The sequence below is a fragment of the Manihot esculenta genome, chromosome 9 (genome assembly GCF_001659605.2).
Source record: "Manihot esculenta cultivar AM560-2 chromosome 9, M.esculenta_v8, whole genome shotgun sequence".
In the NCBI taxonomy this organism is placed as follows: Eukaryota; Viridiplantae; Streptophyta; class Magnoliopsida; order Malpighiales; family Euphorbiaceae; genus Manihot; species Manihot esculenta.
In genome coordinates, this window is record NC_035169.2 from 19,602,924 (window position 1) to 19,675,012 (window position 72,089).

Here is a 72,089-nt window from a genome sequence, read left to right on the forward strand (position 1 = left end):
CACTGTGTTCGACGTGTTAGCCTCCTCCTGTGTCACTGTGAAAATCCGTGCTGGGGCTACCGGATTTCCACCTCGGGAACCTGCTGCTGAAGTAGAGGCTACCCCTCTCCCTCTACCTCTGCCACTAGTCTGAGGCATGACTGGAGCTGCTGGCCGTACAACTGGCTGTACAACACTGCCTGAACTCATCTGCTGGGATGGTGCAAAAGTCATCTGCGGACAATCCCGAGCAATATGCCCTTCCTGTCCACATCGAAAACAAGCTGTAGATCCCAACCGACAAACTCCTCCATGTGGTTTTCCGCATCGTCTGCAGACTGGAGCTGTGCCAGAGCTTGAGCCACTACCTATTCCCAGACCTGACTTGACTTTACTCCAAAACTTACTCTTTGTTCCTTTTGCTCTATCCCATCTTTTACTACTTGGTGTGGGGGCTTTAGAACCCGAAGCCTGTGCCTTTGACTGTTTCTGAATAGTGGCACTAGCTTCCATTTTCCTGGCTGCGTCTACTATGGTATGGAAACTCTCCTTTTCTGCTGGAAGAATCAAGGAAGCATACCTGGGATGCAGTCTCATAGTATATCTCCTTGCTTTCTTCTGATCAGTATCATAGGCTTGACCCACGTACTGAAGCAGATCCAGGAACTTATTTGTGAAGTCATCAACACTCATCTCATCTGTCTGTCTCAACTGTTCAAATTCAATTACTTTCATCTCCCTCGAACTGTCAGGAAAAGCCCACCCTGCAAACTCATTGGCAAACTCTCCCCATGACATGCTGTCCATTCTAGGCTCCACATAATTCTTAAACCATTCTCTGGCTTTCTTGCATTTTAATGTGAAACCTGCCATCTCAATGGCTCTCCTATCATCTGCTCCCAATTCACCGGTTATCATCCTAACTGCTCTAAGGTAATCAAATGGATCATCTCCCGTGTTGTATTTAGGAGCATCCAATTTCAAGTACTCCGTCATTTGGACTTTACCTCCAGATGAGCTAGGTTCCTGCCTATCAACAACAGGGATTACTGGTTCTGGTGGTGGTACTGGGTCATTTGGCTCTAGGTGTGCTGCACTTGGATGGGTAGGGGAAGATGGATACATCGGATATGGTGGGTAATAAGGAGGATAAGGCATATAAGGCATATAAGGAGGATATGGCACAAAACTCGAGTACTCCGACATACCTCCCATCGGATACTCTGGATAGCCAAAACCTGAGGTCTGAGCACCTCCCTGCGACTCTCCCATACCTTCCTCAAAACTGCCTATACCCATGCTGTCATCTCTAGACTGATCAATCTCCATAGCTTCCCTCCTTTCCTCTGATCTTCCTCCCCTAGCTGTACCTCTTCTGCTCTCGTCGACAGACCTTCTAGGGTCTATTGATGTACCTTCCCTGCTAGATCTCTGAGACCTTGCCCTTGGCAATGCAGGAGGACGAGCAGCTGGTCTCTCATTCTCTGGTGGGACTCCAGTCAATCGAGCTGATCGACGAGTTCCTCGCATCTTTTATTCTGGAAACACAACATATAACATACCCCGTTAGCACATAAACATCACATAGCAATCATACACTCATGGCATATCATAGCAGATAGGACTCAAGACCCTATCCTAGTGGACATGATTTCCTATTGTGCTTGACCACTTCTAACCTGTCTGAGCCCAACACTGTCTCTATAGGTCCGATCATGTGAACCTAGGGCTCTGATACCAATCTGTAACGACCCCAAAATGGACCGTCACCGGCGCTAGGATTCAGGTCGGCTTAAGGCCGCCAGAACCCGTAGCAAGCCTGCTATACTCTCTGTGTACCTGTAAACCTCATACATGATCATACATTTTCTGTGAAAATAAAACTCTTTTCTGAACCAAGGCTTAACCTGTGCATGCACTGTCTCTGTACTCTGTACTCATGTACTCTGTACTCTGTCTCTCTGACTAGAGCTTGCTCTAGATGGGTTAACTCATATCTGTTAAGCCTGGTTTTCACATACAGGAAAACATATATACATATATAGATCATGTACAAAACATACATCACTAGGTCAAGCAACAACTATTACATCTCTTTAATATTACATGTCCACTCTAAGCTATTACAGATCTCTTTACTTTTCTTGTACTCTGCTGGACTGTCCCTGTACACTGTACACTGAACCTGCAAAACTGGGGTTAAGGGAGTGGGATGAGCTCTATAGCCCAGTGAGTAGAACAGAAAAACATCTCAGTAAAATATGATCTCATGAAATGCACCATATCACAGACAAGCCACATCAAGAGTAAACCTGTCACCACATAGTCCCAGTAACTCTGTGCCAGGGCGTAGAATCGAGCACCTGGTCTTCCTGTCATATATGTATATGTGTATATAACACCTCTGTACTTACCATTGCCAGGGCGTAGTCAAAGGCTCCTGGACTTTACTATATACCTGCCAGGGCGTAGTCAAAGGCTCCTGGACTTCGCTATACCTGCCAGGGCGTAGTCAAAGGCTCCTGGACTTCCTGTCTGAGACTATTGGATCATTCAGCATTCACTCACATCACCAAATAACAATGCAATGCACCATATTCGTGACTAATGCAATCAACCTATGGCATAAACATGATGCATGAGATATGCTAAAAGCAGTTGGTGGTTCAATTAAAAGTCATAAGTTTAGTTCCACTCACCTTTGGCTATCTGGACTGACTGACTCTGCAGGCTCTGAATCTCTGGAGCAGTACTCACTGCTGCTCTCTCTGGTTCCTCTGGTCTGTACCTATACAGATGGACTCAAATGAGGGACCAAACAAGCGTAGACATACCTCTCTTAAACTTCCCCAAGAATCCCCTTAAACTCACTCAACTATCCCTGCAACGCATGCAAAAGAAAGCTGGACAGGACACTTTCGGCAGCAAGTTCGGCGGCCGAATGTCCTCTCCAGAGACGAAACTCAAACACCTTCGGCGGCACCTTCGGCGGCCGAAACTCCCAAACAGAGCCGAACATGCAAAACAGGCTGTGGCAGCCAAGCCACCATGCAAGAGGTTCGGCGGCCGAATGAACATTCGGCTGCCGAACCTGAGTTCATCCAGAACTCAGCTTGAACGGCAAACCATCTCCTCCTTCCCTTCAACCACTCAACCCATATATACTCCAACTCCTCAACACACATATACCCATGTATATGATCACAGGGGTCCAAAACTATCTAATAACCCCAAACAACAAATCAAACATAACACAGAAACATGTATACATGCATAACTCATCAAAACTATCATTAAGAACCTAAACATGCATCTCCTTCCACAAATCCCCCTAAAACCTTCAGAAAACATATTCAAGAACATCACTTACCTCCTGGAACAAGAAGATGAGTGATCTAAACAAAGGAAAACGGATCAACTCTTCTTCACCCTCACTAACTCTCCACAGCTCACTTTTTGCTTCAAAACCTTCAAAACTTGGTAAACGAGCAAACGCCTGCATGAGCTGCTCAAACTCAGCAAATAAACCAGGGGAGACGTGGCCAAGTTTCTGGCAACAAATTGGACATAACACCTGTCCAAAATGCTGACTAAGGATACAAAACTGCTGGCTAAGCAACTCAGCTTCGGCTGCCGAATCGCATGCAAAACCATGCAACATTCGGGGGCCGAACTTGACCTTCGGAAGCCGAACATTGGGTACTTTCGGTGGCCGAACTTATCTTCGGCGGCCGAACTTGGCTTCAGTCTCCATGACCCATTTTCTCTTCAAAACTCAAAACTAACAAACTGTAAAACTATAAAACACATCATAACACTTAGAACACATAACTCCTACCCTTACATAGAATCCCAACACCCCGGATTCCACCAGACAATAGAAATTCCGGTGCCGGATTCTAGCCGGGTATTACAGCTCCAATGGGGTAACATATCATAACTTAAGTTTGGTTTTCATAACAATGATAAAACATTATTAAAGACCATGTATAAAGGGATTAACAACATACTAGGGTCAAGCACAATTCTATCTTCAATACAATTCTTAACACTTCATGACTATTCAATACATTACATTACAATATTCACATGTCCACAACTATCTATTACATAACACTTCTATTTCTGCTGACCTCCTGGACTAGCCCGTACCTGCAAACCTGGGGTTAAGGGAGTGGGGTGAGCTACTAGAGCCCAGTGAACAGAATAATAAAACATTATATTTAAAACATATGGTATCATGGAATGCATCACTTCACAGACAAATCACATCAAGGATGAATTTGTCACCTATAGCCCTCCACACATTCCAACAGTGCCAGGGGCGTAGAATGGGCCTCACTGGTCTTTCTTACATAGCATAACATAACATAACATTCCATTAGTGCCAGGGGCGTAGAATGGGCCTCATTGGTCTTTCACACCGTATCATTACAATCTCATAACATATCATGTCATAGTGAGGGCTAAAGAATCCTCCAGCATTCATCCACATCATCAACATATTATGCAATGCAACATATTCGTGAATTCTAATGCAAGCACCCTACTATATCTCATGGCATTCATGATGCGTGAATCGTGCTAAGAACTGATTTATTTATTTTAAAGCATAAAGGGTTATTCCACTCACCTTAGGCTAGCTCTGACAAGACACCGAAGTAGCTGACTCACTGCTGGGGTCCTCGATTCCTCGGGTCTGAACCTACACAGGTGGACTCAAATGAGGGACCAAACATCCATGAACATGACTCTAAAATACTCCCCAAAAACCCCCTAAAACACCTTAAAACAATCACATAAATCATGCAAAGGAAGGCTGAACAGGGCACTTTCGGCGGCAGGTTTGACGGCCGAAAGTCCCTCCAGAGCCGAAAGTCATGCACCTTCGGCGGCACTTTCGGCTGCCGAAGGTTCCCTCCAGAGACGAAACTCATGCATGTTCGGCGGCACCTTCTGCGGCCGAAACTCCTTTCCAGAGCCGAAAGTCCTCTTTCGGGGGCAGGGTTCGGCAGCCGATACATGCTACCACAGGCAGGTTCGGCGGCCGAAAGAGCCTTCGGCTGCTGAACCTGAGTTCTTCCCAAGGGCAGAAACTCAGCCTCTAACATGCACAAAAGCCTCCCAACTCATTCAACATGCATTTACCTATTCTACAACATGCAAACTCAAGCATATAAGCTCCTAGGGGCTTCAAACTATCCTAAACCCCAACTACAACACATCAAACATACATATATAACTCACATTGCTCATAAACTCAACATAAACCTATACATGCATTTCTACCCTATAAAACTTCATAAAACTCATTTAAAACATACAAGAGGGGCAGGATCTAAGCTTACCTCTTGGAGATCGAGAGAGAAGACGATCCTAACTTGGAGATGGGGAGAAATCCACTCTTTGGTCTCCAAGCTCCAAAACTTGCTCAAATATCTTCAAACCGAGATAAAACTTGTTAATACATGAAAGATTGAAGGAAAAAACATCAAAAATGACCATGGGAGGGCATGGGCTCACCGTTGGCCAAAAATGGGGAGAAAGCTCGCCTATTTCGGCCATGGCGCCCTTTTATAGGGGCTGCCAGACCACCTTTCGGCAGCCTAAAGTGCCTCCAAAACTCATGCAAGTTCGGCGGCCGAACCTTTGCCTCTTACGGAAGCCTAACTTGTCCCCCTAAACCATCCAATGTTCGGTGGCCGAACCTGGGGTTCGGCGGCCGAACCTGGAAATGCCTCCATAGTCTATTTCATTCAAAACTCAATTTCCTTCTTACTTAAAATCCTCAAATACATTAAAACATTTTATGAAAACATGACTTTACCCTTCTAAAGGTTTCCGACATCCGAGATTCCACCGAACGATAGGAATTTCGATACCGGAGTCTAGCTGGGTATTACACAACTAATATGAGGATCGATAGTCCGATAAAGCTTAATAAATAGAACATGTATTAATCCCTTTGTCGCACGATATCTAGTTTGAATATAAGTCATAGTCAATGTCAAACTTATAATGTTCAAACTTATGATTTCTCGATCTCTAAGTAGACTAATAAAATTAAATGATATTGATCACATTATCAATTCATTTGAGCACGGCCATACATTTCTCAGTCTCACTTATCGAGGGACCTAAAAGATATCTCTCTCAAAGAGAGGGACAAATTCTATCTTAATTGTTCAATATCTTCTACATAATTTCTATTATGCTCAATCATAACCTTTATGATTGTCCGATTAAAGACAATGTTCGGTTATGTCAAAACATAACAGTCCTTATGTTGGAAACTATGACAATCTCAAGTCAAAGGATTAAGATATAACTACTTTGAGATTCACTTATGACAATAACCCATATAGTGATCTCAATGCGGGTCCATCCAATACTTTGTTATCTAACAAGTATTTATGATTATTGAATTATATCAACATATACATAATCATCTCATGATTATCAATCAATAATCATACTAGTTATATTTTATTATTATCAAAATAATAATAAGTAACCAGGGATGTTAATCATTATTATGTAACATGCAAATAAATAATAATGATAATAAAACCTCTTTTATTAATAACCAAAATGACATACAAAAAGGTCCAAAATAATGGCCTAGGGCAAATACACTAACAATCCCCCACTTGCACTAGGTCTAATCATACAAATATCTAATATCCATAGACCTAGTGTGCTGATCATGCTTGACCTGTGAGAGAAGCTCGGTCAGTGGATCTGCAATGTTGTCATTTGTGTCTACTTTGCATATTTTGATATCCCCTCTATCAATGATCTCTCGAATAAGGTGAAATCGCCTGAGTATATGCTTAGATTTCTAATGAGATCTGGGCTCCTTTGCCTGTGCTATAGCACCATTGTTATCACAATAAAGGACTATAGGATTTGCAATGCTGGGAACCACTCCCAACTCTGATATGAATTTCTTCAACCAGACTGCCTCCTTAGTTGCATTTGATGCTGCTATATATTCAGCTTCTGTTGTAGAATCTGCTACAGTGCTCTGCTTGGAACTTTTCCAACTAACAGCTCCACCATTTAAAGTGAATACGAATCCTGACAGTGATCTGAAGTCATCTATGTCGGTTTGGAAACTAGCATCTGTGTGACCTTTTACAACTAGCTCGTCTTCCAAACCTCTATAAACTAGGAATACATCCTTAGTCCTTCTAAGGTACTTTAGGATATTCTTAACAGCTGTCCAGTGACTTTCACTGGGATCTGCCTGATATCTGCTTATTGTGCTTAATGCATATAAGACGTCTGGTCTAGTACATAACATGGCATACATGATAGATCCAATAGCAGAAGCATAAAGAATCTTATTCATCCGTTCTCGCACATCAGATGTCATAGGACATTGATTCTTACTGAGATGAATACCATGAGACATGGACAAGAATTCTCTTTTGGAATCTTGCATGCTGAACCTTTTCAGCACCTTGTCAATATAAGTACTTTGACTCAGACCGATTATGCTCTTGGATCTATCCCTATAGATCTTAACACCAAGGATATATCCAGCCTCGCCTAAGTCCTTCATTGAAAAAGAATTCCCTAACCAGGTCTTAACCTTTTGCAAGGTAGAGATATCATTTCCAATGAGTAATATGTCATCCACATATAGGACTAAAAATACAATCGCACTCCCACTAACCATCTTATAAACACAAGGTTCATCTTCATTCTTGATGAATCCAAAGTCTCTTACTGTCTCATCAAAATGAACATTCCAGCTCGAGAGGCTTGCTTCAATCCATAAATGGATCTTTGAAGCTTGCAAATCTTTCCTAAATTCTCAGGGATTACAAAACCCTCAGGTTGTGTCATGTACATATCCTCAAGCAAGTTTCCATTAAGGAAAGTTGTTTTGACATTCATTTGTCATATCTCGTAATCATAGTATACAGCAATGGCAATGAGAATTCTAACCGACTTAAGCATTGCAACTGGCAAAAAGGTCTCATCATACTCTATACCATGAGTTTGTTTGAAACCTTTTGTAACAAGTCTTGCTTTGTAGATATGCACATTTCCATCCATGTCAGTTTTCTTCTTGAAAACCCATTTGCAACCAATGTTCTTAACATCATCAGGGGGATCAATTAATGACCAAACTTGATTTTCATACATGGATTGCATTTCATATTTCATGGCGAAAAGCCATTTCTCAGAATCTGGACCTGACACAGCCTCTTGATAGGTGGTAGGCTCATCTTAATCAATGAGCAAAACTTCACGACTATCAGTCATGAGAAATCCATATCTCTCAGGCTGATGATGTGTCCTATCAGATTTGCATAGGACTTGTGTCACCCTTTCAGTTTTCACAACTGTTTGTGATTCTGGAAGTGGTTCTACCGGTGGTTCAATGCTCTCTTGTGGTGCTTGAGTTTCCTCAAGTTGCACTGTACTCCCACTGAATCTCTGAGAGATAAATTCTTTTTCTAAAAAGGTACCATTTCGAGCAACAAACACTTTGTTCTCTAAGGGAATATAGAAATAGTATCCTTTGGTTTCCCTAAGATACCCCATAAAATTGCACTTGATAGATTTTGGAGCTAGCTTATCTGATATTGGGTGTTTCACATAAGCCTCACGATCCCACATCTTAAGAAAAGACGAACTGGGCACTTTTCTAGTCCATAACTCATATGGTGTCTTTTCAACCGCTTTCGATGGTACTCGGTTTAAAATGAATGCAACTGTCTCCAAGGCATAACCCCAAAACGGTAAAGGGAGATTTATTTGACTCATCATAGATCGAACCATATCTAATAAAGTTCAATTTCTCCTTTCAGAAACACCATTCCATTATAGAGTTCCTAGAGGAGTTAATTGTGAAACAATTCCACAATTTCTAAGATGTTCATCAAACTCTTGGCTCAAATATTCACCACCTCGATCAGATCGAAGCATTTTAATAGTTCTAATAAGTTGATTTTGTACTTCATTTTGAAAAGTTCTAAACATTTCAAATGATTCATGTTTATGTTTCATTCGGTAGACATAGTCATACCTACTGAAATCATCAGTGAATGTAATGAAATACTGATAACCTCCCCTAGCATTAATGCTTAGTGGGCCACATACATCTATATGTACTAAACTCAATAAGTCTGAAGCCCTTTGACCTTGTCCAGTAAAAGGGTCCTTTGTCATCTTACCAAGCAAACAAGATTCATAATTTTCAAATGATTTAAAATCAAATGAATCTAATAAATCATCCTTATGGAGCTTAGATATGCAATTCTTATTTATATGGCTAAGACGACAATGCCATAAATATGTTGGGTTTAACTCATTTGGCTTAGTTTTCTTAGAAGTTATGTTATAGATATTATTGTCTCTAGAATCATTTAGATTAAGGACATAAAAGCCATCATATGAATTTGCAATAAAATAAAGCAAATCTTCATTATAAATGGAGCATTTCTTATTCTTAATAAGAAATGAACACCCTTCATTGTCCAAAATATAAACTGAAATAATATTCCTACTCAAAGTAGGAACATAAAAGCAATTATTCAAAATTAACAAAAGCCCATTGGGCAAAACAAGTTCATAAGTCCCTACAACTAAGGCAACAACTCTTGCTCCATTGTGTACACGTAGGTCCACATCGCCCTTTTTCAATTTTCTACTCCTTTTGAGACCCTGCACATTTGTACAAATGTGAGAACCATATCCGGTATCTAATACCCATGAAGTAGAAATAGATAAATTAATATCTATAACATAAATACCTAAAGTCGTAGTCTCACTACTCTTCTTCTTCTTACACTCATCCAAATAGAGCTTGCAATTTCTCTTCCAATGCCCTGATTCCTTGCAATGGAAGTAGATTCCTTACTTAGAAACTATTTCCTTAGGAAATTTTGTCTTGGCTTGCCGTTTAGGCTTGCCTTGTCCCATAGGCCCATTACCTCCTTTAGACTTGGGCTTCCCTTTATTTTTCATGGGCTTACCCTTATTAACATTCAAAATTTGGATAGGCCTTCTCTTGATATTCACCCCAGCTGTCTTTAGCCTTCCATGCAGCTCAGGAATGGATTTCACTATGTTGTTCATGTTATAGTTCATGACAAACTGAGAAAAACTACTAGGTAAAGAATGTAGGATCAAATCCGTGGAGAGTTCTAAACTCAGAGGATAGCCAAGTCTAGCAAGGTGATCAATGTAGCCTTTCATCTTCAAAACATGAGCATTAACTGATTCACCTTCAACTATTTTGTAATCATGCAATGCAATGGTGGTTTCATACCTATCCTGGCTAGCTTGCTGTTGGAAAGCCTGCTTGAGATGGACACTCATCTCATAAGCTTCAAGGTGCTCCAGATCCTTTTGAAATTCTAGGCACATAGTTGCCAACATAAGACATCCAATGTCATTAGAATCATCCATATACTTCTTATGCTTGTTCTTAACAGCATTAGTAGCATCAGCAAGAGGTGGTTCAGGGATAGCTTCATGATAGAGGATATTTTAGTCCATTTTATCATTATGTTCTTGATGTTTATTTACATCTTTTCTGCTTAATTTTGTGGTTTTAATCATGTTTTGCAAATATTAGGTGTAAAGAGACAATCTGGAGAAAATGCTCTTAAAACTGCTAAAAAGTGTCAAATATGAAAAGTGCCAAAAAAGAAAAGTGTAACGACCCGAAAACCGGACCGCTACCGGCGCTAGGGTCCAGATCGACTTAAGGTCGCCGGGACCCGTAGCAAGCCTAACATGCAACCTGTATACCTGATAAAATTCCATACATGATCAAACATTTACATAAAAAATTTAAACTTTTTCATATACCAAGCCTGTCTCACATACATAATACCTGTAACATATAGACCCCATACTAGAGCCCTCATCAAATGCTCTAGTTGGGTCAACATCTCTTAAGATGAGCTTGGTTCAACATCAATATCATTAAAACCTTAATAAAACAGATCATGTATAAAATCATGGCATTTCACATCATCATTTAGACAGGACTCTACATCCTATCCTAGTGGACATGATTTTTCCTAGTGTGCTTGCCCTTCTATGACCTCTATGAGCCCGACACTCTCTAGGTCCGACCATATGAACCTAGGGGTCTGATACCACTCTGACCTGCAAGCCTAGGGGTTAAGGGAGGGGTGAACTAAAAAGCCCAGTGAGCAGAACAATAAAACATTATATAAAACATGCACCATGGAATGCGTCACAACACAATTAATTCACATCACGGATGGACTGACCCAAAATTCCCTCCACTCTGTGCCCGGCCCTCGAAGGAGCTCCTCAGTACTTCTGTTACATACAATAAGCTCTGTGCCCGACCCTCGGTAGGGCTCCTCAGGACTTCTGTTACATACAATAAAAATCTGGAGGGTTAATGAGTCGTCCTATTGTCCATCCACACCCACAATGAATAATGCAATGTGGCATATTCGTGAGTTCTAATGCAATCAACCTATTATACATCATGATGCATGAACATGCTTAAAACATTTGATTTCTTAAAATAAAAGATTAGTTAGTTCTACTCACCTCTGGCTGATTCTGAACTAACTCTGAAGCAGCTGCCTCACTGCTGGGGTCCTCGGTTCCTCGGGTCCGAACCTATACAGGTGGACTCAAATGAGGGACCAAACATACACTAACATAACTCTAAACATCTCCCCAAAAATCCCCTAAAACATCACAAAACATTCATAGAAAACATGCAAAGGAAGGCTGAACAGGGCACTTTCGACAGCAGGTTCGGCGGCCGAAAGTCCCTCCAGAGCCGAAAGTCATGTATCTTCGGCGGCACCTTCGGCAGCCAAAGGTTCCTTCCAGATCCGAAACTCATGCATATTCGGCGGCACCTTCGACGGCCGAAACTGCCCTCCAGAGCCGAAAGTCCAAACTTTCGGGGGCAAGCTTAGGCGGCCAAACATGTCACCACAGGCAGGTTCGGCGGCTGAACATGCCTTCGGCTGCCGAACCTGAGTTCTTCCAGAAATGGCAGAACTCAGCCCTCACATGCACATATGCCTCCCTAAACCTTCCAAACATACATTTAGCTATTCTACAACATGCATAAATTCATTCTCAAGCATATAGGGCATAAAACTAGCCTAAACCCCAACAAACAACAACATAACATCACATTACATGCATTTATCCTCAAATCTACATAAACCCTAACATTTTTTACAACTAGCTTAAACATGCATTTCTACCCCATAAACCTTCATAAAACTTATTTAAAACATCAAAGATGATGAGGATCGACACTTACCTCTTGAAGATCGAGAGAAGGCGTGACCCAAACTTGGAGATTGAGAGGATTTGAGCTCTGGGGTCTCCAAGCTTTTCAACTTCGATTTTGAACTTAAAATCTTCAAAACCAAGGTAAAACTTGTTAAAAACTTGAAAGGATTAAAGGAAAACCTCAAAATCAACCATGGAAGGGCATGAATTCACCTTTGCCCGAAAATGGAGGAGAAAACTCGCCCATTTTTGGACATGGGGCCTTTTATAGGTGGCTGGCCAGACCACCTTCGGAAGCCAAAGGTGACTCCAAAACTCCACCAAGTTCGGCGGCCGAACATGAGGTTCGGCGGCCGAACCTGGATTTTCCTCCATGGTGTTTTTCTTTCAAAACTCAATTTCTTTCATACTTAAAACCTTGAAAACATGTAAAAACATTTTAGAAAAACATATTCTTACCCTTCTAGAGAGTTCCGACATCTGAGATTCCGCCGGACGGTAGGAATTCCGATGCCGGAGTCTAGTCGGGTATTATAGAAAGTTTTCAAATAAGGAAAGTTTTCAGAAAAGGAAAGTTTTCAAATAAGGGAAGTGCAGAAGCAAAAGTAAATAAGGAAAGCTCAGTCAGAAGATTATTTGAAATTCAAATGACAGATCTTTCTTTCCTTGTTCAAAGATGTGCACACACTGCAGCAGTCAGATCTTCCTATTTAGGCAGCAAGATCTCAAGAAGACGTACTTGCCTCTTCTGCATTAGCATTCAAAATTCAAACGAATGCTCCACCTAAAAAGGAAAGACTGGACAGATTATCTTTCCCTTCTGCACATCCTTGCCGCGCGCACAACTTCCTTCTGCAGTGCATGCCGTGCGCCTCCTTCCTTCTGAAGAGCTTGCAACGCGATTCCTTCCTTTTCAGTCACAACTTGGGCAGCAAGTAAAACTTTGGACAGCATCTTGAAGACACTTGGGCAGCAAGTAAAGGCTAGGGCAGCAAGCCACGCGCCCCACTCCTATTCAGGAAGCAAGCCGCACGCCTCTCACCTTCTGAAGCAACTTGGGCGGCAAGTCTTGCAAGGGCAGCACCTTGGGCAACCTCTCAACTACTTAGGCAGCAAGTATGACCTAGGACAACACTTTCAACTATAAAAAGACACATAAGGAGCCTCCCCATGCTTTTTCAACACTCCCTTGGACACACCTACGGGATTGCAAGTGACACCATATCTTCTTCATCCTTTCTTTATTTTTTATTTTTGTTTCAGCCATGAGTGGCTGAAACCTTTTATTCTAGTTGAAGATTGGTTGAAACTTAAATTGTTTTATGGATTGTGAGATCTGAACATAAACTGTTTGTCTTTGGTTTGTTCAATATTTATACAATTTCATGCTGATTCTACTATTACTTTATTTTTTTTATCAAATTGGCCACTTGATTCTTGATTGCAAGGTAATATATTGTTAGTTTGGATAATTTTAAGTCCGTAATTGCTTGGATTATTCAAACATAAGAACATTTGGTGTAAAAACTAAGGAAATTGTATGATCTAGCAACATCTCATGCATTTAAGTAGCTAGGATTGGATCTCTGTATCTCTTCATGCAATTAACAATTGTTTTAATGCCTAAGGCTCAATGACGTTTCTTGGCAATTTGTTAATTAGTAATTAATTAGAGGACGTTCCCTAATTGGTTTAATCTTAAGGAGAGACATGGTGGTGAGAAGCGTCTTCCATCTCCATAACTAATCTATTGAATCAATCAAAAGAACATAAGTTTCAATGATCAATCCAAACAACTGAAGTGGATCCAACTCTTCAACTAGACCTTTCTCATAATTAATTTCTCTTTTATTTTATTATTCGCTTATTTAATTACTTTCAGTAGTTGCTAAATCAAATCAATCTCAAAACCCCCCCCATTTTATTTTTATTGCACTTTATTTTTATTTTGCTTTCAGTTACTTACTTTCAGTTTCTCATTCGGTTAATTCTTTTGGTCTTGTTGAGAAAAATAGATAAGTTTTCAATTCTCTGTGGATTCGATCATTTACCACTATCTGCAGTAGTAATATTGTTGATAATCGGAAAGGTTATTTTTGACCGGTTTCGACAACCGCGAGTCACTTCATCAAGCACATAGGACTTTTTCTCTTGCTTGAGAACAATTCTCAAGTTTCAAAACCAGTCAACAAAATTAGTCCCATTTTCTTTCAGTTTATCATTCTCAATGATGGATCGCAGTGATAAAGAGGAATTGTTATTAATAGCCATAATGATCTATAAAATATGCAAAGATAATCAATTTAGTAAATTAATATTGAGGTGACAAATATTGAGGTGACAATAATCTCCCACTAAAATACAACCCTCAAAAAGAATTATTATAATAATAATATTTTAATGGGCTAAGATCCATATTCCACCTAATTCCAAGTCAGCTTTGGCATAACGCTTAGAATTAAGTTATTTAGGTAGGTAACTCCTTACCAATTATATCTAATGTAACTCTTAGATTATGAGGTGTTGACATCATATGTCAAATGCATGTTATACCCCATCTAATGTCTTAGGTCCAAAACCGTTTTGATAGCCTAATTAAGTCCAACCAAAATTAAATAAATGAGTAACTATTACTCATCCTATCTTACTAAGATAACCTAAGCACCTTGCTTTGGCAAAACCTGCATTTTGGTGATCTTAGTCTTTATAGGTATTTAATACATGGGTGGCATTAAAACTTAAAATTTATAGTAAGGGTTTAACTTTCAATTTTAATTATGTTGTCTTGTATTTATATATCATAGCACCCTATATGCATATATATATATATAAAAACTATTATGCATAGCATCACATACTAATATATAATAGAATATGTAAACGTGACATAGTATGGCCAAAATCTAAATTGATCTTCACAAGCCAATATGAATATCATAAGGGGCAACCTAGGTGTAATCCTATTACATTAGTTAGAATAGAACATGTCTTTATATCTTGAGCTTGTTTGTCCATACCATGGAATCTACTCGTCATTTGGAGGCAACTCAACCATCACCATGGAAGCACGAGTCTTCTATCCTCCATCTTGTGGATCTCCATTTACAAAGTAAAAGAAAGCCTATACTATTACATTAAAATAAATGACACACAGACTGTATTTAAAAAATTACATTTCATAAAACCAATCTCATATGTTAATAAGGCCATGCTATGCACCATGCCAAGACACCACATAATCACAACATATTTCATACAAACATGTTATAAACTTATTAGCTTAAAGTTTATTTATTGCAGGAACGATATCTAAGGCGCCTACACACACGATTAATTGCATTAACAGTAATCTACCAAAATATCCTTATTCTGCATATCATTCAGATTAATTTTACTGATCTTATCAATAATCGTTTGATCATATCAAACAATCATTGACTATACAGAAAACGATACCATCATTTATTAATCATATTAACAAACAACAATAACGCATATGTGTGTGTATACTTTTGTGAAAACGATTTTCACATAAAACCTACAGATATCATGGATTTATATCACATATAAATCTATCATTTTTAATATCATATGTAAAACAAACTATACAGTTTAATTATCATGCCATTCGAATAGACATATATCACATATAGCACATCAATCATGGCATATTCGACTTAAACGAAGAGCACGGGTTGGCTCTAATACCACTGTTGGAAAATCCGGAGATTACTGCAATCCAATACACGTAGCGAAAAAATAAAAATCTCTAGTTTCCTTCACAGGATCCGAGTGCTTCGTTTATTTCAAAAGTAAGGATAAGAGACTAACCTGTTAGACTTGACGAGGAAATACTATTCCAGACTGATGATGTTGCTTTTGAAATGAACACCCTCAATGGTATCCACACGAACATCTTTTATCCTTCTAGAGTGCTAGCTCTCAAGATTGTTAAACTATGTGCTCCCAATCTACAACTCAAAACGATTTCTCCAAAAACATTACTCCCACAATTCGCAGAAGGAGTTTTTATACGTTTTAAGTCTTTTTGTTTTCCCACACTTCTTTTCGTAAAAGAGTTGTGTTCATAACCAACTATCACAATGACGCAGATACTCAAATATCTTACGTGATAATTTGTTTTAATAAGGAAAACCGAAGAATCTTTTATCTGTAACAGTTACAGATAAACTGCAGATCTTTTTAAATATTATTATCTTATAATAATAATTAATATTAATAATAATAATATCTTTATTATTATTAATTATACTAATGGGCTTTTAGCCCATTAATATGACATAGCACATCAACAACGTTCTTTTGTGTGTGATCCAATAGGCTCATATTATTTGGCAATAGGCCTAGTCCCACAAGGCCCATAAATCATAAGTGGCATCTAGTAAAACATTATGACTATCCAACTAATATGAGGATCGATAGTCCGATAAAGCTTAATAAATAGAACATGTATTAATCCCTTTATCACATGATATCTAGTTTGAACATAAGTCATGGTCAATGTCAAACTTATAATGTTCAAACTTATGATTTCTCGATCTCTAAGTAGACTGATAAAATCAAATGCTATTGATCACACTATCAATTCATTTGAGCACGGCCATGCATTTCTCAGTCTCACTTATCGAGAGGCCCAGAAGATATCTCTCTCAAAGAGAGGGATAAATTCTATCTTGATTGTTTAATATCCTCTACATAATTTCTATTATGTTCAATCATAACCTTTATGATTGTCCGATTAAAAATAATATTTGGTTATGTCAAAACATAACAGTTCTTATGTTGGAAACTATGACAATCTCAAGTCAAAGGATTAAAAAATAACTACTTTGAGATTCACTTATGACAATAACCCATGTAGTTATCTCAATGTGGGTCCATCCAATACTTTGTTATCTAATAAGTATTTATGATTATTGAATTATATCAACATATACATAAGCAACTCATGATTATCAATCAATAATCATACTAGTTATATTTTATTATTACCAACATAATAATAAGTAACCAGGGATGTTAATCATTATTATATAACATGCAAACAGATAATAATAATAATAAAACATCTTTTATTAATAACCAAATTGACATACAAAAAGGTCCAAGATAATGGCTTAAGGAAAATATACTAACACGCACTCTTTATGAGTTTTTGTTTACCACCAAGCCAGATTATAGTATTCTTCGTATCTTTGGTTGTTTATATTATCCTTGGTTGCGTCCATATTCAAAGAGTAAGTTGAAACCTCAGTCAAAACCATGTGTATCTTGGGTTATAGTCATATTCATAAGGGTTATAATTGCTTTTATCCTTCCTTGAATAAATTTTTTATCTCTCGTTATATTATTTTTTATGAGATTATTTTTACTTTGCAGGCATAAGGTAATGCGACTTCCACTTCTAAATTCATGGCTGACTCCTCATTGACAATCGATTTGCCTTTATCCTGCACATGCCTAACTTACTTGTGCCCACACCTACCTTACCCCTACCCACAGCTAAAATACCAAATCAGAATCACCTCCTCCCACTTCGGATACTACTCCATTCTCTCCATTTTCTCTCAACACATTCATGCCATCATCCTCTCTGCCTTCTGGGTCGGCTACACTTGCTTCTCATGACTATTGCTCTGTTCTTGCTAAGAGCCAACCTTCTTTCCCATCTAGTCATACTCATCCCATGGTTATAAGAGCACAAACTGGTAATCTCAAGCCAAAGCATATCTAGTCCATTAATGCTTCTATGTCTTCTGCTTTGGAGCCTACTACTGATGCTTAAATTGTCAAGCATGCTCATTAGCGTGAGGCTATCTCCAAAGAGTATAATGCTTTTATTTCCAATGGCACTTGAAAACTTGTACCTCCTCCCTCTCAGAATTTTGTTGGTTGTCGTTGAGTGCTTAAGACAAAGCGGCATAAAGCCCGCTTGGTGGTGAAGGGCTTTCATCAAAGACATGGAATTGATTTTGAAGATATATTTAGCCTGGTTGTCACTCAATTGGATATTTCTAATGCTTTCCTCCATGGGAAGCTTGATGAAGTTGTTTTCATAACTCAACCATCGAGCCATATTGATCCTAATCATCCTGATTTTGTATGTTGATTGGAGAAGTCCATCTTAAGCAAGTGCCAAGAGTGTGGAATCAGTGTCTCACGAATGCCTTTCAAGAGCTTAGATTCATTGGTTCTAAGTCTGACAGTTCTCTATTTTCCTTAACCATGCCCACGGGAAGTTGTTTTGTCTCGCATATGTGGATGATATTATTATCATTGGCTCTAATCAGAAACTTATTTATTCATTCCTTGTCAAGTTGTAGACTCATTTTGCAGTGCAAAATGTAGGCAAGTTGCACTTCTTTCTTGGCATAAAGGCTGCTTAGTGCTCTAATGGCCTTTTGCTTCATCAATCTAAATATATTAAAGACTTATTGGAACGAATAGATATGTCTTAATGCAGTGCTTTTTCACTCTATCCACACCTAATGAGAAGTTGGTATTAATAGATAGTGAACATTTTCATGATGATACTCTTTTCCGAAGTATCATTAGTGGCTTGCAGTATCTTACATTCACATAGCCGGACATTTTCAATATAGTTAATAAGATTAGTCAGTTTATGCATTGTCCCACCACTCATCATTGGGCGGCTCTTAAATGCATCTTGCGAAACTTAAAGACTACTACCACTCATGGTCTCTTCTTTCCTTTTCACATCGCTCGTACTCTACATGGATATTGTGATGTTGATTGGGTAGGTTATGTTGATGATTGCAAGTCCACCACGGGTTATGCCATCTTTTATGGATCTGTGTTAATTTCTTGGTCTTCGAAGAAGCAGCGTTCAGTTTCTCAATCGTCCACTGAGGCTGAATATAGAACCTTGACAACGGTGACATCTGAGTTACTTTGGACTCAGAATCTTCTTAAAGAACTCCACTTGCCTATTTCCTCTACTCTGGTCCTTTGATGTGATAATATTAGCGCTACTTATACCACAGCTAATCTACACACCCGCACCAAGCACATGGAGATTGACTTTCACTTTGTTCGTGATTGGTTTAAACAAAGGCTACTACAAGTTCACTATATTTCTTCTCATGATCAAGAGGTTGATGTATTGACTAAACCATTACGCAAGGCTCAATTTTGTGAGTTACTAGACAAGTTGAACATGTATGCTACACTGGTTCCACTTGAGGGAGAGTAAAGAGAAATAAGTCTATTATGTATAAAATCATACTAGTCATATATTGGTGTTGTAATTATTTTCCTACTTTATCTCTAAAATCCTTACATAAATATACTTTTATGATTAATGAAATATACGGTTAATTAAAACCTTTTACTGTCTTCTTCTTTTTCTTTTTGCATTGACTAGTAAAATTTGGTGTTATCTAATAGATAGAAATGAGTAATTTAAAAGTGTTGAGATTTTATCATAAAAAAAATAAAGGTTGGGACTTAGGAGAAACTCATATTTTTAGAATAGAAAAGCTATATTCGGTACAATAATATCAATTATAAAGTAATGCTTAGAACTGTCACAGTATACAAAACAAAAATGCAAAATCAAATGATAAAAAAAAATGAAATACTATAGGCAAAGATAGGCATGAGAATTGAAAAAATAAGTTCTTAAAGTTCACTGCAGTTTTATTTCTAAAGAAACAAATAAATAACACGTCCAAAAGGTTCCCAGGGCATTTTAGCCATTTTAACAAAATTAGTTTACTTAGACATGCTTTTGAACTTAATTATGAATGAAATGATAGATTAAAGAGAATTGTTAGTAAAATCTTGTTGTAATATGCAACTATAAGCAAATGGTTAGGGGGAAAAGGAATAGCATATGCAGTTATGTACATTCCTATGTAAAATGGTTACTCGAAATGAGCTTTCTATGTGATTCAAGATCCCAACTCTCTCTCTCTCTCTATCTCTCAGCAATTTCCTCCTCGTAAAATGACTTTAAAATTATTTGTCAATTAATTAGTCTCTGAACAACTATTTGAAACTCAAATTATTTTTAGATAGTAAATATAACAGCACAATGAACATGCTTAGATTTTGTATGCGATAGTTACCATTAAAGAATATAGTTTGCGGCTTTAGAATAATCTTGAAGAAAGGTTATTCAATGTTTCAGATCATTCAATCACATATATAATACTGAAAGTGGGAAATACACTTAATTAGCTCAAAATCAAGGCCAAGGGGATGACCCTCCAAAAACTTTCCCTATTCTGCTAAATTTTAATCCACATTCTTTGAACTAGTCTGTTCCGCAGGCTTCATGGGCATGATAAAGCACAAAGCTAAACCTTTTTGATAGAGATCAATTGAATTGATATTTATGTTCTTTTTGCACAATTTAAGGAAAATACCATGTTCAACCTTTGGACACAAAGTCTGTCTTAACTCGCCTTCAAACAAAGGCAAAAATAAATGTAAAAATTATGATAGTGTTCAAGTTAATAATTAAAAATTGTTCATAAGGATGCATGAGCTTTATGGAAGTTATGGCTTACCCATAATTAAATAAGAGACTGTTTAGAGAAGCATTGTTAGTTTCATCCCTCATCTTCCTTCAATAGCTTAGGAGAGAAGTGCATCCTGGAATAAAGCACACTAATCAAACTTTTGAGCCACAATTCTTCCGATGTGCAAATGGAGTCAACTGCAAATAGATCATAAGGATGCATAGAAATGTTGCAACCAATGTGCAAATGGATATAAGTATGTGTAATTGTTATCATAAAAGAGGAAAAACCCATTCATTTCCACATTTCACACCGGAAGTTTGAACAACTTTGGACTTCTCATTACTCGGGCTTTTTGCTAATTTGGAGTTAAAGAAAAAAAAATTACTAATTTAATGTTGAAGTAAAAAAAAATTGTTGTGGGCGGTCAAACCCCACCCCTAGCATGGCAGCACTTAGTGCTTCTTATAAAAGCGCCAAGTTATGTTGGCTAAAGTACCAACGGACGTTTTAATGTTGGCCTGCCCAAGTTTTTTTTTTTAATTTTTTTTAATTATTAATATATTAATATATTGTATTTATATTATATTAATTTAATAATATCATTTATATTTTATTTTTTTATAATAATAAAAAATTTTCATAATTTTTTAATATATTAATTTTTAATATATTTTGCTATTAATATTTAAATAAAAAATTATTAGTGATATATAATTCTATTATTATAAAATTAATATTATATTATGATTAAATTTGTAAAAATAAATCAATAATAAAATATTTTAATTTTTTTTATAATATATTTTATTATTTTTAACATATTAATATATTAATATTATACTATATGAAGCTGGAGTTCCCCGTTTGGCAGATTCTTCTCCACTGGAGTAGGATCCAAATTTACTCCAAATTGAACGAGGGAAAGAAAAAGAAAGAAAAGAAACCTTACACATAGTTCATACCTTCCGTTTTGCTTTGATGATTTTGACTAGTAGCTTTTTCAAATTTAGACTTTAATAACCGGAAAAGCCGTTTAACACGATTTAATTGTAACCCTTTTAAAGGAACACCTGAAACATAGTCTTAAATGTGTAAGCTTCAATGTAGAAACGAAAATCCAAGTCCAAAGAGTATGAACAAAAAAAACTTACAACTGAAATTTGCGTTTACATTTCCCTTAATGATCAAATCTGCAACAATTACATGATTATTAGGAATATCAATAGGATCATCCAATGATCTCGTAGATGTTTCAAATGGTTTAGGCGCAATCTTCTTGGTAATTTAGCTAATTTATGAGACGGAATATCTAAACCTAAATCACAATCAATTCAAGCTTTCTTAGAAAAAGATCATCTAGCAATTCCATCAAAGTTAATAAAAGAAATTAAAAATAAATAAATCAATAAACTCACACCCACAGAATTGTTGTGCCTTGAGTTGAGACCAACATTGGAGACGGAAGTCATTGGTGGTTAATCATTTCTTTTGGCTGTGAGCATGGTTAAGGAAGGTAGTGATATTTTGATTAACTCGAAGGTCTAAGCGAGCATCTTCTGCTCTCTATGGCGGAGCTGATGGTTTCTCCGTAGCTAGCAAGATGCTTCTCCCTCTTTTCCACAATCATTGATTGTCTTCTCTAACTTTCCCTAATACGACGTTGTTTTCTTTCTTGCTCCGTCTGCAAGCTCCTTATCAATGCCCTCTCTAATTCCTATGACCAAAACAAAAGAAACAAATCAATCCAATACATTAAAAAAAATTAATGGCAATTTGATTCAGGTTTTGAGAGAAATGGAAAACTTACCTTAAAACGGAGATAATAAAATGGAAAATTCAGATGATATTAAGCAATTTCGTGGAATATTTGACACCATATAAATCAATCATAATAATCTAATTAAGAAAAATTAATAATAATTTGGACCATAAGATCACACTTATGGTCCGAAAACTCTGCTTCTACCGCAAATTGAACGCATCACTTGCTTAACCCAACCAACCTCCGTGGATAGAATCATAATTTTGTAAATTTTTATAAAAAAAATTGCTATTTTAAAATTTGTTTGATAATATTATTTTATCAAAATTCAAATATGTAAATGTAAAATTAATGATCAAAGAAAACTTTTTTACTAATAATTTATGTCATGTTCTTGATTTATCATTATAAATTAACCGTTCAAATTTTCATTTGAGCGTTCACGATACAATTCACAAGATATATATAATGATTAATCGCTAGTTTTTCCAAAAAAAAAAAAAAATTATGGCTCAAAATATAAAAATGAATGTATGTAAAATAGTATATATAATGACTAATCGCTAGTTTTTCCAAAAAAAAAAATTATGGCTCAAAATATAAAATGAATATATGTAAAATAGTTCTAATTTTCTTTTTTTTTTTTTCTTTTACCAATATGGGAGAAATTCATATCATTAAATCTGGTTATTACGTATATTACAACTGTGGGCTCAATAATCAGCCCAGTACAAAAGTCAAATAAATGCAATTTTAATATCTCTTTCCTCGCACCGCCATCAACACTCTATTTATACCAAACCGACAACCAAACCAAAAGACTTCATTTTTACATCTCCAAAGCTTCAAACGGACAGGGCGATGGCCAATGATCACACATTGTTTATGAGTGTTCAACTTTTTCTAGAGATAAAGATCTAATTTGTAGAGAAAAAAAATAAAATTTGGCGTAATAAGTTTTTGAAAGGAAAAAATTATTGATAAATGAATTCTAATTTATTGACCATTACGGAATGGAGATATTCCAACGGCCTAAGTGAAGCATTAATCTGTTCTTGTTACTATAAGAAAAAATATATAAGGAAGCAAATAAAATTTATATAAAAAAGTATTAAGATTTTTATATTATTTAATATTTGTATGTAACTATAAATAAAAAAAACCACGTATTAAAATATGAAATATTCGTCTATTGATACCATTACATAGGAAATAATCAAAGATGGCATTCAATACTGTAAAAATAATTTTCTCTGAACTAGTCCCCAACCCAAAAGGGGTGGAATTAAAAAATTAAATTAAATTAAATTAATGCTTCACTCATTCAGGGAGCGGAACCAAGCTCAGGCCTTCTGCCTTTCCTACCATTCATTCATGCAGCCCAAGAATTAATCAGTTTCTATATTTACAATGCTCTATTTTTCTAGCATCTTGCGTTGTACATGTCAGGCAATTCTGCACAGAATTATCAAATGGAAAGGCAAAGCAATTAGTGTACAACAAGAGTTACTTAATCTAGGATTATTATAGTTTATTAAAATGCACATCTAGGAAAGGCCACTCTATATATGTTACAATCTTGACAAGAGTTTCAGTAAATCTCTAAAAAAAATTTTATAATACAATCATTATATTAGTATCAGTTTTACTATAGCCATTAATCATGTTGGTCATGTTTGATATGAAAGTCCACCAGAATCAATAGTATTCTATCCGTTTTATATATAATAACTACATTAAAAAACCTTTCTTTCTAAGGTGGATTTTTTTACTCAAGTGGCTCATTCCTCACGTGGTTCATGCTAAATGGTATTTATAGCGAGCTATATCTTGAAAGAACTAAGACTCCGGTGGGGTGGCCAAAATTGGTAACCTGAACCCGTTGTGAGTACATGGGTCCAATGTATAGGGTGCCAACCATGAGCAATGAACTCTTATTAGTCCTCCAAGCATAAGGTAAAGCTCCTAAGCACCCTCTCTTTTTCAAATCAATTTTCAAGGTTGAATTCTACTAGGTGGCTTATTCCACATATAGTGCATACCACTATAGCAATCACAAGCACATGGTAGATTATATTTCAATCTCTGGGACTGCAAGGTTTGTTCCTAATCAAATTATTTTTTTCTAATTATAAAATTGCCCTTACTGGTTTATAATTTAATCAAATCATATATCATATTCTTTTTAATATCCAAAAAAAATCAACTAAATATCCATAAAATCACGAACTTAAACAAGATGCTTAAATTGTATCTTTCAAAATTTAAGTCGTAAAAAGTTCTTTTAACAACTAAATAACTGATTATTTTTACAATAGCTAAGCATTATTGTTCTTGTCAATACCATTCTGTAAGTCGATGCTAACTTTAATAAAAATGAAAACAAAAAACCTAATGCCAATACTTTTACTTTTTTAATTCTTTAATTCGCCAAAATGAAAGCTAATATTAACCAACAAAAGAAAATTTAACTTTCACATGAAAATTTCTCTCATAATACAATATATCAAAAATTTTTTAACATTTAATTTTTTTTCTTTAGTCATCTTAAAATCTTCAATTTTGTTTTACTTTTAAGTTGAACAACTTGAATTATATAACATAAAACTAAAATTTTCAAATTAAAATTCATCAAACCCTAAGATAATCAAACAACTAATGATCTAAAGTTCATCATGAAATTTTTTTTCAAACCAACAAATGACAATCTAAGATTTATCATACCTTGAACAATCTAAGTTGGTGTAACTTAAAATTTAAATATTGGAGATTCAAAGCTAATCAAAGAAAATAGTTTATTCATAGGAAAATATTGGTTGTTGTTTGTCAAATTAAAATTCTTTATGTACTTAATTTTGATAGACTTCTACAGTTTTGGCAAATTGAAGAAAAGTAATAAAGTAATCTAAACAATAATCTTTAAATTTTTTTATACAGATCTAATTTGAAAAAAATGTTCTCTTTTCTTCATCTTCTTTTTTTTTTCTGCATTGACTGATAAAATTTGATGCTAACCAACATATAGAACAAAATATCAGTAATTTAAAAGTGTCAAGATTTTATTATTCAAAGAAAAAAAAAAAAAAAGTGGGGACACTAAGGAGAAACTCATATTTTTAGAATATAAAATCTATATCCAGTACAATAAAATCAGTAACAAAGTAATGCTTGGAATTGTCACATTACATAAAATAAAAATGCAAAATCAAATAAAAAATATGAAATTAAATGAGAAACGATAGGTGTGACAATTAAAATTAATTTATTAAAGTTCACTATAGTTTTATTTTTAAAGAAAAAAATAAATAATACATCTCCAAAAGGTTTTAAAGGCATTTTAGCCATTTTATCAAAATTAGTCTACTAGACATGCCTTTGAACTTAGTTATGAATAAAAAGATAGATTAGTGAGAATTGTTAGTAAAATCTTGTTGTGACATGCAACTATAAGCAAACCTCAGAATTGACATGTAATCTACAACAAAAGGAAAAAGGAATAGCATATGCAGTTATGTACATTCTTATGTAAAATGGTTACTAGAAATGTGCTTTCCGTGTGATTGAAGATCCCTCTGCCCCAACTCTCTCTCTTTTTCTCTCCGCAATTTTCCTCCTCGTAAAGTGGCTTTAAAACTATCTATCAATTAATTAGTCTTTGAACAACTATTTGAAACTCAAATAATTTGTAGATAGTAAATATAACAGCCCAATGAACATGGTTAGATTTTGCATGCAGTAGTCACTGTTAAAGAATATAGTTTGCAGCTACAATATGACCTTTGAAGAATCATCATATTCCTTCATATAATCTCAATCCACATTCTTTTCATTAGTGTATTCCACAGGCTTCATGGGCATGATAAAGCACAAAGCTAAACCCTTTTGGTAGAGATCTATTGAATTAATATTTATGTTCTTTTTGCACAAGTTAAAGAAAACACAATGTTAAACCCTTGGACACAAAGTCTTAACTTTCCTTAAAACAAAGGCAAATCGAATTGTAAAAGATATGAGAGTGTTCAAGTTGATAATTAAAAATAGATCATAAGGATGCATGAGTTTCATGGAAGATATGTCTTACCCATAAATAAATGAGAGACTGTGTAGAGAAGCATTGTTAGTTTCATCCCTCATATTTCTTCAATAGCTTAGGAGAGAAGTGCATCCTAGAATAAAGCAAAATGATCAAACTTTCAAGCCATAATTCTCTGCATAGAAATGCTACAACCAATTTGCAAATGGAGTCAAGTATTTGTAATTATTACCATCAGAGAGGCAAAAGCCATTCATTTCCACATCGCACACTGGAAGTTTGAACCAGTTTGGACCCATCATTGCTCATACTGAGCATCTGAAGCTGGAGTTCCCCGTTTAACAAATTTTGCTCCACTGGAGTAGAGGATCCAAATTTAATCAAACTGAATGAGGCAAAGCAAAAGATAGAAAAGATACCTTAAGCATAGTTTATACCTTCCATTTTGTTTTGATGATTTTCACTAGTAGCCTTTTCAAGATCGGATTTTAATGACCGGGCAAGTCGTTTAACACAATTTAATCGCAATCCTTTAGAAGGAACACCTGAAACATAGTCTTTAAATGTGTAAGCTTCAACATAGAAATGAATCCAAGTCCAAAGAGTATGAACAAAAAAACTTACAACTGGAATTTGCATTTGCATTTCCCTTAATGATCAAATCTGCAACAATTACGTGATTATTAGGAATATCTACAGGATCATCCAGTGATCTCGCCAAATGTTTCAAATGGTTTAGGCGCAATCTTCTTGGTAATTTAGCTAATTTATGAGATGGAATATCCAAACCTAAATCACAATCAAGTCCAGCTTTCTAAGAAAAAGATCATCTAGTAATTCCATCGAAGTTAATAAAAGAAATTGAAAAATAAACAAATCAATGAACCCTCACCCACAGAATTTTTGTGCCCTGAGTTGAGACCAACATTGCATTGTGCATTAAAAATGGAGACAGAAGTCATTGGTGAGTAATCGTTACTTTTGGTTGCGAGCATGGTGGAGAAGGAGGAGGTAGTGATATTTTGATTAACTCGAAGGTCCAAGCGGGCAGTTTCTGCTCTCTGACGGCGGAGTTGATAGTTTCTTCGGCGTCTAGCAAGATGTTTCTCCCTCTCTTCAATAGTCATGGATTGTCTTCTCTGCCTATCCCTAATACGACGCCGTTCTCTTTCTTGCTCCTTCTGCAAGCTCCTCATCAATGTCCTCTCTGATCCCTCCTCCATCATGATCATTTAATTTAACAAAATTTTCCTATCATCAGAACAAAAGAAAGAAATCAATTCTTTGTATAAAACAAAATAAATTGCAATCTGATTTGGGTTTTGAGAGAAATGGAAAAATTACCTTAAAACTGAGATTATGAAGTGGACAATTCACATGAAATTGAGCAGTTTCGTGGAAAATTTGATGGCATGTAGATGAATAATAATAATCTAATTAAGAAAAATTAATAATAATTTGGACCGCTAAATCACGCTCGTGGACCGAAACATCTGCTTCTACCGTGAATTGTTCTTTAGGCTAATTGAATGCATCACTTTCTTAAAATAACCAACCTCCACGTGCACAATCATAATTTTGCAAATTTTTATTAAAAATGATACTATTTTATATTTTTTATAATACTATTTTATAACAATTAAAATATGTAAATATAAAATTACAAACAAATAAACCTTTTTTATCAATAATTTATGTCATGTTCCTGATTTTTCGTTATAAATTAACGGTTCAAATTTTCATTTTAGCTATGGTGATACAATTCACAAGATATAAACAATAACTAATCACTAGTTTTTCAAAAAAAAAAATTATGGGTTGAAATGTAAAATGAATAAAGTTAATGGTAAAAAAATCTGTAATTTTGATTTTGTAGAAATTATATTTTATATTTTTATTTATCAATTAAAATTTAATTTTTTAACATTGTTCTAATTATATTTACGGTTAAAAATTAACAAAATTATTATGTCATTCTACTATTTCAATATCACGTCAACATAATATATTAATAAATTTTAGAGTAAAATTGATAATAATTTAAAATTTTAAGGTAAAATTATAATAAAATTAAAAATATAAAATTTTTTAATAAATTATTTATTTTATTAATTTTTTTGAAATTCACCATAAATATTAGTATAATTTAAAATAAATTTATAGTTGAGAGTTAAAAAAATTAAAAAAATATCTTAAAAAATTATTTTATTATTTTTAATAATTTTAAATTAAATCATATTAAATATTATTTTAAACTTTTTTTAATATTTCATAATTAATTTATTTAATAAGGTTATTTTATTAACAATAGTTTTAAAAATAATATTAAATAGTAAGTATATTAGACATATTTAAGAAAAATCGATTGATAATGATTTTAGTTAAAATAAAATAAAGATAAATTATTATTATTATTATTATTATAAAATTATTAATAAAAATTAAAAATAATAATAATAATAGCAATTTTTAAATATATTTAATAATAAAAAAGAATAACCTGATAATTTTGTAAGTTTCCGACTATACAAGTAATGATAGGATGCATTTGATCATACATTAAAAGAATAGAGTTTAATGAATAAAAAATAAAAGTATAGGGTGAAATTACAATAAAAGTAAAATACATGAATTTTTTAATAATTAATTTTAAATTATATTAACTATGACATGGAGTTGACGTGATAAGTGACGTGATAATTCCATTAATTTTTTAGCAGTAAAACTATCGATAGGTACAATTTAAACAACTTTAAAAAATTAAATTTTAATTAGCAAAAAAGAAATACATGGTGTAATTGCACCAAAATTAAAAGTATAAAATTTTTTTTGCCACTAACTCAAATGAATATAAGTAAAATATTTCTAATTTTTTTTTCTTCTATCAATATAGGAAAAATTCATATCATTAAACTCGAATATTACATATATTACAACTACATGCTCATTGAACAGTTCAGTCCAAAAATTGAATAAGCTTTGTGTTGCAATTTTAATACCTCCTTCCACCGCCATAAACACTATAGCTATACTAAACCAAAAGGTCCCATTTTCACATATAGAACATCTCTAAAGCTTCAAACGGACAAGGCAAGTGAGGAATAACAAAGCAATTAATTTTAATACTATAGAATAGTCATCCAAGCCAAAAATCAAGATGACACCTTGTCGTGGCAATACAACCACCCACCCATCCAACGCTTTACACAACAACTAGTACATAACCTGATGTACAAGTATAGTATCGTCGTTACAATAAAAGAAAAAGAACTTTAAGATATCAAATACTTGAATACAAGAACTTGAACCCTTATACTAATTATATGACTCTTAATGTAATAGTATTTGATATTACACAACGATAGTCCAAAGTAAATCATAAGTTTTCACTACAAAATAGGGTCACGTGGCAAGAATTTGATAAGTGGGTAACGAGGTTCCGAAAGACCCAAACACTTTAACACCCGATTCATTATTAAAACTCGTCCTCCCCTGAATAGGTCGAGTTTTAGCATAAAGTTATCATTAGCAGGCACAATCCGGTAGACTACCATTATGCCTGTAATAATGGGATTCTCGATCAATTAACCCGCGCGGAACCCCTTATCAGTTAGCCTACTACATCATCGCCGGATTATCTCAAAATGTTATATTTATTACAGTATAAAAGCTAGTGATTACAGAAATAAAAATACGCTATTCTGACACTACTCAAGTTCTAAGCAATTCTTTACATTCGCTCTATTCTCTAGTTTATTGACTTGAGCGTCGCAGTGGCTGCTGTGAGTACCTACCACCTCACGTTCTCTTTCTTATAAGATTGACCAATCACGATACAGCTCTATTTTTGGGTCTCATTATTTGGTTCCATTGCCAGGATATCCATTTAATCCTTTCTGTTCATTTGGATTAAAGCCGGTCTCTTATTCCTTTTTTCTGAAGAAGAAATCTCTTCTCTTTTTCTTGAAATGGTCGAGGTCATATATATCATTGCAGGAGGACCTGGTGATGGCAAAGGGAAAAATAAGCACATAGCAGAAGATGTCCTATCAGTTGAACAAGAGCCATGGACCAAATAGGAAATAAGGTTCAATCCTGCAGACAAAGATAGGATTCTTTTAAAATGACTAGCTGGTCATCAAAATCCTTCTAAATAAGTATGAAGTAAGGTGAGTATTAATGGATACAGACAGTTTTATTAATCTTCTCATCTTAAATATTTTTAACAAGTTAGACTTAGATAAAAATAGTCTTGTCAAAGTTTCCTATCCGTTAGTAGGATTAGGAGATAAGACATTGGTAGTATTGAGCACCATCTGTTAGTGTATTTGCCCTAAGCCATTATCTTGAATATTTTTGTATGTCATTTTATTTATTAATAAAAAAGATTTTATTATCATTCTTGTAATACCCGGCTCGAGTCCGGCCTCGGAATTCCTGTCGTCTGGTGAAATCTCGGGTGTTGCTGACTCTCCACAACTGCGCTCTTGGCAGAGTAGGGGGAAAGGTATCCATACCTTCCCTCTCATATGGAACTCCGGTCGATTCCACAGATCGACGAGTGCCTTGCATCCTGACTCCGCTGAAGAACAACACACAAGCATACAAACAATCATTAGCATCATACGGTTCATGTGAAAACACATGAACCTGCATCACATACATAGCATACATCGCATAACATTAATGCACATGCATAAAATCATGGCATTCCACATCATTAGCATACAAGACAGGACTCTACATCCTATCCTAGTGGACATGATCTTTCCTATTGTGTTTGCCCTTCCGTGACCTCTATGAGCCCGACACACTATAGGTCCGACCATATGAACCTAGGGCTCTGATACCACTCTGTAACGATCCGAAAACCGGACCGCTGCCGGCGCTAGGATCCAGATCGGCTTAAGGCCGCCGGGACCCGTAGCAAGCCTAACATACATCCTGTACTAAAAAGGGATTAACCAAGCCTTAGGGCCAAGCACAATACTAATCCATAACCATACTCTAATTTACATTACATTACATCACATTATCTTACAATACATTATATCAGTTTACATTACATGTCCACACTAACATACTACTATATTACAAATCCATAACCTTTACCCTTGACGTCTTCCTGGACTACCTCTGACCTGCAGACCTGGGGGTTAGGGGAAAGGGGTGAGCTAAAAAGCCCAGTGAGCAGAACATAAAAAACAATTTATAAAGATATGCCATCATGAAATGCATCACATCACAAGTAAATCACCTTAAGATGGTATTGTCACCAATAGCCCTCTACATGTCCAATAAATGCCCGGCCCTCGACGGAGCTCCTCAGGTCTTCCTCTTAACATAACATATCCAATATGCCAGGGGCGATTAGGCCACACCTGGTCTTTTCATCTCATATCATCTCATATCGTATCATAATGAGGGCTAGAGGATCATCCAATAACCATCCACATCATCATCATCAAATTATGCAATGCAACATATTCGTGAATTCTAATGCAAACAACCTATTACGTATCATGGTATTCATGATGCATGAACATGCTTAAAGCATTTGATTTCTTCAATATAAAAGGGTTATGTTCTACTCACCTCTGGCAGACGCTGGACTGACTCTGCAACAGCTAACACTGCTGGCCTCCTCGATCCCTCGGGTCCGATCCTACACAGGTGGACTCGAATGAGGTGCCAAACACACTCTAAACAACTCGTAAACAACTCCCCAAAAATCCCCCTAAAACAACCTCAAAACATGCATATCTACCCACACTCAAGCATTAAAACTTCCTTAAACTTACTTAAAACTTTATTAAACTTAAAGGAAAGTAAGGATCTACACTTACCTTTTGAAGATCTAGGGTTGGTGCGATCCCTAACTTGGAGATGGGAGGAAACAAACTCCTTGGGTCTCCAAGCTCCCAAAACTTTATTTAAGCTTTAAAACTCCTCAAGACAACAAGAAAACTCATAAAAACCTTGGAAGATTGAAGGAAAGACATGAAATCAACCAAAGGAGGGCATGAACTCACTTGAGCTCGAGAATAGGGAGAAAACTCGCCCCTTTTCGGTCTGAGGGCCTTTTATAGGTGGCTGAGCAGAACACCTTCGGAAGCCAAACTTGCTCCCGAAACTCCTCCATGTTCGGCGGCCGAACCTGGTTTCTTCCCTCAAAGCCTTCGGAGGCCTAAAGCACTCCCGAAATAGCCCCATATTCGGCAGCTGAACTTGAGGTTCGACGGCCGAACCTGGGTCCTTCCTCCTTGGCCCATTCTTTTCAAAACTCATTTCTTTTCTAATTAAAACCATAAAATCATGTGAAAACATTTTAGAAACACATTTTACCCCTCTAGAAGACCCTGGCATCTTCAGAATTTCAGATTCCAACGGAGATTCCGCCGGAAGGTAGGGATTCCGATGTCGGAATCTAGCCGGGTATTACACAGCTCTCCTTTTACCTCCACACTCACTAACGTTTTCTCTCCTGCACATCTCTCATTTTTATCCTTTCCTGTGCAATCACTCTCCTTTGGGCCATTCGAAACTTTCTTTTTACTACTGGCCTCTTTTCCCTCATTCTTTTTACTTGTCTTACCTCCCTTACCCAATTTAGCAGATTGTTGTAATTTCACTTGATCTGCATATACATCTTTAGGAGATAATAGTACAAGTATATGTTTTACACCGAGGAACGTAAAAGAAAACCTATTACTATACCCATCATGAATGACACGCCTATCAAATTGCCATGGTCTACCCAATAAAATATGTCCAGCCTGCATGGGTACAATATCACAAGTAACCTCATCTACATACTTGCCAATAGAAAATGAAACTTTACATTGCTTGGTTACCTTTGCTTCGCCACTATTATTCAACCACTGAAGTCTATAAGGATTAGGGTGTTTAATAGTTTCTAGTCCTAATTTATCAACTAAAATAGTACTAGCACAATTAACTTGACTACCCGAATCTATTATCATACTACAGACTTTACCACCTACCAAACAACGAGTGTGAAAGATATTTTCACGCTGTTCAAGTCCTTCTTCTTTAATAGAAATATTTAAAGTACGCAATATAACTAAGGACTCTCTTTGAACAGGATACTCTTCTATCTCTACATCAGAACAATCTTCTAAAGGTGGTATTTCATCAGAATCGGAATCAGTTTCGGAGACTATCTCATCTCCCCTCACTATCATGGCACGTTTATTAACACACTCATTGGCATAATGCCCACGCCCTTTACATTTAAAGCACTGAATATCTCTAGTTCTATTTGATTTAGGGGCTGATTCATTTTTACCATGAGAGTTGGATGTTTCTTTGGAATGTAACATGCCTTTTTGAGTTGAAGACTTATCAAACCTTTTAGGATCAGGCTTGGTGTTCCATTTGGAATCCCATTTGCTATTGGAGTTTTGAGCAGCCCTGTTACTCCCCCATCTATTTCAGCCTCTTTGTCTTTCCACCTTAATTGCAATGTTCACCAAGTCTTCCAAATCAACATATGGTTGCAAATCAACCACATCAGCAATCTCCTTGTTAAGACCACCAAAGAAACGAGCCATAGTCTGGTCTTCCTCCTTCACTATGTTTGCTTTGATCAGGAGCAACTCCATCTCCTTATGAAGGAGCAACTTCATCTCCCCTCACTATCATGGCACGTTTATTAACACACTCATTGGCATAATGCCCACGCCCTTTACATTTAAAGCACTGAATATCTCTAGTTCTATTTGATTTAGGGGCTGATTCATTTTTACCATGAGAGTTGGATGTTTCTTTGGAATGTAACATGCCTTTTTGAGTTGAAGACTTATCAAACCTTTTAGGATCAGGCTTGGTGTTCCATTTGGAATCCCATTTGCTGTTGGAGTTTTGAGCAGCCCTGTTACTCCCCCATCTATTTCAGCCTCTTTGTCTTTCCACCTTAATTGCAATGTTCACCAAGTCTTCCAAATCAACATATGGTTGCAAATCAACCACATCAGCAATCTCCTTGTTAAGACCACCAAAGAAACGAGCCATAGTCTGGTCTTCCTCCTTCACTATGTTTGCTTTGATCAGGAGCAACTCCATCTCCTTATGATACTCATCAACAGACTTTGATCCCTGAGTTAATCTTTGCAACTGATGATGGAGATCTCTATGGTAATAAGTAGGCACATATTTCTTTCTCATGATTCGTTTCATCTCGTCCCAAGTAGCAATGGGTAACTCTCCATTCCTTCTCCTAGATTTCACAAGCTCATCCCACCATATTAGTGCATAATCTAAAAACTCAAGGGCAGCAAGTTTTACCTTTTTATCGTCGGAATAGTTTTGACAGTTAAAAACCATCTCCACTTTACGCTCCCACTCTAAATAGGCATCAACATCAGCCTTACCATTGAAGCTTGGAATCTTCATCTTTATGGAGTTCATACTGTTATCTACATATGGTACACGATCATTGAACCTTCTGGCTCGGAAAGGGGCTGATTGTGCCTCATTTTCCTCTTCATAGGATGGATCGTGTGTATCATCATCCCTCTGAATGGACTTGCCCTTTGAAGATCTAAGGTTGTCCTCAAGGTTATCCATTCTTGAATTTAGCTTCTGAAAGCTATCCATGAAAGCTTTATATATATCTTTAAGATCAAATGTAGGGTCAGAAGTATTACCAGTATTATGCCCAGACATTATAGAAAAAAAATTCACAATTCTCTCAACTCACGTGTTTAATTTTCAAGCACTCACTTGGTATCAAAAGTGCACTTCAGAATAAAGACTCAATAAGCCAAGCTTGTATGATTCAAATAATAAGGAAAGCAAGAAAAGACCTAAGAAGGAAAGATAGGAAACAACAGTAGATGCAAACTGACCAAAATGAACAAATAGATTGATTTAGCACACAAAAATTAAATTTCGTGTACTAAGTGTAATTAGATGTTCAACAATGTGCAATTTGTCAAACTAAATGTAAGGAACCAACAGACAGAAAGACACCAAATTGACAAACTAAGAATCAAAAATTGACAAGACGGATGTGCTTAACACGAAGTTTTCCCTAAGCATGCAATCCTAGGTTAACTGATATTAATATTGACTCAACAAAAACAATTCAAAGCAAGCAAACAAAATAGACACTTAAAACAGCAAGTATTAAGTACAACTGTTTTGTGAAAATACTACCAAAATTTGCCCTAAACCTACCCTAAACATGTATTTCGAAATCTAAGCCCAGAAATATGTTCAAGGTATGTGAAATAAGATTTATATCAGTAGATATCAATCAGAATGAAGTTTGAACAAATGACCCAAAGTGGCAGAAATTCTTTTTTTTTTCTTGTTTTGGTTTTTTTTTTTTATATGGACAGAAGTAAAATACTGGAAATACTATTCTAAGAGTATTAGAATAGCAGCATATGAATTAGGGCAGAAAGCATAAATCAAATCACTAAAGATAGTAATTCCGCCTAAACAAGAATTTAGGGTAAATTTTGATTTGAACAACAACCAAACAATGTATTCGACTCTAATAGGTATCCCAAACCAGATTTCCAAAGTGATATATTCAGCCAATAATGGACAAAATTGAATGCAAAGACGCAAAGGATAGTTAAGAAATTATTACTAAGCCTAGTTCTGATACCAATTGATGCGGAACCCCAGCCTATTAGAGACTGAAACGACACATACCCTAGTAAAAAGAACTTAATTCAGAAAATAATTCCCCAATCTAAAGCACCTTTAATTAACATGCAATTAAGAACACTTATAATTGATTGATTTTAAGAGCAGCAAGAATAAGAAACATACAAGTTAGTATCAAACCTTATTCGTGATGCAATGTCAAGAACCAAAATCTCTCTTAAGCTCTCAAAAAAGAATCGCATAAAGCAATTGTATTGAATAATTGATAATCTGTGTGTACAATATAGAAAAAGAGATGCTTTATATAGCTTAAATTAAGACCCATGATCTTTGTCACTTCCCAACCTATGATCTTTGCCACTTCCCACAACTATGCATGGACCCATGATCTTTGCCACTTCCCACAACTATGCATGGAACCATGATCTTTGCCACTTCCCACTACTATACATGGACCCATGATCTATGCCACTATCCACTACTAGATAACTAACAACTACTAGATAACTAACCACTACTGTTTAACTATCCACTACCAAATAACTACCCACTACTGGTTAACTACCAACTACTAAATAACTACCCACTATAAATACAAAATTTGAATTGTCAATAAGGACACATTTGGCCTAATTGACTTGAAATGGCTAGATTGTTCTTCAACTTCAAAATGAACTTGCAAAGTGCTTCCTTCAACCTCTTGGATCTCAGCCTTGTAATTGGTCCTTGAGGCAATACTAGCTCATCATTTTTGGTGTTGTTGATCTTGCTTACATCATTTACCTAAACATAAAATAATAAAAAAAGACAACCATATATAAATGAATCTCAATTTTGGAAGTGTATAACCAAAAGTGGAAATTCACATTGTTTGCTGGCTTTCTAGAAGTTTAAACTGTTTAAGTTCAAATATCTGAAACAGATACTAATAATAGGCAGAAGATAAATTGCACGCAGGGCAGAACTGTTTTTGTTTCATTCCGCAGCTGGAAATTTACAGTGAATCTGAGTTCTGAGTATTTGTCCTGACAATAGTATCTGAAAACTAGCTAATCTTAATCACTCCTACAAATACAAACATCACTACAGATCATAACTCAGATTTCCCGTCGCAAAAACAGCAATGACAAAATTTACAGATGTTAAAGGACTCTAATGCTATTATCTATCAGGATTTCACCTCCAGGCAGAAAAGGTTGACATGGCTGTGTTCATCCACCAAAGATAAAGAGCACCATCCTTCTCTTGAAGACCATATTTCCTGTCATATTCTCTCAATAAATCTCTGACAGCACTGGCCACCGTGGAAGTTAATGGGTACTGAGTAAATCCAGCCATACTAAACCGCAACCTCCACTTCCCAAACAGTTCATGTCGTTCAACCCTGTCAGCTCCCTCACAAGCAATCATATTGACAATGTCCCGTGCCACACAGTGTTGCTCTGCATTTATCCTCTGCTTGTCATCCCTAGAGGCACCAGCATCAATGGATTCAAACATAGCATTATAGTATTCTAGTGTTTCCTTGAACCTTGGAAGGAATGGCTTGGTATTAGTGTTGGACTCTTGCTCAATGAGGGTCACTACCTTTGGTGACAAACTCTTCACCAGCCTCAATAGTCGGTCCCTGTGATTCCAAGTGTTCACGCTCTCATCCGGCATGTGGTGCAATACATATGGAAAATTCACCACCAAAGCTTCCCCAGGTTGCACCCGAAGATGTTCAAGTTGAACCTCACAACCAGACATAGCAGCATCATAGAACTCAAAGGGTACATTGCATGACTCAGCGAAACATGATAGCTTTTGCCCTACAATATGAAGGCCACCACCACGAGCATGAGCTGACTGGGGATCATCAACACCAGTTATGCGAACTGAAGGGGGACCACCTGGCCGATCTGCAAGTGACCGAATTAAGAACATCCACTGGGTGCCCTGAGCAATCTGAAAATCAATAATGTGAATTATAGGCTCATATTCCACAGCTTCACGAATGACAACATTGGCAGCTGTGTATGCAAACTTCCAGTAAGGACAGATCTTAAAGAGAATTCCCATGTAAGTCATCAGATCTGAGCTCAGTGGTGCGTCACACTTCAAAGCTCTGTAGATTTTACTCCCTGACAGTTCCACCCTTGCTCTGAGACCTTCCAGCATGTAAGCTCCCAGACGCTGCACTGGCTCTCCAGAGACTGACACCATTTGCTCTAACACATGCATTAAACCTGCTGCTCTTGGTATGTCAGCATCAGATATACATTGAGCACAGACAAGCAACATCTGTTTCATGTCTAACCTAGGGATCATTTCTACCATTTGGTTCCAGTCCCAACTTGCTAATCGATCAGCTTGATGGAAGCAGAAATCGCAGTTTTTTGTAATTTCTGATTCAGACCCCAGTAACAAAAATTCCAGTTCCTTTAATTTCTGCCTCATTAGTAGATTGTCATCATCAGCAGATGAAGATCCACTCATTGGAGATCCATATGTGTTGTCAGGAGAATGATGAGGATCTGACAGGCATGAATGTGAACCTTGGGGTGAAAAGGGACTTCTGTTGGATGAAACACTGGCAGCAGGGGAATCATAGGCAACAAAACCTCCAGTAGCTGAGGATGATTCCAAGGTAAAGTATTCTTCCTTGTAATTTTGAAAGGAAACAGTGGTTCCTTGACTGCAAACATCCGAAAATACATTGTTGTCTAAAATTTGTATATGAGACAAACCATACGGATCAATCTCTTGTGGTTGGTGGTAGAACCCATGAATACCAGCTGAACTTTTGTGTTTCTGAGATGTTTGCATCTAAAACTAGCCACTGATAAACCTGACTTTCTCAATATAGATAGTGGACTTCTCAATGAGAATTGTTCCCTTTACTTGGTAAAGTCACTAATTCCCAAAAGCTACATGCTACCATTTTCCAGACACTGATACATAGTTGACTGCAATATGAATTGTTTGCAACCACAAATTTTCAGGAGCCTTGCCTCTGCTATCCGTGGTAATCTGTTAACAGATCACTATTTTGTCTGCAAACAGAAAGAAAAAGTAAGATAATTGAGTCCATACAATTAATCTTGGTAAAAAATCCCAAGATAACAGAAAAAGAGCGAGTAATGATGTAACAAGTGAGTAATGACACAACGGGAACATATCCGGACAGACTATATTGCCAAAAACTGCAACACCATTAAGGCAACTCCCCACAAGCAGGCAGAGAAAAGATAAAGTGAAAAGGCCAGGACTTTAGATTTGGGAAGATACTTTTTAATGGCAAGAGATTGTTAATAGCAAAGTACAGTATATTTGAGAAAATCAGTTCCTACCCAGATAAGATGCTAAGATGTAATTATATGGTATTTCTAGGACTCGAAGAGGGATCTAGACAACAAAATCATTTTTTGGAGGGCAACTGCATTTCCAGGCTGCTTAGGCAAGCTCTAATCAGCTACAATTACAAAACTCAAAACTGGCCGTATGGCCATTTTATCCCGTATCAACTGCAAGTAATTAATTTATTCACGAAGGCCAATCAGAAAAGGAAAACATAGTTCTCCATCTATAACTATTCCTTTTTAACTTTTCAACTCAAAAGCTACGGAACCCAAAGAAAAAGGAAGAAAAGAAAAACCACTCTAAACATCTAAAACAATTAACCAAAAAGTCAGTCAATCCACATACAGACAGAGATGAGAATGATGAAAAATTAACATATAATATATCATTGACTTTCATTTGATTGGTAGAAAATGCTGAAAGAAATGTAGTTCTGTTTATAAACTTGAGATTTTGTCATTTCTGCAAAATTCTTAGATGTGAGAATTATTGGAGGGGAGGGATGACTAACAGATGGCTACCATGTTAGTAGAAAGTATTTAAAAGAGCATTTTTCATGTGCTACAGGAAAGAAAATTTTCTAAGATTATATGATAACAACACCACAAGTTAGGACTACAAAGTCCCTATCTTGTTTCCACCTTCAACAACACTAGTAGCACTCATCACGAAATGGCGGAAACTTGCAAGCACACCACAGCGGTGTAAGATTGAAGCACAGTAGTTAACCGATTGTTAATCAGGTATTCATAATATTGGAAAAACAATGAAGCAAATGGAACAAAATTGACCCATATCATCAACCGTCCAAAAAAGTCATTCTTAGAATCAGAAGCTCTAGCATCAAGCCTCAAGCCCCAAAAGAAAGAAAATTCCAGAATGGATCCAGAAATTAACGGTAGAACTGTACACTCTGATTAACTATTCCCAAAAAGAAAAGCATAAAAAGCTACCGAGTACAAACAGGAAAAGGTCCTTTAAAGCTAAAAACAAAAGGTAGTGCGCAAACCGACAAGCAAACCAGGGGGGAGAATTTGAGGGAAGAAAAGAAGAATCAAGATTTAAAAAAAATAATAATAATCCCAGATGCTTTAGCATAAAATCTATTTTTTACACATGCATAAACAATTTTTTTAAAAAAAGTCCAAAAATTTGAGTTCTAGAACAAATCAAATCAAATTAATCTTCTATTTAACATAAGACATTAACTTCCAAGGACAATCCTAATCCAAAAGTAAAAACCAGAGACCCATGCCTTTTTGATTAAATAGTTGAAAACAAAGATAATAACAATCCCCAGTGAAATTAACCACAGTTTTATGAGGAAGAGAATTAAAGCTTACTCCAATCTTCCCAAAAATGCACAGATACAATTGAAACAAAACAAGAAAATCCACTTCTATAAATTCAACCACTTGCTCATATCCTCAAATTTTATCAAGGCACACCATTAATGAACCTCGACTTCATATTTTAATCCAAACAATAGTCAGACAAATACAAAAAAAACAACACCAAAAAAAAAAGATTTAAAAAAAAAAGAAAAAAGAGCACAAAGCCCAAATCAAAATCACAAATAATGATCATGTACAATGGTGATTTAAGGGGTTTTTACTTGGAGCATACCTTAGGGATAAGGTCTCTGAGGTTACAGGCTTGGGTTTCTTTTTGTGATTCTTCTTCTCCTTCAATGGCAAAGGCCAGAGAGCAATAACTGCTGTCTTCTTCTTTGAAATGATGTGCGGGTTAGCTTTTGTAAATATTTTTATGATTTGAGCTGAATAACAAATGCCCCTGAAGTTTCCTCTTATTTACAATTAGCCCACCCAAACGTGTATAGATTTTTGGATTTTGATATGCTTTGAGTTAGAACCAAATTACTACTGAAGCTACTCGGTGTCCAACACTTTCAATTATTCATAATCCCATCCAATCGAAATTAATATATTCTAAGAATCTGTTTGATTTATAGAAGAATATTTTTAAAAATAATTAATGTTTACTATATTTAAAAAAATTATACTTTTATGTTTATGTTTATTATATTTAAAAAAAATTAATTAATGGAAATAATTTTTTAATTAAAAAAATTAGTAACTTTTTTTGGAAAGTCATTTTCTGAATTAATTAATAAATTTAAAATTTTTATTCTTAAATTTATTGATAGTCTTTATTTTTTAATATTGCAATCAAATGATAAATAATAAATTATTTTTTAAAATATATTTTGTAAATATAAATTATTTTTCATAAAATAAATGGAGACTAAATTTGTTAATTCATATTTAATTATTTAATTTATTTTTTATTTTTAAAGATCAAATTAAATTTGATTTGATTTAAAATTTATAAGACCAAATAATAAAAACAAATAAATCAGTTCTTTTTTATTATTTCAATTCAAGGGGAATCATGAACATCCAACACCCCTGATAAAATTATTTTAAGTAGACTTAATTTTTAATATAATTGAATTAAATTTAATTATTATAATTTTTAATTAGAATTATTTTCAAGTTTAATTTTAGTCATTAATTTTTTAATACTGTTTTAAAAAAAATTATATTACTAAAATAATAATTTACAATCCACATAAATTTAATATATAATCATAATAGAGGAAATTGGGTGTTTTCAAAGTTTAAAAAAAAAATCCCAAAAATTAAAATCTAAATTTCAAAATAGAATTTAATTAATATCAAGATTTTCAAAGTTAAAGACTTGATAATAACTTTTTAAATAAATAAGAGCAAGTTGGTAAATTAAAAAAGAAAAAAAAAAAGAAAAAGAAAAAGAAATTTGGAATCTTCCTAGTTGTAGTGTCTAAGATTTTTGAAAATATTGTAAGTTAGGGAAGTAGATGGGTGGAAAGCTGATTTAGTTACCAACTATGGTTAGCATTAACTAGTCAAAATAATATAAATATTACTTTTATATTTTTCCATTTTTAGCAAAATCTTCTGTATTTTAAATTTATGTCTATTATTGAATAAGATTTTGATTTTGGGATTTTAATTTAAACTTAGCTTAATTTTTTTAAATTCTAATATCATAAATGCACTATGTTTTTCTTATCAAATATTAAAATAATAAAGTAATAAAATAATTTTTAATTTTTAATTTTTTTAAATAATATTTTCTTTAAAGGAGGTAGATATTTTTTTAAAATATCATAGAAAGTTGTTATTTATGAATGCAAAAGAAAGGTAAAATTTCGTGGTCGGTTTTGAAACTAACGGTAAACATTAAATAATAATAATAATAATAATAATTCCTGCATCTGCCAAAATGGACCCACACTTCTTCAACCCATACTTTGTGTAAATATACATAATAATCAAAAGTGTGAGAGGATTCACCAAAATTTTATTTTTTTAAAAAAAATATTATTTAACTTCTGTATTATATAGCAAAATTAATTAATTAATTTTTATAAATTTTAAAAATAATATTAAATAGTCTTAATTATTTTAAATTTTAATTAAAAGATCACTCCTGTTAATTTGAGTATTACTATGGTTAGTTTTACACTATTATTATTATTAGTTTCTCACTTTTTTTTATATAGATTTATAACAACAATACTAAAAGTTTATGGTTGGAAATTTTTTATTTAAATTTTAAAAGTAATAAATTATTTAAATATAATATAAAAACTAAACATTAAATTTCTTTTACTTTATTGAACATCAACAAAAATAAAAAAAAATTATATTTACATACTCAATTTATTGATAAATACATCTCAATAAATTTGAGAAATTTAAATTCTACTCCTTAAATTTTTATCTCTATTAAAAGAAAAAGAAAAAGTTAATTTGAATATAATTGGTGCTGGCTTAGGTTGACATTCTCTTGGGAGTTGTGTAATATTAATAGCCCAAGGCAAAATGGTGCAATGTCTTAACATACTCGCAATTTCACTTGAGAAATTTATGAGATTATATAAATTTTTAAGTTCGTTAATTTTTATTTATGGAAGAAAATGAACTAATTCGATAAATTAATTAGCACTTGTTTTTTATGTGAAAGGAAATTTATTAGCTGTCTAACTTGATAAGAAATTTGCATTTAGCTTTTTTTTTTTTTTTTTTTTTTTTTTCCTTTTTCATTGACGAATACTTTGCAAGGGACTATATGTGACTTTTTATCCTGTCATCAGCCTTCTTCACCCTTGGGTAGAGCGAATTCGATAGTTTTGGTGTAATTTTATTTTGTTTTTTTATTTTTCTGTCTTTTGTTGAGATTTCTTATTATTTTTATTTTGTGTTGGTTATTGATAGCATCTGTTTTTTTTTTTTTTTTTTGTTAAGATTTTTTATTGTTCTTATCTTGGATTGATTATTGATAGCATCTATTGATCGTCAATGGAGCTGGGATGGAATCTGTAATCTTTTAGTGCTAGAGTTTGAAATATCTCTATCAAAACTGTCTTATAATTAGATGAGAATGAAAATATAATGGATCAATTTATTTTTTCAGTAAATAGTAGCGATGGCTCCTTACTTGAAAGAACTGATGATTTTTAATTCAGCACTAGATTGATATTCTCTAAGGGTGCTATTTCTAGCAATTTTGTTATCTGTCCCCGTGGGTTTGGAGTTATTTTATTTTTCTTGCATGTAAGGATTAGATGACATTAGGCTTGAATTTCCGGCTTGTGTAAAGCTCACCGGCGTTGCCAATTTTGGGTCAAATGTGTTGGTTAGTAGTGTGTCAGTGAAGCTTGCAGTGATACGTGGGTTGGGTTTCATTCGGCTGTTGAGCTTTTCATCTGTGAGCTGCGAATTTTATTTAGATTGTCTGCAATTAACTTTGAATTGTAATATTCTGAACCCGCTTTGGAACTTTAAATGTAAGAAATATTATATGATAAAAAATAATTATTTTAATTAAATTATAATTTTTTTCATTAACTTTCTAACTATACTTAATTTTAATATAAAATAAATATATTAAGACTATTATTATGATTTGAATTAAATATTAAAAAATAATTTGAATTGTCACTCGGTTCAAGTTTAAAAACGCCATTTATAATATTCTTATATACAATGTTTCCTCATTTTTTTACTTAATATTTAAGTTCTAAGTTGAATATTTTGAGAGGTTTGCTGTCCTAAAATTTATATCAACCTAATTAATTAAGTCCTTTTTTTTATTAAATATTAATAAAAATTAAATTAAAAAAAAAAGTGTCGGATTAAACTCTCAATTGTTGGTATGAGAATTTCACGCGTGGAAATAATCATAAAAACATCTTAATTTTTATTTTCCAATTTTGGAATGAACCCATTTTTTTAAAATTCTTTATTTTTAAATTAAAAACAATTAAATTTTAGCTATTTAACATGAGAATTGATCAAATATGTATATAAAAGATTCCTATATTTTTTAGACTTTTCCAAAACACCATTTAATTATAATTCCAAACATAAATAATACAATTTTGAATTTCACAATTATTATAAACCAAATCCAAATTACAGTGAGAGGATAAATGAATTTGAAAATCTAATTACTAAACTATGGTGTTAATTTTTTTTTTTTTTTAAAGAAATCCTTTTGATTTCTTGAATCTGATACTGAATTTGCAAGATTCTTCTATTTTAGAACTGATTCCAGTATTAAAATAAAAATATTTTTATTGTCTTTATTACATCATATTTTCTATTAATGCTGCTGATGATATCTTTTACATATTTCGCTGGTTTTTTTTTTAAAGATGCTAATGGATATTTCAAACCTCACCCTTTTGCATACCATTTATTTGAAATTAAAAATTTCATAAAAATTCAATTCAATTTAATTTTTTATTTTAATTTTTATTTAAAATAAAATTTTATTTACTTTTAATTTATAAAAATTTTATTCTCAAAAAATAAAATTATATATGATTTCGTAATGATTTATTTAAATTTTTTTCTTACCAAATAAATTATACTAAATGGAAAAAAATATTTTATAGTTTTATCAAATTTGAACAGAGAAAGTGGGACAATACTAAAAAATAACTATATTTTGTTATATTGATATAAATTTGTAAACAAAAATAACAATTTTCTCTTTCTAAAATTTAGAGAGAGAATTCTTTTCTTTCCATTTGTATAGAGTACTTCTTTTGAAAAATTGAGTTTTTATCTTTTAATTATCTTCTGAAAATAAAAAACCTTACATGGACTAGTAATCATTTTCTTTTGGATCTTGCCAATAATGGTTTTCTCTCTCCGATCGGTGTGAATGGTTTTTTAGGTTATTTATATATTTTCCTTTATATTTATTTTCTAGTATGGTTTTCACAAATTTAGATAAAAAAAAAAAATAGAGTCTTTGTCAATTTAATAGTTGCATCTAATTCTATAGAGGAACTATCGAATTCTTCATTAGGAAGATTATAGCATGTCTTCAATGAGTGCATCTCAAGGTGGAACTCCCTATACTAATGTTTGCAACACCTTACGACTTTAGGAGATTGAGATACCGGACTTTCCTTAACACCTCCCAAAGAAAAGCTTAATGGTAAACAAGTCTAAAGATTTGCTTTAGGTGATTTTCTTTGGTTATGCTTGGATTTAGCCTAATGATGGCTGAAAAAGGTCATCTGGGTTGGATGTGGCCTCTTTCTCAGTGGCGATGATGATTTGAATGGCAGTCCTCTCAAGTAATAGAGGTGGTAGCACATGGTTTTACTTCTAGGTTTCCTAGAATGGAAGCAGTTTGGTAGTTGTTGGGATTTCTGCGGTTTGATTTGCTTAATATGGTTTGATCTGTTTAGGTTGATAAGGTAAAGTTGGGTTGGATTGAATCTTTCTAGACTTGTATCTTTTATCTTTTTTAAAAAAATTATAGATAGGATTTTATCATAGTAAAAGATGAGGCAAAGAGCAATGAACAAAGTGTAACAGTGGTATCACAAATTAAGAGAGAATAGAAAATGAAGGAGATAATAATAAAAGGAAAGGCCAAAAGAGTAAGATAAGCTAGCATTCTGTTAAGATCCATTTCATTCATGACACTTAAACTACTTCCTTATAGGAAATTGGAGTTGTACTTATAACAATAATTTAAGTATTTGGTATGGTAAGTAAACAATTAATCCTACAGAGTTAAATGTAGAGCTGCACTATAATAAAATAACTCCAAAATGATAATATTTAATTTTTCCTGTTTTATTCAGCAATTTTTTTTTATAATATTGAATCAAACCACATAAATAAAAATATTTAACAAATTATAATTAACTAAATTACCTCATAAACCATACTGAATTTTCAAATTATGGTGATTCAATTTGTTATTTTTATTCATAAAAAATAGTGCTCACTCTTATCTATAATACAAGAATCCCTTTTAGCAATGTTGCAAAGTCTTTGTGTATTAAGAGAAGTTTGAGAAACAACTTTGATATTATTTCGTTGAAATTACAAAGTCAAATAAAATTAATAAGTCCTTTACTATTAGAATTTTATTAGAAACTATTATTAAGTAGAATTTTATAAAAAAAAAACTATGATTAAAGAAATTAATTTAATTTTTATTTAATTAGTAGATAAATATAAAAAAAAATAAAATTTATGAAACTATAAGACACTTCTTTTTTCTATAATTTTGTTAGCATATTAATAATATTTGATAATTTTAGCAATCCCAAACCATTCAAAAAAAAAAATCAAATCCCATGAAAATAATGATACCCAAATAATAATTTTCAGCATGATTAATGGATTAAATTGTTAAAGAAATTGAATATTATGTATCTACTAGTTAATTTAACTCTAAAAATTTAAAAATGATTAATTTTTTTTTTGAACTTTTAACTATTAAATAGCAATTTATACTTAAATAAAATAAACTTATCTTAATTAAATTTACAACAGCTATATCTTCTTGTAGAAAAATTTTAACAAAGAATTATGAAGCTCTAGATAAAAAAACTCATCACATACATTTAGTTTATTGTTCCAAGTCAATAATATAAAATTGGCGAATGTGCACGTGCGAAAATTAAGTTAGTCAAAGAAAGGCATCCAAAGCTAAGGATATATAGTATTATTGGAGTAGTTGAAACTTTCTCTAGAATGAGTAGGAAGAGTTAAATCATGATTCCTGAGTCAAAGCCTTCCCACATTTCTTATATAATTACTTTCAATGTCACCCCCTTATAATCTAGGAAATATTTAATATATATAATGAAGTTAAAAAATGAATTTGCTGATATTGGTGAAGTAAATTTTGGATTTTTTCCTTTTAAAAATTAGTAAAAAAAAGGGATAAATGAGAGATCTCAAATGCCAAAATTTGATATGACAACATTTTCTTTATTTTTTGTTTTAAATTTACCCATTTTTTTTTAAATTAGCCATAAAAGTGTGAAAACAACATGGTGGACAAACGAAGTGCAAATCAATATTTGTTGTTTTTTTAATAAATGAAATGAGTTATCTGATATTGGATGGAATTGGTCACTTCCTCCTTAATCAAAGACCTCAAATTTTGAGTCTTGAATATTTAGCATCTTTAAAATTTAAAAATAATATTTTATCTAATAAAATATACTATCAACAACTATCAATAATAATAAATTAGAGATTCTAATTAAGTTATTGTATTTTAACTTGAGAATCAGATATACTCAATTTAATCTTTTTTAATAAATAAATTTCTAAATTTTATCTTTAAATGTTAAAAAATAAAATTTATTTAAAAATAAAATTTATTTTAATTTTTAACCTTTGTCTGAAATTTCAAAATTTAAAAAAATTTAAAAGAAATGATTTTTTTATTAAATTTTTATATTTGACAAAATCAATAATATAAGAATTCAATTCCCTTGACCATTGAATTATTATGAGAATGAATTAAAAGTAAATCTTGCCAAAATTGTTAGAATTTTATAAGAAATGATTTCACTTAATATTATTTATATCAAAGTTATTTAATTAGCCATTGAATTTTTTTTTTAATTTTTAATTTTTAATTTATTTTTTATTTTTAATCAATAATTCACTTTAGAAAAATTATTTTAATCTAATAGTAATTATTAATATTTAATATATTTAGTGTCATCACCTCCACGCTGAAAAGATCAAAATAAATCAATGAAAACGAGAGCTAAAACCGGGGGGCGAGGAAGAGGACACGGTTTGCGGAGAAGTCAAATGGCATTTTCGTTATATCAATAAGAAATAAGGGCTATTTGTTAGAGTGGTCGTCTACCTGGAAACTTGTCAGGCCTCACATTCCCCGAATGACCTTTACGCATCCTTTTGTTTTAACTTTCGTAAATGATGACGTGGCACTAAGCACCTTCCTTACACTCCACTGCTGAGTTATTATCTGCTGCGGAATTGTTCTGTGGCTCTACTGTGCATCCTCATCGCGTCACTTTGACCGCGCATCAGAAATGGAAGTCTTCATATTTAGGAAGAAAATAATGAGATTGATTATATAATTTATCACTTAATTTTACAAAAAAAATTATTCTATATTTTAATTTTTTATTTAAATATGGTTTATATGTGCTTAAAATTTTTAGAAACTAAATATTTATATTTTATAAAATTTAAAATTTTAATAATAATTTTTTTTATAGAATTTAGGTTTATAACGCCGAGTATTTTTAATAATTGAAAAAACAAAAAGAGGATTGACGCGTTCGCATGTTGACAGTGATTGATGAAATAGCCAATAAAAGGGTGTGTGTGGGGGAAATCATATGGTGCGAGAGTGGGCCCATTTTTCATATTCTTCACATTTCTATGGTGCAATGCCGAGTAGGTGGCACGTCTTCCTTTGACGGCTCTGCTCAAACATTTAGTACAACACCTGTCATCAGGCCGGTGCTTCAACTAGAATCGAATCAAAATCAATTGTCCTTGATTGACATTCATTTAAATTTATATAATTGAAAAAGAAAATTATAATTTTAAATAACATTAATAAATCAAATTATTTTCAAATTAAAACTAAAATTATCAAAATTCAGAATAAAATTACATTATAATGCAGGAGTGGAAATCGGAGAGTGTTTAGTTTATCCTCATCTCATATATATCTGATAATAATTTTTTAATTTAAATTATATTATCTTTTAAAATTTTATTCTAAATTAATTTTATATATGAATAAATATTTATAATTATAAAATAGATAAATACAAAAATATTATAAATAATTTATTTTATATAATAAAAATATGTGTATATATATATAATTACAGTTAATAAAAATAAATATATAAAATTTAAAAATAATATAATATATACTCATATTCGTTATTTAACTATTAATAATTAATAATTAAATATAAATTTACAATATTTATAAGATACGAGCAACAATTAATTATTACATATAGTTTCAAAATTTAATTTAAAATATTAGACTATAATTCATCTAATAATACAATTACTCTATCTGTATTGCAAAAATAAATCTATAGTTAACTTCACATGGACCAAAAGAAAATAATTAATTTATAAATTTTATATTCTATTTACTAATATATCCATCACTTAAATTGTTTTCATTACTAAAATTATTTTAAAATTAATATATTTTATTTGTAGTGTATATTAAATAAATATATATTAAAACTTAATAAATAAATTACCATCCAAAAAGAGAAAAATAATCTATAAGATGGATAAAAAAGAAAAATAAATCTATTTTATAGGATAAAAATAATTTTTTAAAAAATGAATTATTGATGATTTATTTAATTTATATTTAATTATTATGATTTTTATGAATAAGAAATAAAAGTATATATTTTGACTGTTTTGAATTAATTAATTTAGAGTCAATGAAATTTAGATAATTAATTATTGAAATCTTTTGTAGAATTTAATTTTATAACAACATAATAAATAATTCAAATCAATAAATTACTCAGAATATTAAATTTAAAACTACTTTAAAAAACAACAAAATCTAAAATAATTTAAAATTAACAACTCAAATCCAAGGAACCAATCCATATAGACATCAATGCAAAAAGAAACAAGAGAAAGAGGACAATCTTAGAGATTGTGTAGGAAAAAGAACGAGTGCCAAGGCTGATTTTTATTCCAAAGAAGGGCCTAATTGTGGGGTTAAAGGCGAGCTTTAGCTTTCAATTTCGTCATCCGTTGAGATCTCTAAGGAGTTTAGGTGGTGATATGTGATGCAGAAAGTAAAACTTGAGATGATATGGATGAAAGGAACGAGGCAAAAGAAGAATCTTTAGTGCTTCCTTTAATAAAATATGAGAGATATTGGATATAAAGTTTAAGCAAAGTAATTTTCATGTCTTAATCACTATTCATCTTATTAATTTGAAAAAAAATAGTATAAAAATTAATATTTCTTGGTATGAAATTTATATTTCCTTAGTTCTTATTATTAAAAGCTGATGTTTGAGATTTAATAAGGATTAGACTCATAGTATATTTTTGTAAGTTTAGTTTGTCTATTCTTTTTATTTTTTTTATTTTTTCTATAATACCCGGTTAGACTCCGGTATCGAAATTCCTACCGTCTGGTGAAATCTCGGATGTCGGAAACCTCTAGAAGGGTAAAATCATGTTTTTATAAAATATTTTAATGTATTTTATGGTTTTAAGCAAGAAAGAAATTATGTTTTGAATGAAAATAGTCTTGAGAAGAAGACTCAAGTTCGGCCGCCGAACATGCATGCGCTTCAGGAGCGCTTTAGGCCCCCGAAGGCATAAGTGAGGGAAGTCCAGGTTCGACCGCCGATGGTTCCTCTACCGTAGCAAGGGTTCACCTCAACTTCAGGGTTCACCTCCTCTGTCCGGGTGAACCCTCAACTTCAGGGTTCACCTCCTCTGTCCGGGTGCATGGTTCCTCTACCGTAGCAAGGTATACCGCTCTGGCCTCTTTCTGCCTTCTCTAGACAACTCTGATCCCTGCCTCCATCGAGAACTTTATGGTTAGATACTGAATGCTAGTCACTACTTTAAAATCATACAGCATTGTAGCTCAGAGGTAGCTTCACCACTAGGAATATTGCATAGTGAGTTCGCGACATGGGGGCTCCCCTAGAGTGAGGGCTACTTTCACTTTTCCTTTAACCGCTAGCGGAGTTCCCCCCATCCCCTTGACCGGAGCTTGTACCCTGACGAGCTGCTCCTCAAGTATGTTCATCTACTGGAAGACCTGGCAAGGTAATAGATTCACCTTGCTGCCGTCATCCCCTAACACCTTACGAGCCCTGAAGTTATGGATGACTGTTTCGATGACCAGGGCATCATAGTGAGGCATCTTAACCCCTCGTGCATCCTCTAGGGAGAAGGAGATGGCCATTGGGGAGTGCTCGATGACTTGCATCACCTCTGCGCCTTTTTCATTTTCATTTCTACCTCTCTTCTTCCCCCTCCTACTCTTACGGTCTCCAGTCCCTCCTAAAATCATGTTAATTGTTCCACTGGATCCATCATTTATTGGTGCCCCAATCTGCCTCCTAGGCCTTTTCCAGTCACACCTTGTTGTTGCCTCTGCACTTCTAGCTTCTTTACAAAATTCTAGAGATGGCCTCTCTTAATCAGCCTTTCTATCTCGTTTATTAGCTGATAGCAGTCGTTTGTGTCATGACCATGTGTTATGTGGTATTGGCAGTATTTATTTGGGTTCCTTCTGCTTGCTTCCGCTTTCATGGGCTTGGGACATTGCACGAAATCTTTATCCTGGACTGCTGCGAGCACCTCATCAGGACATATTGAGGGGAGTGACTTTGGCGGGAGCAAGGGTTCATAAGGTCTCTATTCATTTCTTTCCCATTGGTGTTTGTTCAGGGCCTCTGGTCCTCGGTCTTATCTCCTTTCTGACCTATCTTGCCTCTTGTCCTCCCCCACCCTCCCTCTTTCTCTATCATCCCTGGTAAAGCAGCTAGTCATTAAGGCATCATACTACCTTATGTATTTCTTTGCCCTTTTCATTAGCTCTGATAAGGTAGCAGGGAGCTTTCTGCACAGCGACCAAAAAACTTCGGGGAGATTGTACCCTTCTATATAGCTTCTACTGCTCTTCCTTTATCTAGCTCAGGTATCTGCAAAGCCTCAGAGTTGAACCTGACAACATACTCTCTCAGGGATTTATTTCTCCTCTACCGAACAGTCTCTAAGTAACTCATTTTTCTTTTTGTAGGAACTTCAAAAATGAATCTGCTAATGAATATGTTGGCCAGGCCTATGAAGTTCTTGATGCTACCCGAGTCTAGGCTGTTGAACCATGCCCGGGTTGGTCCGATCAAGGTAGTTGGGAAGACCTTACACATCAGGGCATCCAAATGGGTATGCAAGTCCATGAATGTTTTGTAGTTCAAGACATGCTCTTGAGGGTTTCCCATCCCATCATAGACCGCCAGAGTTGGCATCATGAACTTCTTTGGTATTGTTTCCTGTTGAACCCGTGTTACAAGCAATGATGAGGTCGGCAATAGGGGGCTGTTGTTATCTCGTGCCCCCAACTCTGTCAATAGTTACTCTTTCAATCTTTCTAATTTTTGGTCTACGTCTATATATTCTCTTCTAGGCCTCGACAAATGACTTGCTTTCCCGTCTCCATCTTCTGTCCTCCTATTGCTCTGTTGGGGGATTTGGTAATTCAATGTAGGTTGGAACTCATTAGTATTGAGTCCTACAGCTAGAGGTAGTCTGCTCAGTGGGCTATTGAGCCCTCTCTACTGTAATATCTGGCCTAACCAGTGGACAGTGTTCTTGAAATAGCCTGGTCCAAACTGACCCAAATAACTTCTGGACCCACTTTTCACTTGGTCCAAAATGGTTAACCCAAGTTATTTAGTAGTATCGTGCTAGCTGTTATATACAATTTTGATTTTTCGTATCTCATCGATGTGGGATAAGGAAGCAGCTGAATATCACAGTTCTATAAATGGAGAGCCATGCTTTGCAGTTCTTGGTTAGACAGGAAATGTAACAGCCCAGAAATCGGACCTCTACCAGCGCTAGGATTCAGGTCGACTTAAGGTCGCCGGAACCCGTAGCAAGCCTACTGTGCACTCTGTGTACCTAATAAATCCCATACATGATCATTCATTTCCATAAAAATTTTTCATTTTTATCATTCACCAAGCTTGACCTGTGCATGCACTAACCTGTAAACATTAAACCCCATGCTAGAGCTCTCATCGATGCTCTAGATGGCATCATCATCATATCTCAAGCTTGGATCTCAACATAATACATCCATAAACTATGACATAATGACCATATAAAAAGGGATTTAAACATATTCTAGGGCCAAGCACAATACTAACTCAATATACATTACATGACTTTACATTATCTCTTTACACAGTACATGTCCACTACTCTATACTATTACACTTAACCTTTACCCTTGCTATTCCTCTGCCTTCTCTATGGCCTTGAAAACATGGAGTTAGGGAGAGGGGTGAGCTACTGGAGCCCAGTGAGTAGAACAATAAAAATATTTAAAACATGCTATCATGAAATGCATCACATCACAAACATATCACATCACGGACGGACTGATCCAAAAATCCCTTTGCTCTGTGCCCGGCCCTCAAAGGAGCTCCTCAGGACTTCTGTTACATGCATATAAACTCTGTGCCTGGCCCTCAAGGGGCTCCTCAGGACTTCTGTTACATAAACATAAACATCAGAGGGCTAAAGGGTCCTACTCTGTGTCCGTCCCCATCAACAAGTAATAATGCAATGCGTCATCTTCGTGAACACTAATGCAATGCAATACACCCTAATATCATATGGCATTTATGATGCATGAATCATGCTCAAAGCTTTCATAATGAAAAACATAGTTTAGTTCCACTCACCTCTGTCAACTGCTGAACAGTCTCTGTAACTCTAACTCTGTGGGCCTCCTTGGTTCCTCGAGTCTGCACCTACACAGGTGGACTCAAATGAGGACCAAACATACTCTAACATAGCTATAAACATCTCCCCAAAAATCCCCTAAAACATCATATATATGCATGGAAAAATGGCCAAAGGAAGGCTGGACAGGGCACTTTCGGCGGCAGGTTCGGCGGCCGAAAGCCCCTCCAGAGTCAAAACTCATGCACTTTCGGCGACACCTTCGGCGGCCGAAAGTCCTTTCCAGATCCGAAAGTCCAAACGTTCGGGGGCAAGGTTCGGGAGCTGAAAGACTTCCAGAGCCAAAAGTCACCCACCTTCGGCGGCATATTCGGCGGCCGAACCTTCCCTCCAGAGACGAAAGTCTCAACTTTCGGGGGCAAGGTTAGGCGGCCAAAACAGCCTCCTCAAGGGGTTCGGCGGTCGAACCTTGCTTCGGCGGCCAAACCTGAGTTTTGCCTAGAAGGCAGAACTCGGGTCAACTTGCATATTCAGCCTCCCAAAACTACACCAAACACACTCAATATGCATACCAACTTTCTATAACATGCCTATCCTCTTTTCCATGCATATAGGAGCTTAAAAACTAGTTCAAACTCCACAAACAACATCCAAACATTAAACATAGCACATGATCAACATATACTCAACTTCAAGATCTACCCTATAACATGCCATTACACACTCTTAAACTCTTTAAACCATGTTTAAAACATAAGGGGAGGTGAGGATCCATGCTTACCTCTTAAAGAACGAGAGGATCAATGGTCCTAACTCGGAGATGTGGAGGAAAATAATCCAAAATCTCCAAAACTCTACACTTTGCCTTCTTTTGCTCAAAACTTCAAAAACACAAGTTAAACACTCATTAAAGCTTGCAGGATTTGAAAAACATGGTGAAAACAGCCAAGGAAGGACAAAACCTACCTCTGACCACAAAGAAAGCTCAAACCTCCTCCATTTCCGGTCAACGAGGCTTTTATAGCTGGCCAACCGACTCTCCTTCGGCGGCCTAAACTGCATGCGAAACCATGCAATGTTCGGCGGCCGAACCTGGCAATTGTCCCCTTGGTCTTTTCCTTTGCAAAACTTCAATTTGCTTAAGCAAAAACATAAAAACATGTTAAAACATTTTGAAAAACCTCAATTTTACCCTTATGGAAGGCTCCAACATCTCTGAATCCCAGATTCCAACGGAGAATCAGCCGGAAAGTAGAAATTCTGATGCCGGGGTCTCGCCGGGTATTACATTAAAGTTCGGGGCATGGTCTCGGTTGAGCTTGGTGAAAGGTTAAGCAACATGAATGGCTGATTTGCTAGGGCGATTGGGCTAACAAGAACTATTGACCTTCTTGAGTCGAATTTAGATCATTTGGGGTGATTCTTATATGGTTTTTCCTGTGATTGGCCATGCAGATCTCAGTGGGTAAATGAGAATAAAAACTCTAGTAACGATAAGATTTCTTTCGTTCCCACAGATGGTACCAATTGACGGGAGGGTACGAGCGTAGGACGGCGGTCACACATTATTAAAAAATAAAAAAGAAAAGAAATTTAAAAAAAAAGAAGGATAGACAAATCAAGCTTACAAAAATATACTCTAAAATTAATCCCTTATTGGATCTCAGACATTAAAAAAAAAACTTTAGCAAATCGAAAACTATGAAAAGTTAATCTTGTTTACATAATGTTTTTAGTGTAGATTTATTATCGATGCTAGAGTTCAAATTTAACCTAGCTATAAGCTTACTGATTGACGTGGAACTCTGACATTAGTCGGAGAAAGATTCTTTTCTTTGTTTGTATTAGAAACCATTCAAATAGAACCTTTATTTAATATATCTTATAGTAATTTTTCTTTCTTTTTATTTATGATTTACTTCTATCGCAACGGAAGAAAGAACTAAGCTCCATCTGTTTGTTGACAACTTGAGCTATTTTCTTTTGAAAAGAGCATAACTAAAATTTTCACAATTATCTAATCATAACTTGATATCTGCATTAACTCTAAATCGATTGATCGATCATATTAATGGCTATGTACAGTTGTAAAATCTTTTCTTTTTCTTTTACAGTACTCGATCTTATCTTTTTTATCCTAAAATTATCTTAGTGTTCCAAAAGATTCACTTAACATTTATCTCTTCTTTTATTCATCTAATATGATCGTAAGTTAAAGTATTTTACCTCATTTCATCATCTTTGTTTTTGACATAAGCCTAGTTATTAATATTACATAATTTCTATTGTACTCTTCACTTTGTTCAAGAATAATAACTATACATCTATGAATATATATTACATTTACAACATAAACTGAACATACATATCCGTATGCAATACTCATAACATAACAAATATGGGCTTCACATACATAATACATTACACTGGCATCCATTAAATATATATATTACATCCAAATCAATATAACATATTGACGTATTAACGGTAGTGGGCAATATTTTATTTAAACTAAAAAAATCAATCGAATTGAATTAATTTAAAATTTTAATTTAATTTTTTATTTATTTCGATTCGGTTTGATTTTTAATTTTAAAAATTTTAATTATTTCAGTTATGTTCTATTTTGATGGCCATTTAAGTCCTAACTTTTAGAGGCATTGAAAATTGAAAATTAAATGAAAGCTGAGTTTTATCTGCCAAATAGTCCTAACTTTAAGGGGTTTGGTGGCCAAAAATTGCCTTCAACGACAATTGGACTGCCCAATGTGAATTTACTCAATCTGCTCAAAAGTAAATTCTTTGTCTCTTAAGGGAAAATATCCATAAAGCTCTCTAAGCTTTTTTAAAGAAGATAAGCAAAAAGACCTTAATGATTTCCTAGTTCTTTCTAAGAGAATCTCAAATCTCATCTCTCTATATATTTCTAGGTTTAAATAAATTTAAACATTCACTCTTTTACTTTATTACGGCTTGTCAAACGACAATAAGGCTTAATATATAAGCTCAAATATAACTATTACTCCTTTCGTCTTATAATTTTTATTTATATATTTTTTTAATTATTTTAAAATTATTATTCACTTTTTTTATATATAATTAATATATAAATTAACTATTATAATTCTATTTAATTTTATTTTATTTTTAAAATAATCTCTTATTAATCATTATTTTTTTTATAACGAGTCTTTAAAATATTTTTTAATATTTAATAAAATTTAATATTTTTAAAATAAATATAATTTAAAAATTAATAAAAAATTTTATTTTTTGAATTTGTGAAAAATAAAATGAATAAAAATTATAAAATGAAAAAATATAATTTTTATCATTCTAAAAATTATTCTATCAACCTTTATTTATTTCTTTCATAAATGAAAGAAATAATCTAAATATATTCATCAATTTTATTATTGTTATTATTTTTTCATTAGTTTCCTTCTATACAAATAAAGACTTAAATTTGAAGGCTAATAAAGGTTTTTTATATTATTTTGGATAAAATACTCTTACACTTTTCTTCTTGTGGTTCACCAGATTATCTAAAAATTTATATTGGACGACTATTTATTATATTAATATTTTAATTATTTTGCATATTTCACGTGGTATCCCTCCTTTGCAAATTCTCAATCGCATTAATTGAGATAAAGAAAAAAATATATAAAAAATTTACAGCACTCCAAATATCATGAGAAAGTGAGAGGCCACATTCATTGTATCTACGTGGATGTATGATTGTAATTATTATATATATATTATTAGAAATAAAAAATAATAAAAAGACCATTAATGCATGATTCTTAGAATATATCGCACACTGCTGAGATTGCACACAATTATATATTAATTTATTTATTTATTACAATATTTTTATGATATTTTTCACGTTTTAAAAGATTTTTTTATTTCGAAATGTGCAACCACCTTTTCCAACAGAGCATTATTTAAAAGTTTTTTTTTTTAAAATAAGAATAGAAAAATTGAAATATAGAATTTGAGATTTTTTAAATTTATTTAAATATATTTATTATTAAATTAAATTTATAAATATTTAAAAAAATTTTCTTAAAATATAATAAATTTTATCAATATATCCTATATCTATTAGTAATTTATTTGCTTGCCACCTTTTGATTGGATGGGCACCAGGTATGGTAAACTCATCCAGCTATTTTTAAAGAAAATAAAAATTTTATCAATACCTGTCAAATTTTTATTTATTTTATGTTTTACATATATTATAAAAATATTTTTTTATTAACTTTTAAATATATTTATTTTAAAAATATTAATTTTTATTAAATATTAGAAATATTTTAATTATTTATAAAATGATATTTTAAAAATAAAATAAAGTAAAATAAAAATAATTATTCACATATAGTACTCTGGTATTAAAATATAGTAATAGTTAAAAATCTGCTGATGATCCAATACAGATAAAATTAATTTGCTAAATCATAATTAAAAAAATCAATAAATAATTTTTTCAAATTTAAAATATAAATATTGTGATAATTTCTTTTCTTTGTAATACATATAAAATAATAGAAAATAAAAACCTAAATTGATGCCTAAGATCTTAATTAGAGATGCAAGAAATCATATGGCAGACAGCATGAATCTTCCCAAAAAACACAAGAAATAATAATAATAAAATTTAAGTGGGCTCATTATGCGTCACTAACATGGGACCTAAATGAGTAAGCCATTACGTCATGCAGAGGGAGACAAAATCAAAGCGCTTGGCTGGAAAGAAAAGGACATCATCTCTAACAATAATTTAATTAGCTTAAAAAGGGAAAAAATTGCGAAAAATAATATAAAAAAATTCATTATTACACAATCAACTTTAAAATATAATTTTAACTATTAAATATTAGTGTAAGTATTTTAAAAAATTTAAAATATTTTTAATATAAAAAATTATTACTAATAGATATTTTATAAAATTAAAAAACTGATTAATAATTTTTTTAAATTATAAAATTAAATTATTTAATAGATAAAATTAGAGCAAAGATTAATTAATATTTTTAAAAAATTTTAAAAATATTTTAGTATATTATTGTATAATTGGAAACCAATCAATAAATTTTTTGATAAATAAAGAAACTTTTTATTTATTGATTTATTTATAATGGTCCCATGTGAAAATAAAGGATTACTTTCATAGTTTGTCTTTGAGCAGTCACGTGGAGATGATATCTCTCCTTTTTTTGGAGAATAATAAAAGACTCGAGAAAGACAAAGAAAGCTTCATAACAAAAACTGGTGGAGATGAGACTGTGTTGTTTGAAAGTAGGAAATAAATAGCAAGTCTTTAATGTAATTAGAGTAATATTGCCCCATCCACTCTCAACTTCATTCATTGAATTTATTCATTTTTTTTTTTTTGAAAATAAATATGTAGAAACTTTTTTTTTTCCTTGTGATGCATGATTTTTTAATGTGTAAAAGGCCTAAAGGGGAAAAGGGCTGCTTGTGAATTATTGGTTTCGATGATGAAAATAAGATGACGTAATTTAATTAATTTGGTGATAAAAAAATGATTAGAATATTAACTCAAAAAACAAAATGATTCCCATGCTCCGTAATATTGGGGAAATGTATGGTTTTGAGAATTCTTTTATTTTTTAAATTAATTTTTAAGACTAGTTAAAGTTGGATTTATTTTTTCAAGATAGAGCTTATATTTATTTAGTATTAAACATTCTATAACTGTTTTCTCATGTCAATGATTTGATTTTAGATACGGGAGAAACGGGTTGAATTTCACATTAATTAAAAATAAAAATAATATTTTATTTATATAACTCTGAATTTTTTTCTTAAACTAAGTTTAAGAGTAAATTAAACTTGACAAGATAAATTATTGAGAAATTTATTATTTAATCTTTAAAATATAAAAAAAATTATTAGTTAATCCAATTTTTTTTAAAAAATATATTTGAACATTTTTAAAATTTTAAAAAATTTATTAATTAATTTTTTTATAATTTTAGACATTAATATTTTATTATTTAATTTTTATTACATTAAAAAATTTATTAATTAATCACTCAATTTTATAAAAATATATATTATTTTAACTTTTTATATTATTTACGATTCAGAGTATTCTTACACTACATTTAACAGTTAAAATTAATTAAATAAATAATTAATAAATTTTTTAAAATTACAAAAATATTCTAATATAATTTTTAAAATAAAAAAATTAATTAATAAATTTTTTATATCACATCTGCTAAATAATAATTTTTTACTATTTTATGGGCACTTAACCGTGGTAATTGATAAATCAATGGGATTAAATTATTTTAAAGAGAATATCAAATAGGTGTGGGGAAACTCTTTTGGTGGGTACTTAACAGGTAATTATGATTGTTAATTAAACTTTTATTGTTTTAAAATAACTAATTTTAAATTTTTATTTAATTTTCAAATTAATAAAATTAATTTTATATTAAATATAAGTTATGAAATTAGTATGGCCTAATTATTGTGGAAATCTAAATATTTAATTCAATAGTTTTAATTTTAAGTATATTTGATCAATTTTTAAAAAACATTAAAAAATTATATAGATTTAAAAATTAATTTTTTAACAGAAAAAAAAATTTATATTCCGTAACAAAACGGATACAAGTAAATGGGGCCGTTGCAAAAGAAAACCCGCGTAGCCCACAGCCCATGACTGTCCACCACCTCCGCCGTGAACGATGACAAAACATTCAAGATTGCACAGGAACAATCCAATAGAGAAGCATATCGAATATTTGATTCAAAATGAAATAATTAATTAAATTAAATTAATTTAAAATTTTAATTTAATTTTATATTATTTTTAAATCAATTCATTTTAAATTTTAAAAATTCAATCATTTAAATTCAATTTAATAAAATTGAACTCAATCAATTAATTAGTAATATTATATTATTTTAATAATATAAACATCAGATTTTAATTGAAATTAAAATATTTTAATTAAATAGTAAAACACTCAAAATAAAATGTAAAAAATAAAAAATTATTAAAAAATTAAACCGATCAAATTGAATCAAATTATCTTTATTTATATATCTTTCTCTCTTAGTTCGATTTTGATATGGAGTGATTAGTTTTTGGATTTGGAGTGATTAGTTTTTGAATTTTACAATAGATTTGAACCAGACTTAATTTTTGCTGTTGATATCTGATGGAGAACGATAGCTTTATAGAAAGAAAATTTCAAGACACACGACTTTTAAAAGTGTGACGAGAGTCGAAGGTCTGTCACAAAGTTTAAAAAAAAAACACCGTTTTAGAGGATTAATTTTGTATTTTAATTATTTTTTTAAATATTTTTATAATTTTGTATATTAGGATTTTTTCTATTATAAATAGTATTTCATTGACTATTTGAAATACTTTTCAATCTTTCAAAAATTTTAATAAAATTTTTCGGTTTTTAATCTCTCATTTCTATTATGTCGTCTTAACCAAACGTTATTGGTTAAAATTTCTGACGGAATCTAATCAGTTCTATATTAGATTACTATCAGAGTGAAGTTCGTCCATGGCAGACAATCAAAAGGCGCGGTTTACTGCAATTGAGGCATTTTTAGTAGAATTGAGGGAGATGATCGAACAGTTAGCCCTGCAGCAGGGAATCCACCAACCCGCTGCAGGGAATCCACCAACCCGCTGCAGCCGAAAGCCCCTAGCTAGTTCCAAATCTTGTGATCGCCAATCCTGTACCTGCGAATCTCTAACAAAATTATTAGGAAGGTTACAAGATAAAGATAAATATTCAAAACTTTTCTAGTTCGTTGGATGTAGAATCTGTTCTTGATTGGTTGGCGGAGGTTGAACATTTCTTCGAAGTTATGAACGTATAAGAGGATCAAAATATTTCGATTGTGGCCTATAAATTAAAAGAGGTGCCGCAGGTTAGTAGAATTCGATTCAAAACGAACGCTATCGAAGGAGGTTAAAACCCATACGAAACTGGGTGTTGATGAAGCAGATGATTGAATAACGATTCTTGTCTAATGATCACACTCAGATTTTGTATAACCAATATCATGACTGTGTATAGAAGAATCGAAGGGTGGATAAATATATCGAAAAGTTTTTGAGGTTGCAGGTAAGGTGTGAAAACTGTGAGAACGAAACCCAACAGGTTGCTCATTATTAGACGTATCTGAATCATGAAATTCATTGTATAATGAAAGTAGCTGCAATTTTCATTTTGTCTGTATAATGGAAGTAGTTGCGATTTTTATTTTGTCAAATGCCATTGAAATAGAAAAAAGGTAGAAGAGCGTGTTGAATATTTTTTTTTAAATTAATTTTAAGGCTAAATTAAATCTAGCAAGATAAATTATTGAGAAATTTATTATTTAATTTTAAAATATAAAAAATTTATTAGTTGATTTAATTATTTTTAAAAAAATATATTTGAATTTTTTTAAAATTTAAAAAAATTTATTAATTAATTTTTTCATCATTTTAGACATTAATATTTTACTGTTTAATCTTTATTATATAAAAAAAATTTAGTAATAAACCTCTCAATTTTATAAAAATATATATTATTTTAATTTTTTTATATTAAAAATATTTTAAAGTATTTTTACATGATATTTAATAGTTAAAATTAATTAAATAAATAATTAATAAATTTTTTAAAACTTTAAAAATGTTATAATATAATTTTTAAAATAAAAAAATTAATTAATAAATTTTTTTATATCACATACACTAAATAATAATATTTTTTTTTACTATTTTATGGGCACTTAACCGTGGTAATTGATAAATCAATGGGATTAAATTATTTTAAAGAGAATATCAAACAAGTGTGGGGAAACTATTTTGGTGGGTACTTAACAGGTAATTATGATTGTTAATTAAAATTTTATTGTTTTAAAATAATTAATTTTAAATTTTTATTTAATTTTCAAATTAATAAGATTAATTTTATATTAATTAGTATGGCCTAATTATTGTGGAAATCTAAATATTTAATTCAATAGTTTTAATTTTAAGTATAATTGATCAATTTTTGAAAAACATTAAAAAATTATATAGATTTTAAAATTAATTTTTTAACAGAAAAGATTTATATTCCGTAACTAAACGGATACAAGTAAATGGGGCCGTTGCAAAAGGGAACCCACTTAGCCCACAGCCCATGACTATCCACCACCTCCGCCGTGAACGATGACAAAACATTCTAGATTGCACAGGAACAATCCAACAAAGAAGCATATCGAAATATTCCATTTAAAATGAAATTATTGATTAAATTAAATTAATTTAAAATTTTAATTTAATTTTATATTATTTTTAGTTTGATTATTTTTAAATTTTAAAAAATCTAATCATTTAGATTCAGTTCAGTTTTTGATTAGTAAAATTTAGTAAAATTGAATCGAATCAATTAGTGAGATCAGACTCTAATTAAAATTAAAATATTTTAATTGAATAGTAAAACAGTGTAAAAAATAATTTTTTTAAAAAAACTAAATCGATCAAACTAAATCAGATTGCTTTTATTTATATATCTTTCTCTCTTAATTTAGTTTTGATTCGGAGCAATTAGTTTTGAATTTTATGGTAGATTTGGACCGGATCTAACTTTTGTTGCCGATGTTCGATGGAGATCCACGATAGCTTATCAGAAAGAGTATTTCGATACGCACGACTTTCAAAAGTGTGACGAAAGCCGAAGGTCTGTCACAAAGTTCGAGGTAAAAATTCCACCGTTTTAAGGGGTCAATTTTGTATTTTAATTATTTTTTGGATATTTTTATAATTTTACATATTAAGATTTTTTCTATTAGAGTGTTATTGGCAATAAGGACAGATAGGCAGGGTTTTCAAGAAGGGATGTAGTCTGAGTGCTAGATGTTGGATGCCTTAAGGCCATGTTGCTTCAACACCAGCCTCTTGAACGAGGACTGCTGCAAGAGTATCCCGAGAAGAAGACTCGGGCTGAGAGGGGGCTGTTTCCTCGTTAGCAGATGGAGGCAGTGGAGAAGGAAGCATGATGATCTCCTCGATGCGACGAGCACGTTTAGTTGGAGCACGGTCGTTGTAGCAATAGCCTTGCCTTTTCGGATAGCACGTGCCACTTCGAGAAATTTATTTCTTGACTCGCCCATATTTACATAGAGCAAAAAGTGAATAAGTAAGGCAGTTTGAAATACACAAAGGATTAGAAAGAGAAATACCCTAGTCACTGGCCAAAGAGGTACTTTTACCAAGGCAGGGAAGGCTGGGCGGGTGAGGACCCTGAGCCTGGCTCACCTAGGTTTGGCTCTGCCAAGAAAAAACAGCGCTCCTCACTGCCTTGAGGATGTCTATCTTCTGTGACATAACCATCGTTTGGAGAAAGTCCAGAACCTCTTCTTCATTCCACCGCCGCTAGACCCTATTCTTTCTCAGTTCCACATACATGTTCCAGCTAGTACATAGGGGACCAAATCCCCTGGACATCTGATGGTGGAGGATAAAAAAATTATTCTTCCATCGCTTTTGAAAGGAAGGTATCCGATTAAACAGTGTCTGACATTTCCTCCCACTAAAAAAAATAAAATTGTTTATTTTTGCAAGTGCCTGGCTGGTACAGTTGAGAGAAGAGGGCTACGCTCAGCTAAATATTGTTATTAAAACAAGGAAGATTTACAATTTAGTCCCTGAATATTGCCATTATTAACAAGTCAATCCCTGTATTTTCAGAAACCTATTAAAACGTCCTTATCTTTTCTCTCCGTCAATAAAATAGTCATTCCGTCCCATTTTCCGTTAAAAATAGATAAAGGATGAGAAAGAAAATTTTTAAAATTCAATTTTGCCCTCAAATAAAATCTCTTATTTAGTTCTTGGATATTGCTATTATTAACAAGTCAGTCCCTATATTTTCAGAAATCTATTAAAACGTTTTTATCTTTTTCCATATCTATTAAAACGTCCTTATCATTTCTTTCCGTCAATGAAATAGTGCCTATCTTTTCTCATACCTATTAAAACGTCCTTATCGTTTCTTTTTGTCAACGAAATAGTCCATCCTCATCGTTTCTTTCCGTCAACGAAATAGTCACTCTTCATCGTTTCTTTCCATCAACAAAATAGTCCCCCCCTCTTTACATCGTTTCTTTCCATCAACGAAATAGTCCCTCCTTATATTTTCAGAAATTTACTAAAACGTCATTATCTTTTCTCATATCTATTAAAACGTCCTTATCGTTTATTTTCGTCAATAAAATAGTCTCTATCTTTTCTCACATCTATTAAAACATCCTTATCATTTCTTTCTGTCAACAAAATAGTCCCTCCTCCTTCTCCTCCTCCTCCTCCTCAAAAAAGAAAAAGAAGAAGAAGAAGAAGATGATGATGAAGGAGAAGAAGATGATGATGAAGGAGAAGAAGAAGAAGAAAAAGAAGAAAAAAGAAGAAGAAGAAGAAGGAGAAGAAGGAGAAGAAGAAGGAGAAGATGATGATGAAGGAGAAGAAGAAGAAGAAAAAGAAAAAAAAAAGAAGAAGAAGAAGAAGAAGAAGAAGAAGGAGAAGAAGAAGAAGGAGAAGGAGAAGAAGAAGAAGGAGGAGGAGGAGGGGGAGAAGAAGAAGAAGAAGAAGAAGAAGAAGAAGAAGAAGAAGAAGAAGAAGAAGAAGAAGAAGAAGAAGCAGAAGAAGGAGGAAGAATCAATGAATAAGAAGAAGGAGGAGGAGGAGGAGGAGGAAAAGAATGGGGTAATTTGGTCTTTTACTATATTTTTAACGGTAGAAATAGACGGAAGGACTATTTTGTTGATGGAGAGAAAAGATAATGACATTTTAATAGGTTTCTGAAAATGCAGGGACTGACTTGTTAGTAACGGCAATACCCAGGGTCTAAATTGTAAATCTCTCTCAAAACAAACAAACCGGAAGGCTACTAAGATTCTCCAGCTATTGAGCTATAGCTAAGTGACTGAAAACTTATGGAATTGAAGTACCTCAGTGAAAAATGGATCCATGAGAAATCGAATATCTGCCTTCAGCTGCTCTTTGTAGACTATGATGGTATCCTTCGTAGGGATCTAGTCATCTATGCGAATGCTCGGTGATGGAGCAAAGACACGAAAGGTTTCTCAAGAGATGTCATATTTATCGTGAAGACGACCTATATCTCTCTCCATTAGTATGGAAGAGATGTCGCTGATCAGACTTTCTTCGCCTTCATGGACCCCCCTTAGTAGAACAATAGGAGCTGGAACACGAATAGGACCATCGGAGGAGGATCTTGAGGCAGAACTTCCACCAAATGCAGAAGAAGTATTCTTATTCATTGCTACAAAATTGTTAGCGAATAGGAATTATCTTAAGTGTGCGAAAAAGAGAAGTGGTCATCTAAAGCACAAAAGTCAATTGTAAGCAAAAGTAGTATCTGGAGAAGTAAGATTTTTATATGACAGTTTTGATGGCAGATTTTGAATGCAGCTCGAAGAACAAGACAACCATCATTTATGGGCAAGAGTAGGTAAAGCAATGTGAGCAGGGAAAGACCAATCTAAATGAGCCACATGAGATCGTGAAAACAACTGTTACCTTCGAATCTGAAGAATCGAAGACCAGCGGAGGGACCTCTGATGTAACACAACAATCGCTCAAAGTAAGCCATGAGCTGTCCCCACAGAACAGGGTCACGTGGCAAGGATATGATAAGTCCATATGCAGTCCCACTCGTAGAAGTGAAGATCCAGACACCATGGCACCCGGTTCTTCATCAAGAGTCACTCTGAGCAGGCTGAATCTTCACATTAAGTTACCGTTAGTAGATATAATCTAGGAGATTCCCATTACGCCTATTGTGATAACCTAGAAATCAGACCGCTACCGGCGCTAGGATTCAGATCGACTTAAGGTCACCGAAACCTGTAGCAAGCCTACTATACATCCTGTGTACCTGTTAAAATCCCATACATGATCCTACATTATCACAAAAACTTAAACATTCCATGAAACCAAGCTCAACCTGTACATGTATCATACTGAAAACATAAAACCCATACTAGAGCCCTCATCAAATGCTCTAGTATGGTTAACATCACATGCCTCAAGTTTGGTCTAAACATAACTCATAATTAAAAACTTTTACATACTGATAATGTTAACAAGGATTATAAAAGTAAAGAAAACTAGGGCCAAGCACAATTCTAATACATTAAAAAATTTACATGTCCACACTATACTATTACATTTATCTATACCAGCCACTAAGCCGACTTTCCGAGCTATCTTCAACCTTGCAAACCTGGGGTTAGGGGAAAGGGATAAGGTACAAAAGCCTAGTGAGCAGAAGCGTAAAAACAATTTAATAAACATATGTTTGTATGAAATGCGTCACAACACAAACAATTCACATCAAGATGAACTTGTCACCGGTAACCCTCTACATATTTCAATATGCCCGGCCCTCGACGGAGCTCCTCAGGACTTTCGCTTAAACATAACATAACATATCCATAATGCCAGGGGCGTAGAATGGGCCTCACCTGGACTTCCGTATCGTATCATATAATATCATCTCGAGGGTTAGTGGGTCATCCAATATCCATCCACATCAACAGTAAATTATGCAATGCATCATATTCGTGAATTCTAATGCAAAGATCCTAATACATAAACATGACATTCGTGATGCATGAACATGCTTAAAAAGTTTGATTACTTTGAAATAATAAGTTAGTTCAGTTCTACTCACCCCTGGCTGGCGCTTGCCTAAAACTGGCGCAGTTATCTCACTGCAGGCCTCTACGGTCTCCCAAGTCTGATCCTACACAGATGGACTCAAATGAGGGACCAAATATAACTATTACAAGACTCTAAACAACTCCTCAAAAACCCCTAAAACATACCAAAACATGCACATAAAACAAGCAAAGGAAGGCTGGGCAGGGGACTTTCGGCGGCAGATTTGGAGGCCGAAGGTCCCTCACAGATCCAAAAGTCATGCTTTCGGGGGCAGGTTAGATGGCTAAAAGGCTGCCTCCACAAGCAGGTTTGGCGGCCGAACTTGGGTTCTCTAGCAAGGCAGAACCCAGGTTCGACGGTCGAACCTTGCTTCGGCGGCCGAACCTGGGTTCTCTAGCAAGGCAGAACCCGATTTTGCCCTATGCATACAGTCACCCAACTCTCCAATCCTCACACCCAACTCCTCAAAACATGCATACTCACCCATCAAGCATAAGGGGCATAAAAACTAGCCTAAACCCCAACAAACAACAACCAAAAACTCATAAGAGCAAACATTCATTAACAACCTAACTCAAACTCTAAAACTTTAGATCTAACCATTTCATGCATTTTTAACCCTTAACCATTTCTTAAAACTTGATTAAAACATAAGAAAAAAATAAGGATATAGGCTTACCTCTTAGAGATCTAAAGGTGACAGCAACCCCAACGTGGAGATGAGGTAAAACAGTCTTCGGAGGTCTCCAAGGTTTAAAAACTTGGATTCAAGCTCAAAACTTTAAAAACAAAATAAAATTCATGAATTTCTTAAGTGATTTTGAAGGAAAAACCACAAAAGCATCAAAGGGTGGCAAAGACTCACCTCTGCCCGAAAATGGAGAGAAGAACTCTCTCATTTTCGGGCTGAAGGCCTCTTATAGGCGGTTGGATAAACAACCTTCGGGGGTCGAAAGGGGAGGTCCCGCGGCGGCACCACCTTCGGCGGCCGAACTTAAGGTTCAGCGGCTGAACCTGGTTTTTCCCCTTTAAAACTATTTTCTTCAAAAATCTTTTCTTTCTTTCTTAAAACCTTAAAATTTTCAAAATTCATTCTATAAAAACTATATTTTACCCTTCCTAAGGAGATTTCAGCTTTGAGATTCCGGGTTCCAATGGAAATTCCGTCGGAAGATTGGAATTCCGACGCGGGAGTCTAGTCGGGTATTACATTCTTCCCCCCTTAAGAACATTCGTCCCTAAATGTTCAACAAAGCAAATATAAACATCAAGAAAACACATGAAAACATAAGTTACTTACTTTAAAAGAGATAAGGGTATTGCTGGAGCATGGACTCCCGGGTCTCCTAGGTGCACTCTTCCATGTTGTGGTGATTCCAAAGGACTTTCACCATCGTGATTTCCTTGTTCCTCAGCTTTCTGATTTGCGTGTCTATGATCCGCACTGACTACTCAATATAGGTGAGATCTCCTAGGATTTCTACATCAGGTTCATTAAGAACCTTGCCCGAATCTGATACAAACTTTCGTAACATGAAAACATGGAAAACCTTATGGATTCTCTCCATAGAAGCAGGTAAATCTAACATGTAAGATACATTCCCAATCTTTTGCAAAATTTTGAATGGTCCGATGTACCTTGGAGCTAGTTTACCTTTCTTCCCAAAATGAATCACCCCCTTCATAGGAGACACCTTAAGCAACACCATATTCCCCTCCTGGAACACAACATGCTTTCTGCGGATGTCTGCATAACTTTTGTCTGCTCACAGCTGTTCTGATCCTCTCTCTAATGATAGGCACTACCCTGCTGGTGATCTCTACTAACTCTGGCCTGCTAAGGCCCTTTCTCCTTGACTGTACGGTTGTTGAAGCCGGTCAAAAATAACCTTTTTGGTTATCAACAATTTTACAACTGCAGATAATGACAAAAGGATCGAATCCACAGGGAATTGATACTTACCTATTTTCCTTATCAAGTCCAAGCAAAAAAACTGAAAGTAAAATAAAAAAAAGGGGTTTTGAGATTGATTGAACTAAACTAATACTGAAAGCAATAAAATAAAGCAAATAATTAAGTAAAGGGAATTCAAATATGAGAAAAGCTCTAGTAGAAGAATTTGATCCACTTCAGTTGTTGGGATTGATCATTGATACTTAGGTTCATTTGTTTGATTCAATAAATTAGTTATGGAGATGGAAGACGCTTCTCACCACCATATCCCTCCTTAAGCATAAATTAATTAGGGAAGGTCCTCTAACTAATCACTAATCAACAAGTTGCCAAGGAACATCCTTGGGCCTTTGGCATCTAACAACTGTCAATTGCATTAAGAAATAGAGAGACCTGATTCTAGCTACCCAAACGCATGGTGATATTGCTAGATCATGCAATTTCCTTAGTTTTTACACCAAGAGTTACTTATGTTTGAATAATCCAAGCAATTACGAACTTAAAACTATCCAAACTAACAAAATATTACCTTGAAATCAAGAATCAATTGGCCTTATTGATCTAAATAACAAAGCAATAATGGAATTAAGCATGAAATTGCATAAATATTGAAAAATAAAAGATAAACAATGTATGTTTAGATCTCCCAATCCATAAAACAACTAAAGTTTCACGTAATCTTCAAGTAGAAAAAAGAGTTTCAGCCACTCATGGCTGAAACAAAACTCAAAAAGAAAGAGAAGAAGAAGGGGAGAAGGAGGTGAGGCGGCTTGGAGTGAAGGAGAAGGAGTGGCCGAATGTTCAAGGGTTTGTGTGTGATTGTGCGGCACTTGAAGAGATGTATTTATAGCCTTTATGTGATGCACTAGCTCTTCCTTGCTTCCCAATGTTTAACTTGCTGCCCAAGTTGCTTTGATGAGGTGGAGCCTTCTTTTGAATTTTGAATTTTGAATGTGTATCTCCTTGAGATTTGGCTTCTTGAATAAGCTGAATTTTGAGTTTTGAATGCTCTTGGAGATTTAAAATTTTAATTTCAAATTACTTTCCTTATTTATCTCCTCTTAAGTTGCAACTTGGCATGCTTGTTTTCTTTTGTTCCATTTTCGGCAGTTTTAAGGGCATTCTCTCCAAATTACCTATTTACACCATTTTCTGCAAAATAAGATCAAAACCACAAAATTAGGTAGAAAAAGTATAAATTAATATTAATAACATCATGATAAAATAGTCTAAATTTGGACTGATCAAATACCCCCACACCTAGCCTTTTTGTTGTCCTCAAGCAAATAAACTTAGTCAAACAAGCTCTCTTTGCTACTTGATCCTTTATTTTCACTTAAACTCTTACTCTAGACTCCTATTTTGAAGTATTGCAGTGAAGAATGTATGCACTAAGGTTACTCTCCTTCTTTCCTTGTCTCCCTTTACCTACCATGGCTAGTATTTGTTTTTCTCAAGAGATAGATTATACATGCACATATTCTTGTTCAGTTAAGACTTTTTCTAGCTTTCGGAGTGACTTGCCCTTACTTAAAGCACTTTATTTAGCCTTTTGTACTTTATTCTTGCTTGAAAAAGTCACCAACCTTGTAATACCCGGCTAGATTCAGACATCGGAATTCCTACCATCCGGGGGAGTTCGAGGATGTCAGAGGTCTCTGGAAGGGTAAGAGAAAGTTTTCTAAAATATGTGCAAGTGTTTTAAAGGTTTAGCGTAGAAAAGGATTGAGTTTTGAAGAGATATGGCCAAGGAGGCATTTTGCCATGTTCGGCCCCCTAAGGTTAAGTTCGGCCGCCTAAAGTGCCCAATGTTCGGCCCCCGAAGGTTATGTTCGGCCCCCGAAAGTTGCATAGTTTTGCATGCGATTCGGCAGCCGAACCTGAGGCGGTTGCTCATCTATAAGTGCACCGAGTGGCAGAAAAAGGAGGAGGTTTCTTCTCTCCTTCTGACCTAGGTGAGGTCTTGATCTCCTTAAAGTATTTTCATGGTTTTTCTTCACATCTTTCACGGTTTGAATGAGTTTTACCCTTGTTTTGAAGAGTTGTGAGCTT

General features: G+C 33.7%; 2 protein-coding genes across 5 annotated transcripts; both read right to left on the reverse strand.

The window, feature by feature from the left end:
* Positions 1-21,934: 21,934 nt before the first annotated feature.
* LOC110622397 lies at positions 21,935-28,057 on the reverse strand. Of its 4 annotated transcripts, none has more exons than XM_021766887.2 (7): positions 27,893-28,057; positions 27,441-27,799; positions 27,173-27,337; positions 26,986-27,093; positions 26,781-26,904; positions 26,597-26,681; positions 21,935-22,467 (listed from the first exon to the last, which is right to left on the reverse strand). In XM_021766887.2, the coding sequence occupies exons 2-5, from the start codon at positions 27,778-27,780 to the stop codon at positions 26,783-26,785; spliced, it is 735 nt and encodes a 244-aa protein (XP_021622579.1). In that variant the 5' UTR covers positions 27,781-27,799; positions 27,893-28,057; the 3' UTR covers positions 21,935-22,467; positions 26,597-26,681; positions 26,781-26,782. The 4 variants fall into 4 exon arrangements, with proteins under 4 accessions (XP_021622579.1, XP_021622580.1, XP_021622577.1 ...); XM_021766888.2 differs by lacking the exon at positions 21,935-22,467 and adding an exon at positions 23,708-23,970 and having other exon boundaries at positions 27,173-27,211; XM_021766885.2 differs by lacking the exon at positions 21,935-22,467 and adding an exon at positions 23,708-23,970.
* Positions 28,058-37,133: 9,076 nt separating this feature from the next.
* Positions 37,134-41,307, reverse strand: LOC110622799 (scarecrow-like protein 13). Its single transcript, XM_021767438.2, has 2 exons — positions 41,159-41,307; positions 37,134-39,225 (listed from the first exon to the last, which is right to left on the reverse strand). Exon 2 carries the CDS (start codon positions 38,996-38,998, stop codon positions 37,367-37,369), a length of 1,632 nt encoding a protein of 543 aa, XP_021623130.1. The 5' UTR covers positions 38,999-39,225; positions 41,159-41,307; the 3' UTR covers positions 37,134-37,366.
* Positions 41,308-72,089: the final 30,782 nt, after the last annotated feature.

Excerpts from the sequence above, each read along its gene's own strand:
- LOC110622397 (XM_021766887.2), bottom strand. The coding sequence starts at position 27,780 with ATGATCATGATGGAGGAGGGATCAGAGAGGACATTGATGAGGAGCTTG. Across the intron at positions 27,338-27,440 it reads AGGGCACAAAAATTCTGTGG|GTTTGGATATTCCATCTCAT; the intron begins GTGAGGGTTCAT and ends ATTGTGATTTAG. Across the intron at positions 26,905-26,985 it reads TCATCAAAACAAAATGGAAG|TGGAGCAAAATTTGTTAAAC; the intron begins GTATAAACTATG and ends CCTCTACTCCAG.
- LOC110622799 (XM_021767438.2), bottom strand. The coding sequence starts at position 38,998 with ATGCAAACATCTCAGAAACACAAAAGTTCAGCTGGTATTCATGGGTTC.